This window comes from Hibiscus syriacus, unplaced genomic scaffold, assembly GCF_006381635.1.
Source record: "Hibiscus syriacus cultivar Baekdansim isolate YM2019G1 unplaced genomic scaffold, ASM638163v2 tig00111061_pilon, whole genome shotgun sequence".
NCBI lineage: Eukaryota > Viridiplantae > Streptophyta > Magnoliopsida > Malvales > Malvaceae > Hibiscus > Hibiscus syriacus.
In genome coordinates this window covers 220,337-292,425 of record NW_024062967.1, presented here as the reverse complement: position 1 = coordinate 292,425, position 72,089 = coordinate 220,337, and the positions used below count along the sequence as shown (strand labels likewise).

The window sequence follows — 72,089 nt, the reverse complement described above, 5'->3', positions numbered from 1 at the left end:
AATAAAAATTAATATATATTTTAATATTAAACTATCACTTCATTAATATTTTTTATGTTCGATTTTAGAATCTTAAAAAAAAATGATAATTCTTTTTCACCGGTCTATTTTTGTGTTAAATTAAGTACTACTAAAATGGACGCATAATATAATGACTGGGTGATTGTAAATGGAGAAATAAAGGTATGTGAAAGAATAAGAGAAAATGTACCGTGTCAGTTCCCGATGGACCTGGCGAAAAAGCGCCGCCAAGGGTAGGTGCAGGGGCCTCAGTTGGAGGAGCTGGTGGGGAGGTCAATGGTGTTTGTACTGGAGACGTAGCTGGAGACGTAACCGGGACTGTTGCCGGAGGAGAAGCCAAGGGAGCAGGCGGTGGGGTAGCTGGAGGAGGAGTTGCAGGTGGTGGAGTAGCGGGAGGGGGAGATGCTGGTGGGGGAGAAGAAGGTGGTGGGGTGGCGGGAGGGGGAGAAGCAGGCGGAGGAGTGGCTGGAGGAGGAGAGCTAGGTGGAGGGGTTGAAACTGGGGGTGGAGAAGATGTCACTGGGGCCGGCGATGAAGTGGGAGGAGGTGAAGAAGCCGGTGGTGGAGTGGTGGTCGGCGTAGACGGTGGCTGAGTAGTGGGAGGAGGAGTGGAAGCCGGTGGCGTGGGAGGCGCCGGCGTGGACGTAGGAGAATTACTAGGATCTTGACCCAAAACCGACGCAACCGCAATGCAAAGCAAAGCAGATATAAACAGAGTTCTATTATAATGAATCATGTTGAAACAATGTTGAAAAGTTTTTCCTGCGCACCCTCTCTGCTTAAACTACGCCACGACCCCTAAGAATTGAGAGAGAGGAAAGGAGGAAGGAGGAAGGAGGAAGGATGAAGGGCGAGTGTGAGAGAGAGGGAATAGAAGGCAATGTACATATAGTTCAAGCATACATCTTCATCATCATCCAACACATAATAGAAATTTTCTAGGAAACTAAATATTTTAAAATACAGTATAGGTTAATTTGTTTTTACTCTAAATTTTTTCTAAATTTTTTCCATAAAATAATTATATTTTCTAGAAAATATTTTATAATGTTTGAGAGATGTTGTATAAATCATTTTTCGTTAATTGATAATTTTTTAAAAATTATTTATTATAAATATAAAATATAAAAAGATATTTATTATAAAAATAATATTATTAATAAAATATATAATAATTATTCAATATTATGTTATGTCAATATTATCATTAAAATATTATTTCTACAAATTTATAAATAAAAATATTAAAAATTGTATATTCTATTACAAAAAAAAATTATATTATGTTTTTTAAATTATTAATAAAAACATTTGAAATATTTTTACTAAAATATTATAATATTTATATTAAATACATAAATATTATTATTCGTTATTAATAATTAAATAACATTTTCTGACCAACAACCAGTCGGTCTTGTGCGATGAGACACTAGGTCCCTTCAGCAAAGTCAGATATTCAAATCATGGTGTTTGCGAATGGAGAAAATTAGGTTGGGAGGGTCGTTGTCGCCTCTGCAGTACCCGATCTAAATTAGTCGGTCAATAGATCGGAAACAAGTGATTAATTCAAAAAAAAATATTTAAAATAAAAAATATACATTATTATAATTAGGAAAAAAATAAACAAGATATAAAACTAAAAAATAAATTTATTTATACATTATTATATATTATTAAAATAAAAATATAATATCATATATTATTATAATATAACTAAATATATTATTATAATATTAAAAATATTAATTAATATATTTTAAATATTTTAATAATTAACATTTTTATTAAAATGATATTAAAATATTATATCAACATTAAATACATAAAATAATATTATTTTGAGTATTTATGCTTTGAAGTGAAAAGTTCAAAAAATGACTTACGAAAAATCAGACCGTAAATCATATTTCAGAAAAATACAAAGAGAATTTTGTTGACTAGGAAATTGTTTTACATCAACTAACATGTTTTCCGTGAGCCAAACACCAAAAAATATGAAAAACGTTTTTCGTGAAACAAACAAACCCATAATGTTAGACGAATATCATTTCATGGTTAATTGGCAAATGTATTTATTTATGTAAATAAATTTATATATTGTTAGATGTTGAATAATTTTTTTTAAAATAATAACAATATTATTTAAGAGATTAATGATAGTGGGCCTCCATCAAATGTAGATATGTTGAGGTGGATATCATTTCATGGTTAACCGGCAAATGTAATTTGTATGCCAAGTTATGGCAATGCTTCATGTATTAAACAACAATCCCCATGTTTGCTATGTTTGCGCCTTTCAATGTAGTTTGTCGCAATCACTCCCATTGGTTTGGTCGACGGAACGTCCGATCTTATTTGGTTTCATTTATTAGTGAAATAAAGCGAGGAAAATCAATTTTGACAAAAACCCAAACAAGAAACTAATTGAATCATTTTGAAATCTAAATCTTAGTATCAATGAATCTCGATCTTCAAAATAAAAAAATGAAACCGGTCCAAAAGCAGCTTAGAAAGGAAGGGGCCGAGGAGGTGGTGGACCTGTGGGTTCAACGATCATTATCTCCGGATATAAAGTGATGTAAACCGGTTAGCCTCCTTCTGTTGGGCCATACATTTCTTTCCATAAGATGAATTGAATTTCGTAGCAACTGAGGTTACTGTCGGTGAAGAGGAAAAGCTAAAAAGACATGAGATGAGAATGATGAGAGTGTTTGTGACATTGGATCTGTGTTGCAAGGGTTGTTTTCGAGTAAAGTTCCATTTCAATTTACCTGTTTTGGATGAGACTCCGACACCCTTTTTCTTCTGTGGGATCCCTTTTAACTTTTCCATTTACAAATTATAATATTAGAAGCAAAATAATGAAAAGCTTCCTCATTAGTCATTTGCTTAGGTTAAGATACTACATGGGATCAACCACATTCATCTAAATGACAAATTTGGTTTCCTACAATATCAAAATATGTGTTGTTGTGACCTTATGGGTCCCTATATAAAAATGTAAAAACAATCAAAATATTTTGAAAATAAACCAAAATTCATAAAAAATGTATAATTCCAAAAATGGGTCCCTATATTCTATAAAAATAAGTATAGATGTTCAAATGGTTAATTCGGTCACAGAATAAATCAAATTTTTATTAACTTAATTAATCAAAATTTTGCAAACTAGAATGAACTTTTTTAAAAAATATTAACCGAACCGAACAAAATTCGGTTAATTAATCGATTTTTTTATAATTTTAATTATAAAAAATTAGGTTTTCCATATATTCTTTATTTTTCTCTTTTGAATTAAACTTAATATTGAGGTTAAAATATAAAAGTTAGGTTTTAAATATCACGGGTCATTAAAAGATTTGAGCTTAAAATTAATATAAAATTATATATCAATTTTTTTTATTAATTTAATTAATTAACTAATTTTAAATTGAACTAAATATTAGCCAAACTTTAAAAATATTAAACACTCATCAACCAAATCCTTAATGACCAATCGATTAATCTAAGAGAAAATAACTTCAGTGACCAAAAATCCCAGATAATATACGATTTTGACCAACTTTTTTTGGATTTGCGAAAATGACCAACAAAATCGCAATGCGATCTCTAATTCGCATTGCGATCTCCACTATCGCAAATTCGCGTTGCGATAGTTAGAAATCGCGTTGCGATAGTTGAAAATCGCGTTGCGATTTTCCATTTCGCGTTGCGATAGTTGAAAATCGCATTGCGATTTTCCATTTCGCGTTGCGATAGTTGAATATCGCGTTGTGATTTTCCATTTCGCAACGCGATTTTCCATTTCGCGTTGCTATAGTTGAAAATCACGTTTAATTTTCCATTTCGCGTTGCGATAGTGTACAATGTCGTTGCGATAGTGTACAATGTCGTTGCGATAGTCTACAGTTGTCGTTGCGATTTTCCAAATTCGTTGCGATAGTTAAAAAAAAGATTTTGTTTCTTAAGAATTTTCTCTAAAATGATAGTATCTGCGCGGACGTGTCGAAGACACGTATTACCACGACCACGACCACGACCACGACCACGACCACGACCACGACCCGAGACGGACGGACGGCGGCGGCGGCGCGCGAGAGTCCCCCTTGTTCTCTATCACTCAACAAGAAAGTGTGAAAGCCAAGCCTTAAATACCATTCCCAATAGTGTTTCCAATACTATGTGGGATTTGAGCATTACCAACACTTGTTCCCAATACTATGTGGGATTGAGCCTTAAATAGTGATATTATTTTTGAATGTTTTGCTTAAAATTACAATAATCGCGATTGATTGTAGATTGACTTTTAATTATGACATATTTAATCGTATAATACTAATGCAATTGGTTGCTGATTCAGTTGTTTTAAGGTGCATGATTGTTAATTGATTCCTGAATAATCACATTGTATTGGAAACAAGTGTTGGTAATGCTCAATCCCACATAGTATTGGAAACACTATTGAGAATGGTATTTAAGGCTTGGCTTTCCCACTTCCTTGTTGAGTGATAGAGAACAAGGGGGACTCTCGCGCGCCGCCGCCGCCGTCCGTCTCGTCTCGGGTCGGGTCGTGGTCGTGGTCGTTGGTAATACGTGTCTTCAACACGTCCGTGCGGATACTATATTTTTAGAGAAAATTCTTAAGAAACAAAATCTTTTTTTTAACTATCACAACGAATTTTCGCAACGAATTTGGAAAATCGCAACGATAACTGTAGACTATCGCAACGACAACTGTAGACTATCGCAACGCGAACTGGAAAACCGCAACGCGATTTTCAATTATCGCAACGCGAAATGCAACGCGAATTTGCGATAGTGGAGATCACAATGCGAATTAGAGATCGCATTGCGATTTTGTTGGTCATTTTCGTAAATCCAAAAAAAGTTGATCAAAATCGTATATTATCTGGGATTTTTGATCACTGAGGTTATTTTCTCTTAATTTAATTAGTTCGATCAATTAATTTAGTTTTAACCAAACAATAAACATCCTTACGTCTAAATCAATAACCTAAAAATGAACAATTTAATAATTTAAATATAAGAGGTTAAGCAATGTATGCACAAAAAATAAAAAAAATGATAATTAAATTTCATATATTTATCAATAAATGGATTAATTTCTCTGTTTTCACAAAATATGGGAATCAAATTTTGATAAATTAAAATGAAAGGACTACATTCTCAACATCCAAATATAAGGATTAAATCGATAATTAGACCTAAAAGGAACCGCTATGCCTTTCTCGTTTTATTCTCAAAATAAATAAATAAATAAATTCCAGAAACAAAGAGGACACCACAAATCCCTCCTCTCTTCACTTTCTTCCCAGCAAACTGAGGAAAAGTAAAAATGGCAGTCTCTTCCGCCACTTTCTCGACTTTTATCTCATCACAAACGGCGTCATTCGTAGGCAAATCCTCTTCTTTTTCTGTCCGTCTTCTTCATCCAACTAACGTGCGCATGGTACGAACCGTGACTCAAGCCACGGCTTCAAAGACCGAAACCGGTTCCCGGAAGCCACGTGGCATCATGAAGCCCCGCCGTGTGTCGCGTGAGATGCAGGCTCTCGTCGGCGTCCCCGAAATTCCTCGAACTGAAGTTCTTAAGAGGATTTGGGCTTATATCAAAGAGCACAATCTCCAGGTCCTTTATCTATTTCGTTTTGCCCCTTTAAAGATATATCTGCGGGTTTCTTTTTATTGGAAATGGTTGTGCTTGTTCGTTGTGAAATGTGTATGGGGTTTGGCGGTTTTTATTGGGTTTTGAATTTTCTATTTCTGGTATTTGTGAATGCATATTTTAGCTTTGTTTGGTACATAGATAAATAAACATATGGTGCTCAGATTTAGGCTTTGTCTTATGGATAAAACAGTCTTTCTTTGTATGAAGCTGCTGGTTGGCTGATTACTAAGTGACTGAGAGTGTTCTATTGGGTTCTTACTTTCATTTGGACGGTTTTCAAATAACTTACTTTCATTTGGACGGTTTTCAAATAACTGCCTTAGTCATTTGGGAATTTGGAACTGTGCGTTTTTGAAGATGGGTTTATACATTTGAAGTTGATGAGCATAGCTAGGTGTAGTTTCTTTTGTTCGTACATTATCATGGACAGACTCATAATTTTATGTCAGGTGTGCGAACTTAGAAAATTATATTAGAAATTTAGATGTGTTTGTTAACTATGTATTTGTTTATCAACAAGGTGTGTTTTCTAGATTATATGCACTGTGGTCTTTCTTTGTTGTGAGCTATATTGATAAGTTCTTTAGCTTAAGAGTCTTATTGCTGGTTATCATTGTTATGTGGGCTGTCGCCTTACCGGCAGTTCGTCTTCTCGGATAAAACAGATGTTTTGGAGCCTAGAAAACCAATTCCTAGACAAGTTTAATGTTGTTTCCTGCCTTTTGGGTGTTCATCATAATGACCTTTGTGCAAGTATTTGTATGTGGCTCTGCATTCTTATTATTACTGGCTCAAAGTTTTTTTTCTCATGCTCAAGAAATGTTTCACTCACTCATATACATGTGTGTGCACTTTTTTATTTTTAGTTGAGCTGATTCCTACAAGGTAATATTGTGACTTGTGATTGATGTATGTGACTTGTGATTGATGTATGTGACTTTGGTTGTGAATCGAACGTTTCGCGAATGGCAGCTAGGTTTGTTCTTATCGAACCTTACATCCTGTAATTGACTTGGTTCTTCTTGCGATTTCTCTAGGACCCTAATAACAAGAGGGTTATAATTTGTGATGAAAAGCTGAAGAAGATATTTGCAGACAAAGATCAAGTTGAATTTCTTGAAATTGCCAGGTTGATTAATCCTCACTTTCTTTGATCGATCATGAATCCTAGAGAGAGAGAGGGACAGTAAGTCGGTTTGCAAAATAGGAAATAAGCTGTTTATGGAGCCTATCTTTTCGTTGAACATACAGAAGAAAACCGTGCCTTTGTGCCTTTTTAGATTTGCAAATAGAAGTACCTTGTGAAGGGCTCTGTTTCTGGATTTCCTAATATGTAGAGACTGTTTTATGCAAATAGTATTAGCTCCTCTCTTAGTTTATGCATGTTATTAAATCTTTCTAAGATCCTTGAATTTTGCACTAGCCATCTGTTGGCAATCAGTAACAAATAGGCTATGTTTTGTTGATCTATATCGCCAAACTGCCAAATCAGATTTTATGTAAGTTATAAAATTTGAAGGGATGGAAACATATTATTAAAAAAATATAAAAGAATTTATACGAGAATTTAAAATTTTCGATGAAAGAAAGATCCATGGATCCTTTTGGTCCATCTTGTCAACATGGAAGATCATAATACAGTAAACTTCCGTTAATTACTGAATCAAATATTTCAAAAGATGATTGAAGGCAAAGGTTAAAAATATTGACCGGAATCCACTTTCAAGGCTAGAAAAGACTGTGAGTTGGTCCTGAATAGTTCGGTTGTTGCTGTTATTATTAGTATGTTAGGGAAAGAGGGGAGGGTTTCTGTGGCTGCCAATTTGCTTAATGGCTTGCACAAAGAAGGGTTTAGTCTTGATGTGTATGCTTATACTTCTTTGATAACCGCTTATGCCGGCAGCGGGAGGTATTGGGAAGCAATGATGGTTTTCAAGAAAATGGAAGAAGAGGGATGCAAACCTACTTTGATTACTTGTAATGTGATTTTGAATGTGTTGGTAAAATGGGCATGCCTTGGAGTACGGTCATGGCTCTTTTCGATGGGATGAAGAGTGGAGTTGCTCCCGATGCTTATACATATAATACACTTATAAGTTGCTGTCGTCGAGGTTCTTTGCATGAGGAAGCGGCTTTGATTTTCAATAAAATGAAATCGGCTGGTTTTATGCCGGATAATGTTACTTACAATGCATTGTTGGATGTTTATGGAAAGTCTCGGCGACCTAAGCTATGGAGGTTTTAAAAGAGATGGAGATTAATGGGTGTACCCCTAGCATTGTGACTTATAATTCATTGATTTCTGCTTATGCTAGGGATGGTCTATTGCGGGAAACAATGGACTTGAAGATACAGTGTCATAACGTCTCCCCGAGGGATTCGTTAGACTTAAAATATTAGTTTCGGGGAAGGTGATGAAATATGATTTGGAAAACAGTTTGATTTGGAGTCACCACCAACCTTTAAGTTGGGTAGGTTAGAAACCCTAAACGAAAAAAATGATATGCATTTTAGCAAAGATTCGTTTTTAAGAGTTCAGGAGCGGTTACGTGTGGGGAAGGTTGAGCACCCCCACAACGCCCAAATCTTGATACCTATACGATTATATGTTGTTTAAATATTGGGAATTACAAACTTGAAAATATATTTATATTACGATCCTATTATTCATTCGAATTTATTTAAAAAGTGTGAACAATCTTTGGGAAAACACTTCCTTTGTAGTTAGGAGACTTTCCCATAGATTCCTCTCATAAAAACATTATTTCACAAATTTCGCCAAGATAAAATAAAATACAATAAAATAAAAAAATGAAAACGAAAAGCGATGAAAAATACTCGAAATAAATAAACGTGGAACAAATAAAATTATCGAATATAAAACAACATTTATGCGAAAAATTCTCGAAAAGATACCTTCCCTTTAGTTATGAGATATCTTCGTAGATTTCTCACATTGAAACTTTTTCATTTTCGTGTATTAAACAATGATGAATTATAAAAAAACACGATGAAAATAAAAGTGCATACAAAGAAAGCTTTCAACAACTACATAATTTATATACAAGCATGCATGAAATTATAACAATAAATAAAAACAAAGTTACAAATTTGTACTAAAATGTACAATTACAAACTTGACAGGAATAAAAAATAGACATGCTTAGTAAAATAATAGACTAAATAGAAAAAAGAAAAATTTATAGGACTAAAACAACAAAAACAGAAACTTAAAGGATTAAAATAGTAAAAACATAAAGTTAAAGAACAAAAAATAGCAAAAACAAAAAGTTAAAGGGCTAAACAGTAATTTCAAATAAACCATAGCCAAAATCACAAACATTAAACCGCACATGTACTAAAAATGAAAATAACCCATAAATAATACTTAGGACTAAAATGAAATAAATATAAACATAAAAGACTAAACAATAATTAAACCATATGTAACACAGTGACTAAAATTAAAAATGTTTACAAATGCAATAGCCAAATTCGAATATTAAAGAAAAATATACAACATCTAAAATTAGCGACTAAAATGTAACATTTAAAAAAATGTGACCAAAGTCAAACATACACAAACATGGTAAAATAAACAGACTAGTGACTTAAATGTAAGTAATAAAAGGTAAGGGCTCGAAAAGGAATAATGAAAATTTTCATTAAATGGTTAAACAACAAGATTACAAAGGAGCAGTGACCTAGGATGCTATTAGCCCATAGAAAAATAAAAATATGGGTGAGATATACAAAAGTCAAGGACTAAATATGCTATTATCCCAACCCCAAAACACGTTGAAACTCTATGAACAAAACGATGTTGTTTTGTTCAATGTATTTAAACCCCAAAATCGGGTTCAATCCTCACTTCCCCTTTATTTTGTTTCCTTTTTTAGACATGAAGAGAGAGAGAGTTGAGAACTCTCTCAACTTCCCTCGTCGGGGAAGAAAACAATGGATGCTGCCGGCAGAGCTCACGGCGGCCGGAGGGTGCAACCGACTCCAAACTATCCCTCCTCTCACCCACAACCCGAAAACATCCTCCATCTAACCTAAAAAATACCCCATCACCCTAGATCCAGAGGGTTTACCTATCGAAACCAAAGAAATCGATAACCCTCGAGCTTCCACGGCCGAACAAAAGGTAAGAACTTTCTATCCTTTGTTCCTTTTTCTCTCTTTTTTCTTTGGTTGGTTTCTTTGCATTTAGCTTTCTTTCTTTTTTCTGAAAACTCTCTCTCTCTCTTGTATTTTTTTTTATCCTGGATCCTCCCCTTTTTGATGGATGTCTCCTCTTTTTATTTAATAGCCTTTGATTTTTGCTTGCTGCTGATGGATTTTGATCCTCTGCCACAACCCGATTTCATCGGGATTTTGTTGGATATGCTTATTATTATTATTTTTAATTTGTTGTCAATTTATTCACTGTTGATATGATTTTCGGCAGATATCGGTCACTGTTGATGACAACATGAGATAGTGGAATATTCGGCGGCAGCTCAGTGGCTCAGCGACGACTCATGCGTCATTGGGAGCTGAAGAATCACTGGCGGCGTGTCTGGCTGTTGATACATTTAGGGTGAAACCCTAGGCTCTGTGCGATCTGGACCATTGGATGGGTCCAGATCTAATGGCCAGGAGTAAGGCGGCGCTGGAGCAAAGAAGAGGAAACCTTAGAGCTAGGGTTTAGTTGGGCCGGTCGGGTATGAATTGGGTCGGGCTCCAATGTCGGGTTTTGGGTCCTGGTACTGGGTTTTACTTGGGTTCCTTGTAATATTGTAGTTGGCTCTGAGTTATGAGTTATTGGGTTTGGCCTCCTAGTGGGCTTGTACTCCGGGCTTGGATGAGGGCAGGCAAACATGTAAAATATGTCAATAAAAATAGTAACTCTTTTGTCAGGATTTGAGAAGGCTGGAAAAGATGAGTCCGCAATGGCGATTTTTGAGGAGATGAGAACTGCTGGCTGCAAGCCAAATATTTGTACTTTCAACGCTCTAATTAAGATGCATGGCAACCGTGGAAAGTTTACCGAGATGATGAAGATTTTCGATGAGATCAAGGCATGCAATGGTGCGCCAGATATTGTTACTTGGAATACACTACTGGCAGTGTTTGGGCAAAATGCTATGGATTCAGAAGTGTCATGAGTATTCAAGGAGATGAAGCGGGCAGGGTCTGTACCCGAAAGGGACACATTCAACACTCTAATCAGTGCGTACAGTCGATGTGGTTCTTTTGATCAAGCCATGGCTATTTATAATAGAATGCTGGAAGCTGGAGTTACCCCGGACCTTTCTACATATAATGCTGTTTTGGCAGCATTGGCACGGGGAGGGCTTTGGAAGCAAGCCGAGAAAAATACTGGCTGAAATGAGAGATGGTCGTTGTAAACCCAATGAGCTAACTTATTGTTCTTTACTTCATGTTTATGCCAATGGGAAGCAGGTAGATCGGATGCATGCCCTTGCAGAAGAGATATACTCTGGTATCATCGAATCTCATGCTGTTCTACTAAAGACCCTTGTTTTGGTTAATAGTAAATGTGACCTTTTGGAGAGGAAACGTGGTTTCTTGGAATTGAGGAAGAAAGGATTTCCTCCCGACATAACTACTCTAAATGTCATACTCTCAATTTATGGTAGGAGGCAGATGGTTTCCAAGACAAATGAGATCTTGAACTTCATGAATGAGAGCGGCTATAGTCCAAGCTTGACAACCTACAATAGTTTGATGTATATGTATAGCCGCACTGAAAATTTTGAGGAATCAGAAAAAATTCTAATGGAACTATGGAAGTTCTGGCAAAGGGAATAAAACCAGATATAATCTCCTATAACACTGTTATATATGCCTATTGTAGAAAAGGTCGAATGAAAGAGGCTTCACGGATATTTTCGGAAATGTGCAATTATGGCCTTGTCCCAGATGTGATCACTTATAATACCTTTGTTGCAAGTTATGCATCTGATTCCATGTTTGAGGAGGCCATCGGTGTTGTCCGATACATGATTAAGCATGGCTGTAAACCAAACCAGAATACATACAATTCCATAGTCGATGGATACTGTAAACTTAATCGTCGGGATGAGACAAGGACGTTTATTAACAGCCTTCAGAAGCTAGATCCCCATATTTCCAAGGACGAAGAAATTAGATTATCAGAGCGCATTGTGGAAAAGTGGTCATAGAAGGTTATCATAATTCGTCGTGTTCATTGATTTGAGCACGCAGAGAAAGCAGAGATGTGATCTCGTTGTGCACAATTCCGTGTGTTTCCTTGAGGCCAGCATGTGGCCTAGACTGGAATTTACCTATCCATGTTGCTGGCGTGTGGAACTTTGTAGTATATAGCTGATGAAACAAGGAAGAGGAATGAGGGGAAGAGGGGAACTGAAAATCTTTAAAAAGGTATGTACAATTGCTTTTTTTATACCAGTCAAATAGAAATACGTGCAGTTAACACATTATCTCTGCAAATTTGTTATCTAAAGGAATGTATGATAGGTGTTTGTTTTTTTTGGTTAATACAATTAATTGTTCATGATTACTCTTATCTTTTTGCATATTGGATTTCCTGTTTTGATGTTTAGTCAAACATATGTTTGAAATAGCATATCCGAGTGTCGAACACCGATATACTTCACGAAAAAAATGAAAAGTACGAATAAGTATGAAATAGCATCAAGGCAGTAGGCTTAGAGGGATCCACACCAAGCTAGTCCAGATGACAAAGTCCGTGTCACTTTTAAAGTTAAGCAATTTGGTCCTTTGATGGTTTCATACTTTCATTCCAGTTTCGTTCCTGCTCGTCGGGGTGCGTTAACTGAGCGTCGGACCACCAGCTATATCCTCGTTAAATCCCTAAGGGAATGAAATTTCTCATGTACTATGTAGACATTAATTATTATTATTATTATTATTATATTATTATTATTTAATAAATATTACATGCCCGTTTTACAAATATTGGAGGCCCAACAGTGACCCAAACTTGGTGGCCCAGATCCAGAAGCCCAAAGGAAACCCTAAACCAAATTAGGGTTTATGCCTCATTCTAGTAACCGCCATCAGCTATTAGCCGTTGGATCTTGCTACGATCCAACGGTCCAGAACCCTCCAGAAAGAAACCCTAGGGTTATGATAACCCTAGGGCCACGTCCCAGCCGCCGCCGTTGGTTCCAGAAGGACACACGTCCGCCGCCGAAGCCTCCAAAAGGCCAGCTGCCTCTCCACGTGTCGAGCTATAGGGTGAGTCACCACCATAGGTATGGTGACTCACCTAAGCAACCTCATTGAGACCGGTCTAAATCCATCACCGGTGGTGGCTATTAAAGCCACCATCTCCTGCAAGAAAAAAAAACCCAACAGAGGGGCAACCAACACACAGACAAAGAGCAACGGAGAACAAGAGACCACAACAACGACGAACACGAACAGACAACAACCACCCACAACAGCCAAATATTGAAAGAAAAGAGAGGAAAGAAACTTACCAAGGAAACTGCAATCATCGGAGTCTCCTTACGAGGTCGGAAAACCGAAAGTCGAAGGTAAAAACCTTCGATTTATTTTTTAGATCTAGAATGATCTAAAGCGTTTTAGGACAAACGGAGGCCATATTCGGCCTTAGAAGGTCGAGATCTATGCTCTAGGGTAATATAGAAGTTCCGGTCACCGTGAGCGGTGGCCGGCGGTGGCGATCGGCGCCGGAAACGGAGGCCGATTTTTTCCTCCGACGAGAGAAAACAAGAGCTTCTCTCTCTAAAGAGAGAGAAGCAAAACCAGATAAATGAAACAATAGCCCTTAGGGTCGGTTTAAAAGGGTTTAAATATCCTCCTCGAACGGCGTCATTTCGGGGAGGGGTATTTGTGTAAATTCTCGTATGGTTAAATCATACACGTAGTCACCAGAAGTTTATAAACTTCCATTTTAGCCACTAAAAATCAACTTATATGTCTTTTTAATTTGGTGTTTTAATTTTATTTTATTTATATTCTTGCCACTGATTATATATGTTTATGTATATATTTAGAATTAGGGATTAATTATATTATTAATATACATATTATATTAATATTTCGAATTATAAGTTTTAATTTTTAATATTTTACATTTTAATCCCGTATATATTATTAAGGCTAAATTACACTGTAGGCCTCTGGATTTTATGATATTTTAAAGTAGAGTACTAAGTTTAAATATTCTACATTTTTACACTATATTTTTAATTTTTTTATTTTAATCATTATTTATTTACAATATTATTACTTTTATATTTCAATTATTGCTTTAATTATTATTTTATTATTATCTTAGTCATATAAATATACATAATAAATAATATTTATTTTATTTGTTTTCTATGAAATAAAAATCCTATTTATGAACTAGATATGTTTAATTTTATTTTATTATTATGTTTTAGTTATTTATTTATTTTTTAATATTGAAGGAAAGAGTTGTCTTAAAATAACTAGAAGCCCTTTTCTAATATTTTAAAATAAATAAATATCTTACTATATTAAAATAATTTTTTATTATTTTTTAATATCAAAAGAAAGAGTTGTCTTAAAGAACCTAGAAGCCCTTTTCTGATATTTCTAAATAAATAAATATGTTAAGGAAATATATATATTAATATATTTTCTTTAAATTATATTAATAAATTTGAAATAACAGGATTATAAATTAAATATTTCTTTGAACTTTTAAATTTTCAATAATAGAGACAATTTATAATTAATAAGTACCAATTTTGGGCGTTGTAGGGGTGCTAATCCTTCCCTAAACGTAACCGACCACGAATCCCTTTTTATTTCTAAAAAGAACGAATTTTTGGTTAAACGCAGATCAATTTATCTTTTAACTGATGTTTTCTTAAAAAACTCTTTTAAAAGGTAATTTTTAGGTATTCGACCTACCTGATCCAAAAGGTCAATGGCGACTCTCAAACCATTTTTTATCCACATTATTTTTCCCGCCAAGTAAAAAAAATTCGTGCCTGGACGAAAACCGGTTACGACAGCTTGGCGACTCTGCTGGGGACACAATCTGGTCAAGCTTCAAAATCAATTATAAATTGTCTCTATTAATTAGAAATTAAAAATTCATATATTTAATTTTTAATTGTTTCTTTTCAAAATTTATATATATATTTATTATTTTCATAATATTTATATATATTATTTTATTAATGTTTCATTTTATTTTCAAGTATTTTATTTCATTATTTATGTTTCTGTCAGAGGTTTGAACATTTCTCCTCACACACAACACTTGCATTGCATAAACATAATCTCTATAACTGAGATTTGTCCCTTTTAAGTGTGAGTGAAAGCGACGTCTTCGTGAGAATTTATTCTCCGTGTCAGACCTAGCAAGTAGCTTTCGGGATTCATATCCTCTATGTCTTTAGTGAGAATTTATTCTCCGTGTCAGGCATAGAGAAGTGTATCCCCTCGAATTGAACTCGATTCACTTTAGTCTGTGATGGACTAGGATAGAGGGTTAGCAGCTCAAGGGGGCACTAACAAGGACAATTCGGGTACCTTTACTCCTAGAACTGAAACCCTGCATATAATAAACCCTAGCACTTCACCTGATCTAAGAAGTACTGAAACTCTGTCCATAGGTGTACACAAAGGAGAAATAAGCTTTAGCTTTTAATTTATTATTTTTATCTCTGAATAAATGCATGCGAACTAGAAATCATGCGGTTAGGTTAATTTTTCCAAACAAAGCATGGAACTAAAAAGCATGAGGTTAAGATACATTATATACCTTGATAGATAGAATCTTTCTTAGTACTAACCAATTTATTTTTTTCCCTTCCAATTTTTATTTTTCATACATTTTGTTTTGCTCTAACTTGTTTATATTGATTTCTTCCGTCTGCATTGCATGATCATGACATAACCAAAAGGTGTTGACTTGAAAGACTGTTCATCAAATTGGAAAGAAATCATAAATGAACAAAAAGTTTTATGATCGAACGAAATATGACGTGGTCAAGGAATGGCATCCCGAGGGAACTCCGAGGATAGTAGAGAGCTATGCACCCAAAGATTGTATGCCCATTGAAGAGAAGAAGGAGATACGACAAATAAGAGAGCAGATGTCCAAGATGATGGAAAGAATATCTGTTTTGACCAAAGGAAAAGATATTCCTACAAAAAAAGATATAAAGATCAATGAACATAATCTTGCAATTTCAGATATGCAAGGGACTTCTGGTCCTAATCAATTGGAGAAGTTACAGAAAATCATCATTCATATTCACAAATCGTCTGGAGATACTCAGGAAATGATGACAACTGTAAAAGCTCCTAGAGAAGAGAATAAATCATCGAAGTTTAGTATGCTCCCAGTATCTAAAACTCAGGTTCAATCTAAGGCAAAAGGTGGTTCTCATTTTTATGCTATCCATATATCATATAAAGAGTTGTATGAAAAGTTACTTGAAGCACGAGAAGTAGCTCCATATTACATAAAACCATTCCAACCTCCGTATCCAAATTGATATGACATCAACGTTCATTGTGAATATCATGCCGAAGCTCAAGGACATACCATCGAGAATTGTCTTGCCTTCAAACTTCGAGTCCAAAGTCTTTTGTATCATGGAACCTTACAATTTATGGTAGATGATCGGCCTAGTTTGGTAACCAAAGGTCCTGCTAGATTAATACCAAAAGTCTTCAAAGGTAAGAGTATCAATAGGGGCGCCCAGAAAGAAGAAGATTTACTGAGGTTCGAGGCTCAAATACGTCATTTAAAGATGGAAAACAATAAATTGAGCACCAAAATGGATACCATGCAAGAAAATTTCCAGAAGATCAATCAAGCTTTTCGAAATGCTGGCATAGGAAACACCCCAGAAGAGTGGATAACAGGGGTCACCAAACTGAAAAAGAGTTGCAACATACATGAAGATCTTGTCCAAAAACTTTTTGAACACAAAGGTTCTCTCACAAGGGAAAATGAGCAACTCCGAGAATTGACACAGGAGATGAAAGAACACCACAATGTCATGGAAGAAGCTGCAGTCCAGACAAGCAATATGACCCATAAGCTAATAAATTAACTTGGTTTTAGAGAAGAAAATTGGAAAGTTATTCCCTATATGTAAAGTTTTGTTGAAGTTAGGACTGAAAGTTGTCTCCTACATGTAAAAGTTTTGTTTAATGCAAGAAAATTTTGTGTTCAATGAAATGTGTTCTAAGATGATCACTCTTGAGTAACACCTTTTCATACATGCATTTTGCATTTTTGTATTTTTTACGTTTGTATTTACATTTACATTTACATCATGCATTAAAACATATTTAAATGTTTATTTATTTTCAATATCAAAGAAAAGGGCAGTCTTAATATAACTGGATGTCCTATTATGGTATTTTAAATAATTTACATTTTTGCATTTACATTTTTTATTTGTTAAAGTATTGGTATATACATTAATAATAAAAACATAAATAATTCATGAAGGGTTCTGTAACAGTAAAATCGAGACTATTCATTCATACTATACCATCATCATGAAAACAATGGAGCAATCTTATGAGGGACTACAAGATCAGTGGCCAAAACAATTGACAGGGTTACCTCAGGATATAAGGAAAGAAGCATCAGATTCAATACCATATGGATCAAATCAAATTATTCAGAGAATGACATCTGACAAAGAAGAGATAATTGATAAAGAGCAACCATGCTATCAGATTGAAGAGTCGAGAAAGATAACATACACTGGGGCACCCCACTTGAACCCAAAGAATAGCCTCGTTCATTATTCACAATATGAGGAAAGATTCAAGAGGATGGATGAAGCAATCAAAAATATGAAATATGTTGATACTTCCCACAAAGAACTAGAAGCAAGAGAACTCAGCTTGGTTCCACACTTGGTTATTCCCCATGATTTCAAAATGCCAAATTTTGAAAAATATGATGGCACCAGTTGTCCCTTAATCCATTTGAGAATGTTTTGCAGAAAAATGGAAGGATATTTAAGTTCTGATGATCTGTTAATTCACTCTTTTCATGATAGCCTTGTTGGCCCAGCAGTAGTCTGGTATAATCAGTTGACCCAAGAACAGATCAAGAGATGGGTTGATTTAGCTGATGCATTTTTGGGACAATATCTGTATGTTAAAGGCTTAGCTCCAACACGTATGGATCTTCGAAGAGTAAAAAAGAAAACCAATGAAAGATTTCAAGAATATGCCTTAAGATGGAGAGGAGTGGCGGCACAAGTTCAACCTCCCATATTAGAAGAAGAAATATCACGTATGTTTCGTGATTTCCTTCCAGCGCCTTTGTTCGAGTTAATACAGGCAAATCCGACAAAGGAATTCGAGAATTTTGTGACAAGTGGAGATTTAATTGAGAATGTAATCAGTGAAGAAAACTAAAAAGTCACATCCAGGAGCCCGACGGATCAAAAAGCAAAAGCTGATCATGTGAATGAGTGTCGCATCCAGAGTCCTCGCAATTGCAAAAGTAAAAGAGCAAGTAACTATTCGGATCGACCAAAGAAAGTCATGCGATCAAGAAAAACTTTGGAAGTGTTTCAAACTTCCATTTCAGACTTGTATCCTCATTTGGTTAAAGGTCAATACATCACACCAAGACCAACTAAAGTGACACCAAACCCTTCTGCTCATAGCTATGATCAAGATAGTGTTTGTAATTTCCACTTGGGGGTAAAGGGGCATTCTACAGGCAATTGTAGGCCACTGTTAAAAGAAATTGAGATGCTTGTTGCCAAAGGGGTTTTGACACAAGAAATGATCAAGAAATGGGGGGCAAATGAGGATAATAACCCTGATCCTATTACACACCCAACATTAGAGAAGTAATGAAGCATGATAAATAAACAAGTAGAAGTGTTATCTACCACTATAGTACTTTCTATTTTCAGCATCTTGTTTAAACTTGCTTTTTGTTTCTTTTCTCCGCTTTTGTGCAATAAATAAATGTGTGTTGCTTTTATGGTTATGAGCAAGGAATCAATTTTTAATCTTGAGATTATTGAGTATCAAGTAGATTAAATATTCTTTTAATTTTTCAAGAATTATATATCTTTGGCAAGTGATAAAATTATACCTTCCATCCAATGCCAATTACTTGATCCTTACTAAAACCAAATTTTGACCGTACATTTATCTGAGACTCTGAAGAAATGTCTCTACCTGTTTTGAGACACTAACTCTAGATGTTTACCTTCTCGGATAGAGTTGGTTGGTTTATGATATTACCCCTTCCACTATATATATGACCTCAAAAGTCACACATTTGACCTTCCAAATACAATGCCGTCATAAAAAAACCTCAAAAGAACCAAACTTTCAGTTATCCGTGAATTTTCCTGCAAGAAGAGATGAGATGAGGCATCATGGACCAACTTATCGAAGATGATTTCAAGTGATTGGGACATACTCAAAGAAGAGGTGATTGATTGAAATAAATATATCATGCATTAATTACATTGTTTTCATGTAAATAAAGTTAATTTTGAATATTCATCCCCCTGGAGATACCTCTTTTTACAAAGGTTTTTTGTGTATGAGATGACGAACGACATTGTTTTATTTATCCTTTAAAATATATATATATATATCCTTTGTGGTCCCCACTTGAGCCTGAATAATTTTTCTTCTGATTCAACCCTAACCAAGGATCACTCTCCACATTGGGGGGTAAGGTAAAGGATATTGGCTCACAACAATAAAGATTGTCAATACAGTTTTATTACGAAGACAAGTTTCCATAAAGTCAAGAAAGTTTTGAACTACAAGGTATGTCAAATATAAAGTGCTTGAATATCAATCCAATCAAGAATAATGGAAAATTTCCAAAGTGCAAGAGGAAAAGGAGGTGCTCGAAGCAATTGAAGTCCTATACTCATTAGGTAAAAAAAAGGAAAAAAAAAAAGAAAAAGGAAAATTGAATCAAGATGGGTGACTTATTGAGCCTCAAGTTACAAGGTTGATCAAGTACAAACAAGAAGAGCAAGAAATGCTGGAGATATGAGAAAATGGAAATGAATCCAAAATAGGGCAGTCTAGAGGGATCCAGATGATGGAAAAATCCCCAACAAAGCAGATCCAAGTTAAGCAAGGCAAGATGAAGGCATCAGAATGAATTGATCCTTGGTTTGATTACCTTTAAACACTTATTTGGGCCTTTTTATCCCTTTCTTTCGTAACCATAAGCCATGGCCTACGTTACGTACCTGAAAAGTCCATTCTAATCATACATGGATTTCTAAGTGAAAGAGAATATCTTCAGAATTCATTCCGCCTCTTAAGATTGATTTTTATTTGCAAAAATTGGTTTTTAAAATCTTTAATGCATGATATGAAAAATGATAAAGGGGGGTTCAAGATGTAAATTTTTAAATAACATCTTATAACCAAATGAGGATTTGAGTTGAATACCTGAAAAGGCGGCTCGAATATTGAATGGTGCAACAAACGACATAAGAGATGATCTTAAGCTCTTAAATGAAGCACCGCACATCCCAAAAGACGTTCCTGAGATTCTGGAATCAAGAAGTATCTCTACAAGATGAGAATAACAACCATTTCTTCAAGTTAGTGGAAGCACGAAGCGACATACTGAACCAACTTGAAAGAACCAACTTTACCAGAATTCACCTACACCTTAAATCAGTCAGTATTGTGACACTTGCTATAGGACTATGATTTTTGAATGATTTAAAAGTGTAGATTGATTTATTTGATATTCATTAAATTCATTGTTTATGATTTGATTATATTGTGAACCTGAAAGGGGTAATACTTTACAAAATTCTTTCATTCTTCAATAAAGAAAGGAGAAAAAATATTTTCAAACATGACAGTCTCAAATGAGGAAGGTCCTTGAAGCAATTGTTGCTTATTCTACCTATGTTGTAGAAAAACAATGAACGAGGCCAGAATAATGAAGCACTTCACATTTTTGAAGGCAAGTGGTCCAAGAAGCCAGAAAGTCTGGAGAATTGAACTTGTGACACTCTCCTATGACATTATTAGCAGCTCATCAAGAAAGATTATCGTTTATTTTATTCTGAGGGCGATAAGCATCACCAGACAGATTATTTTCCCCAACCATCAATTCATGTTCTCTAGAAGATTACATCATAGAGCCATGAACAAGTTACTACCTGCACTCTAGTTATACCGTGATGCTGGCTCAAGTCTTGATACATCATTGCTACTTCTTCTATGCCGATCATTTTCTTTGTCAAGATGATATCCATTATGTCCTTCATAAGATTACTGAATTTGAATTTGAGGACTTAAGGCACAGAATAAGACATTGGAACATAATCTACCCTTATAGGCCTTTTATATAGGGTAACATTGGTTACAGGATTCCAAAAGTTGAAGATGACCAGTTTTACTGTCAACTAAACCGTTCCATGATTTGAAAAGAGTGGGATATATTGGAGCAGCAGAAGAGACAGTTTTTGTAGCAGTCATTGAAAGAAAATGCACCAACAAAAATCTTCTAGTTCATCCTGATGATGTTTATTTCTTCCAGTAAGGTTGTTACGTTGGATGTCACTGACAACAAGGTTGAATTCGTGAAATCTACTCATCAATTGCTCCAACTGATCAATATTCATTTCCTGTGCATCTGTTTTCAAAGGTATTCCAAGCCAGTAGAAGGCAACCTCTGTATCACTGACTCCATAGAAAAGAGACAGGACATTGATATCACTACGGAACTTGTCTCTAGCAGCTCCTCATGTATAGTTTTTAGGGAAACCTAGAAGCATTTCCACCTCATCAGGTTCAAGTGGAGTAACTTTATTCCTTCCAACCCATACCAGATTCCATTTTCAACACTCATCAAGAACATACTTCTGGACACTCGAAGGTGGCTCATCGTCATAAGCTTCAAGAGCCTTACAAATCCTTTCTGTCAATTTGGAACTTCCTGTACATGTTTGTAAACAGTTCAACTTTGTTCTTGGATCCCAGGAAGGCCATCATTTCTTTGTCAATGGAAAAATATCATGTATAGTGCGTGGAGAAAACAAGATAAAAGGAAATCTATTCTCAATTGGCAGATTATGAATATAGCCCCTTTTCAGTGTAGCAGCATGAAAATACTTCGAATCTACAAATTCTGGCTCTACGTCGTATAAGTACTGTGACATTTCGGTCCAAACACTAATTGGACCAAGTGCCATGTTCTCGTAGTAGAAATAAGGAGGCTCAATAGAATCTTCTGGAAGTGTTCTTTGAGTTATCTGATCTGGTTCGGTAGAAACCCCAAAACAAATCATTGGATTCAAAAAAAATGAACTGCATAATCGTCTTCATTAATAAGCTTTTTTTCAAGTTTCCTCTGCTTCTTCCTTTTCCAAAAATCATAGCCCGAGTTTTGTCTTTTCTTGTAATTGGGGTCATTGCATAATGGCTTCCTATATTCTCCTGAAAGAAGTGCATCAGCAGCCTTAGCCATTTGAGCAGCACATATAAAATCTGTCAATTCTGCAATTGATAAATCCGGACCACATCTCTCCATGATTATTGAAGCCTCAGCCTTTGAGAATCCCATTTTCGTCAAGTATAACAGTTTATTCTCCTTATCAGAATTCAGGATTTCCTCGGTATCAGAAGAACTATCAATATCTTTAAAATCATCCTGAAAGATCGCTTCATAATCAGATGAGTTGTTAACAGAATCAACATGTTGCACGGGTGTGGATTTTTGATGAGCATGTACCACTGTATATGTAGTCTTGCTATTGCATCAGATTACTGTTCGCATAAATTGGTTTCTCTCCCACAGAAAAATATATTTCAGAGATGGCATTCACTGAAAGATGATAAGCCACTGTGTTAGCCTGGAACGGATTACCAAGCTATTTATACTTCTCTGTCTGACTAAATCCCTCCAGATACAGAAAATGGTCACCTCATTCAGAAGACATATATCTCAGAAGTTTTTGTCAGAATGATTGAGTACTTCTTAAGTTTGTGACAACATGAAGAGAATTTCTCCAGTTACTTGACAATACTATTGTTTAGTGACACCAGAATGAGAATATTCAAGATAAACAGATTTGGAGCACGAATAAATCTACAAGTACCTACAACAGTTCATTGTCAAAATTGGACCTCGTGGGGATCATGACATTTAAGTCAAACAGACATTGAGAGTGAATCAGACAGATCTAGAGGAACATCTTGAGGGCCCATTTCAACCATAAATAGAATATTGGGGCATTTTGAAGGCTCACAACAATATGAATATTTGGGCATTCTTGGAGGCTCATCTCAACAAGAAGTAATGTTGAGCACACTTTTAACATCTGTATCAGCAAATGTTGGGGCATTTTAAAGGTTCCTTTAGACAGATCCATGTGGGGCATTTTGAAGGCTCAGATTAACAAGAAGCAAATATCGAGGCATGCTGAAAGCCCATTTCAATCAGAATTAGGACTGTTGATGCATTTTTGAACGTTCGTATCAACAAATGCTGGGGCATGCTGAAGGCCCACATCATCATGTGTTAAAAATCATTGACTTGAGCAGATATTTCCAATGAGATAGAAAAATATGAAGAATGAAAATTGTGAAACAATAACAGTCAATCTGACTACACATAATTGCTTCGTTCATCAGGCAGTTGCATTAGGGTCCTGTTGTTGAACAAATATTTATTCAGCAAGTATGGTTTCAAATACCTAATCTTCTTAAACCATGTGTCACATGACAGTGTGTTCTTTGTTAAGCTACATCATGGTTGCATGAATAAAGATGGTCCCCTTGTAGACCATTCGATCCAAGGATCAGTTCCTCGAGACCTCAAACTCTGAATTTGGTCTTTTGTGTGTCGGTGATAATTGAAAATATTTCTTTGAGATTCCTGTCAGTTAGTTTCAACCATACTATTGAGGTTACGAAGCTGTTTTTCACATCAGTTTTGTTTACTTGATGACATTGAAGAGAGAAGCTCATGTATATTGTTCTTTCCCGATGTTACTGGGGTTATCATTTCCAGCTAGACTGAACTGAGTTTTCATCTATTTGGTTTATCATGTGTGTTTCATCCCCAGCGTCAAGAATTCTACGGATATCTTTCCATACATGGATCTTATAGTGGGTGTGTTTCTACTTCTTACAACGCTCATTACAGAAGAAAGCGTGATCAATATCACTTTTGCCTTTGCCCGAGATGATATCAAGATCAGTTAGTGTCTCTTATTCAGTTCGACACTAGCATATTTTGTGAATTTGATCAAGTTTTGGTCATGAAACACACCAACATTTCACTTGTATTCCCATTGAGTTTTGTTCTCAAGTGATCTTGTGACATCATACAAAAGCTTTGAACAAATATACAAAGAGTTTCAATGATTGAGAAATCTTGGCAGAAACCACATGAAAGATTGAATGTGTTGTCAAATGTTTTACATCTAACTAGAAACCACAGGAAATGATGAATGTGTTGTCAAATGCTTTACGAACCACTTATTCCGATGTTAAACCAATGTTGTTATCATATGGTTTTCCTTTATTGATCCAAGATAATTTTTTTCTTCTTCAACCCCAAGATTAGAAATGAGATATGATGAAGATTTCTTTCCACAGAAGGAGAACTGAAATTTTAAACAAGAAACTAGTGGCGCCAACTAAGGTTGAACGACAGGTTGTTGTTAAGCATCTCGACATGATATGGTCCAAGTTGCCTTATTCGAGATCTGATTATATGTGGAGACATGAAAGGAATTGGGATAAATCTTCCTTGTGATGTGTTTAAAGAGTTAAATTAGAACAGACTCTACTCTCCTAATTAATCCCTGCTGAGTCAGGCATATCTACATCTACACTCTTCAAAGATGATAGATTCTCTTTTCAAAGATGATAGATTCTCTTTTTAAAGATGATAGATTATCTTTTCAAAGATGAAAGCTTTATTGGATTTCTACACAAGTCCAGACAAAGAAAGCCGATGTTACCAAAGACAAAATGGGGCATCAAAGTCATAGTTCTGACTACGGCAAGAGTTCAATAAATGAAACATTTCTTCTGAGACTTAAATGAAGCAAAGAAGAGACAAAGATACATATTGATCAGATGATTCTACATAAATGCAAGCTTGATAGCATAAGTTTCTACACTGATATCCAGAGGTGACCCTGGAAATAAATGATGTAGTAAAGAAATACCTAGTTCACCACTTTGAAGTCAAATGAAGATTGCATCAACATTCATGCATTCATAAGAATATCATTTACACAATAGAAAATGCATTACATTGGTACATATGATTGCATTCAAACATAAGGTTTTGCAGATCTTCATATGAAAAAGAAGATTCATGATGAACAATACCTTACAAGAAGAAGGTAGAATTTAAAACCTCGAATGCAGAAATCACACCAATATTTGAAGAATAGATGGACGCAATCCACAAGAATGAACATTATCTTGAGATTGGGTCATGTTACCCAATCAACATGTTATTTTGAAAAATAATGAGAAAACGATTTCCATAGTTTCTCATTCAATCTTTTCTAAAAATGAAATTGTTGAAAAGTAAGAAAATGATTTTCATAGTTTCTTACTTAGTAAACTATTTCCCACATCTGTAAGTCCTACAGTGCATGATGTTTCCAAAAAGCCTTCGGGAGCTTTTTGATGTTTTCAAAGCCTTAGGGTCATCTGTAAGTCCTACAGTGCATGATGTTTCCAAAAAGCCTTCGGGAGCTTTTTGATGTTTTCAAAGCCTTAGGGTCATCTGTAAGTCCTACAGTGCATGATGTTTCCAAAAAGCCTTCGGGAGCTTTTTGATGTTTTCAAAGCCTTAGGGTTATCTGTAAGTCCTACAGTGCATGATGTTTCCAAAAATCCTTCGGGAGCTTTTTGATGTTTTCAAAGCCTTAGGGTCATCTGTAAGTCCTATAGTGTATGATGTTTCCAAAAAGCCTTTGGGAGCTTTTTGATGTTTTCAAAGCCTTAGGGTCATCTCTAAGTCCTACAGTGCATGATGTTTCCAAAAAGCCTTCGGGATCTTTTTGATGTTTTCAAAGCCTTAGGGTCATCTGTAAGTCCTACAGTGCATGATGTTTCCAAAAAGCCTTCGGGAGCTTTTTGATGTTTTCAAAGCCTTAGGGTTATCTGTAAGTTCTACAGTGCATGATGTTTCCAAAAAGCTTTCGGGAGCTTTTTGATGTTTTCAAAGCCTTAGGGTCATCTGTAAGTCCTACAGTGCATGATGCTTCCAAAAAGCCTTCGGGAGCTTTTTGATGTTTTCAAAGCCTTCGGGTCATCTGTAAGCCCTTCAGTGCATGATGTTTTCAATATTTCCATCGTACTCAAAAGAAGCCAAATGAAAAATTATTGTCATTTTCGTCTTTGCTCTATTCTTGTTAACAGAAGAATGAACAAAGAGGGGCAGCTGTAGACATTAATTTTTCATTCTATTATTATTATTATTATATTGTTATTATTATTATTTAATAAATATTACAGGCCCGTTTTACAAATATTGGAGGCCCAACAGTGACCCAAACTTGGTGGCCCAGATCCAGAAGCCCAAAGGAAACCCTAAACCAAATTAAGGTTTATGCCTCATTCCAGCAGCCGCCATCAACTATTAGCCGTTGGATCTGGCTACGATCCAACAGTCCAGAACCCTCCAGAAAGAAACCCTAGGGTTATGATAACCCTAGGGCCACGTCCCAGCCGCCGCCGTTGGTTCCAGAAGGACCATAGCTATGGTGACTCACCTAAGCAACCTCATTGGGAGCGGTCTGAAGCCATCACCGGTGGTGGTTATTAAAGCCACCATCTCCTGCAAGAAAAAAAAACCCAACAGAGGGGCAACCAATACACAGACAAAGAGCAACGGAGAATAAGAGACCACAACAACGACGAACACGAACAGACAACAACCACCCACAGCAACCAAATATTGAAAGAAAAGAGAGGAAAGAAACTTACCAAGGAAACTGCAGTCATCGAAGTCTCCTTACGAGGTCGGAAAACCGAAAGTCGAAGGTAAAAACCTTCGATTTATTTTTTAGATCTAGAACGATCTAAAGCGTTTTAGGACAAACGGAGGCCATATTCGGCCTTAGAATGTCGAGATCTATGCTCTAGGGTAATTTAGGAGTTCCGGTCACCGTGAGCGGTGGCCGGCGGTGGCGATCGGCGCCGGAAACGGAGGCCGGTTTTCTCCTCCGGCGAGAGAAAACGAGAGCTTCTCTCTCTAAAGAGAGAAGCAAAACCAGAGAAATGAAACAATGGCCCTTAGGGCCGGTTTAAAAGGGTTTAAATACCCTCCCCGAACGGCGTCGTTTCGGGGAGGGATATTTGTGTAAATTCTCGTATGGTTAAACCATACACGCAGTCACCAGAAGTTTATAAACTTCCATTTTAGCCACTAAAATCAACTTATATATCTTTTTAAATTAGTGTTTTAATTTTATTTTATTTATATTCTTGCCACTGATTATATATGTTTATGTATATATTTAGAATTAAAGATTAATTAATATACATATTATATTAATATTTCGAATTATAAGTTGTAAGTTTTAATATTTTACATTTTAATCCCGTATATATTATTAAGGCTAAATTACACTGTATACCTCTGGATTTTATGATATTTTAAAGTAGAGTACTAAGTTTAAATATTCTACATTTTTACACTATATTTTTAATTTATTTTATTTTAATCATTATTTATTTACAATATTATTACTTTTATATTTCAATTATTTCTTTAATTATTATTTTATTATTCTTAGTCATATAAATATACATAATAAATAATATTTATTTTATTTGTTTTCTATGAAAAAAATCCTATTTATGAACTAGATATGTTTAATTTTATTTTCTTATTATGTTTTTGTTATTTATTTATTTTTTTAATATTGAAGGAAAGAGTTGTCTTAAAACAACTAGAAGCCCTTTTCTAATATTTTTAAATAAATAAATATCTTACTATATTAAAATAATTTTTTTTATTTTTTATTTATTTTTTAATATCAAAAGAAAGAGGTGTCTTAAAGCACCTAGAAGCCCTTTTCTGATATTTCTAAATAAATAAATATGTTAAGGAAATATATATATTAATATATTTTCTTTAAATTATATTAATAAATTTGAAATAACAGGAATTAAATATATCTTTAAACTTTTAAATTTTCAATAATAGAGATAATTTATAATTAATAAGTACCAATTTTGGGCGTTGTAGGGGTGTTAATCCTTCCCTAAACGTAACCGACCACGAATCCCTTTTTATTTCTAAAAAGAACGAATTTTTGGTTAAACGCAGATCAATTTATCTTTTAACTGATGTTTTCTTAAAAAACTCTTTTAAAATGTAATTTTTAGGTATTCGACCTACCTGATCCAAAAGGCCGATGACGACTCTCAAACCATTTTTTATCCACATTATTTTTCCCGCCAAGTAAAAAAAATTCGTGTCCAGACGAAAACCGGTTACGACATACTAGTATGATCACCCAAGGCGTATGTGGGCAGGTCAACCATGCCAACTGGACAATCCAGTTGGCCAAAAACTGCCAACTCAATATTCTATATTTACAGAAAGCATAAAAGGATTTGAAGGATGAGTTGGTAGATAAGGATATTTCTCACGTCAGCATGATCGCATGTTGATGGGGTTTCAAGCTGGCTAAGGCCTAATCACTTAAGATTAGGTTGAAAAGAAAGACCAATTCTGTGTCTCCATTCAATTACGGAAAGATTGTTGCATTCATGATTCATCAATATCCCATATTCTATTTTCCTTCTGAATAAACAAGTGGATAAGGTCGGTTATTTTGTGTATAAATCCCCACACGTCACTTTATCAAAGACGACTATAGAAACAAATCACACAGCAGACAGTTTCAGATACCAGATTTCAGCATTCTTACATTACTGCAAATCTAAAACTTAAAGACAATACAATGAGTTGGTGGTGGGCAGGAGTCATTGGTGCTGCCAAGGTAAAATTCAATCAGATTCTTTTTTTCTCTTTTCTTTTCATCTCATGATCAAACCTCTTGCCTTGTATTCAATCAACCCTTTTTCCATTTTGCAGAAAAGAACGGAAGAGCATGATGAACCATCGAGATACAAGAGTGTTGCGCTTGTAATCGGCATCACGGGTGTTATCGGCAACAGCCTCGCTGAGATTTTTCCATTCTCCGATACTCCGGGCGGACCGTGGAAGGTCTATGGTGTCGCTTGTCGTCCCCACCCTGCCTGGACTGATCATTTACCTATTGATTACATACAATGCAACATCTTAAACGAAGAAGAAACACGAGATAAACTATCGAAGCTCAATGATGTCACCCACATTTTTTATGTGGCGTCGGCCAAGAAATTAAGTGAAGCCGAGAACTGCATTGTCAACGGCACTATGTTACGCAACTTGTTCAAAGCTGTAATCCCTAATGCCCTGAAGTAGAAACATATATGCTTGCAAACTGGCCATCGACATTATACCTGTCCGTCTGATTCATTTGGCAAGGTTCAGGTTCAGTCCCGTGATCCTTCTTTTCGTGAGGATCTTCCCAGACTCAAGTTGTTAAACTTCTGTTATACGCTTGATGTTTTGTTTGAAGAGATTAAGGGAAAGGATGGATTGATATGGTCAGTTCATAGGCCAGGTCTGGTTTTTGGTTTTCTCCATCTTGTTCGATGAATGTAGTCCGTAGCTTATGCGTTTATGCAGCTATATGTAAGCACGAAGGCAAGCCATTGAGATTCCCAGGGAACCGTCAAGCGTGGGATGGGTATTGGGATGCATCCGATGCGGATTTGATTGCAGAACATCAGATATGGGCAGCAATGAACCGACACGCGAAGAACGAAGCGTTTAATTGCAGCAATGGAGATGTGTTTAAGTGGAAGGACTTATGGAAAGTGTTGGCAAACCGGTTCGGTATCGAACATTACGGATTCCAAGAAACAGATGAGAAGCTGAGTTTGGCTGAGATGATGAAAGACAAGGGTCCGGTGTGGGATGAGATTGTGAGAGACAACAGTCTTTTGACGACGAATTGAACAATGCCGGAGCATGGCAGTTTGCCGATTCGGCGCTTTCCGGGAAGTCATTGTTGGATAGTATGAATAAGATCAAAGAGCACGGATTCGTCGGGTTTAGGAACTCGAAAACATCCTTCGGTTCATGGATTAACAAGATGAAAACTCACATTATTGTCTTCTATTTTTCAATATATATACGACTTAGGATACACTTACACCTAAACTAACGTAAAACTTTTATTTTTACAATTTTTTAAGATGGTTGAATGATAAGAAATCAAAATTTAATATTAACTCATTGATTTTTTTTCCGGTGAATATCTTCTCATTTTTACCATTAATATTAACCATTGATTTCTCATCATCTAATGATTTAAGAAAAGTATAAAACTTTTTATTTCTACAATAAATAGTTGGATTCTAACCCTATATATATAATTAAATTCGAATTTTACTGCATTTGATATCATCAACCTCTTTGCTGCTTACAAGCTCTTTTTATGGAGGTTAGCCCCATCATGTCCCCCCCCCTTGCTTTAAGGTAATCTCTCTCTTATGTTAATTAAGTTATTATAACATAAATGTATAGATTTATTATGTTTGAATCTGTAACTCAATTTAGATAGTTTATGTTTAAAATTCGAATCCCAGCCTTTATAATCTTATTCACATAAGAAAATATTACGAATATATATATGTATGTATTCTATATGTCAAGGAAGAAAACATTACTAAATGTTGAGGGATTAGGTCATTTGTGAGATTTATTTGATTTGATTCAAATTAGGTCAAATTTTAAAATCCGATTAAATTTGATATAATATTTTATTTATGAAACCTTGTCAGGGTGATGTACACTCATGAATATGGTTAAGTGTCTTAATCGTAAGGGTAAATTACATGCTTACTCACTTAACTTTACTTTCTCTCCTATTTCACTCATCGTACTTTCAATTTTTTTAATTTGCTCACTGAACTTTAGACATTGAACTTTTTTCCGTCACTCGACCGTTTACTCAGTAACGGGGTGCTGACGTGGTTTATTTTAATAATAAAACATGATACATGTTTACTCACTGAACTTTACTCCCCCTCTCTCTCTCTTATTTCACTCACTGTACTTTTATTTTTTTTCAATTTTAATTTAACGACGTTAGAAATTTAACGGTCGAGTGACAAAAAAAGTTCAATGTCTAAAGTTCAGTGAGCAAATTGAAAGTACGGTGAATGAAATAGGAGAGAGAGTAAAGTTCAGTGAGTAAACGTGTAATTTACCCTAATAGTATTTTTTTATGAAAGTGAAAGAAAACAACAAACAACTTGACAAAATTGTTTCGCTACATATATCTATATATTCTACATCCTTCATTGATCGGAGTGATATTCATATAAAGTTCAATGCATGCTTCTAATTGAAGAAATGGGAAAACTGCGTTTTTGTTGGTGAAAAGTACTCAATTTTTGCAAAGAAAAATAAGGGTTTAATTGTAAAATTGACCCTTTAATTATACTCTTTTTTATATTTACTTATTTTATCAGGATAAGTTTATATTTTGTGGGGTTCATAAAAAAAGTCGATATGAAAGTGAGGTGAGACCTGGTATTATTAGATATGAGAATAATGATATTTTAGTATAATTTATTATTTAAAAATGATTTAGTACCTCAATGAGAAAAATATAATCATTTAAGGGTCAGTTTTGTTATTGAGCCAAAAATAAATCTAAATACCATATTCATATAAGATATTAAATTACCACTCAATTCTTGTGAGAGAATTTATACAAAATGGAGTAAATGAATGACTGATACATCATTGCCATTTATTATTTCGCTATTTTTTTTTCAGTTAATCACTGGTATCCGATCCTATTGACTGACTAATCCAGATCGGGTACTGCAGAGACGAGGGCGACCCTCCCAACCCAGTTTGCTCCATTCACAAACGCCTGGATTCGAACCATTGACCTTGCTTAAGGGACCTAGTGTCTCATCTGGTTGTTGGTATTATTTTCGCTCTTAAATTTAATTCATGATTTAGTATCTTAATTATACCTATTTTTAATAGTGAAATTGTAATTAAAACATATTATAACCCTTTCTACAAAATTTTAAAATTTTTAATGCTTTCGGTTTAAATGTTATCATGTATGAATTTTTAATCTTAATTCATATTAATAGTCTAATGATAATTATAACAGGACTTACTTGCATTATATATTTTTAAATTATAATATCTTTTTATTGTTTTAAAATAAGGGTAAAGTATAGTAATGGTCACTGAACATTTCTGAAACTTGCATTTAGGTCCCCCAACATTTAAAACTTGCAATACAGTCCCCCAACATTTATTATGTTTGCAATATGGTCCCCCAACTTAAACCACAGTTAGAAAATTAGGATAAATTATATAAACGGTCATTGAACTTTTCAGTCACTTGAATTTCGGTCCCCCAACTTTTAAAACTTGCAAAACAGTCATCATTTCATTCTAAACCCCAATTCCAAAGTAATTCAATTTATTCTAAACCCTAAATTCTAAAATACTTCAATTAATTCTAAAATACTTCAATTTAAGGTAATATAGGCTTGAAGAAAGAGTTCAGCACAGACACAACGAATAAAAATATATATAAATGTATATTTATTTAGATGTATAAATAAAAAATATATTCATATATTAATGTATGAATCATTTATATTTTTTGAATATATTTTTAATAAGAAATTAAAAATTATTAATTATATTAGAAATACTCAACTTAAGATTATATATATAATCATGAATTATAAATATGAAAAATAATTATTAAATTTAGTTTAAAAATATAAATCTTAAATTTATTCTTTTAAAATATTGTATCAACTAATTTAAAAAATATATTAAATCTATCAAACATTTATATAAATATTTTTTATTGTAAAAAATATAATATTTTCCCATCATTTATTGCTTTCAAATTTTTTGCCGAAGTTCAAATCTCATTATTTCCATTTTACATTATATTCTTTTTTTTCTGGAATTGGTCATACTATTAGTATATGTATTATTGTATATCTCTTAACACAACGATTGTGTTAGCTTAGTAGCTCCACCCTATATCTTTCATTTGCGTGACTCAGGTTTGAGTTTGCCCAAGACCCAAATTTACTTCTTTGTAACTTAATTTTCTTCTAATTAGGAGGGTGACATGTGTCACCAATAACACATATCATGATCATGTGTTAACACATGTCAGATCCTGATTAAATGATTAATTTATTAAATTTTATTTAATTTAGGACCAAATTGATAGCATATATAAATAATTAGGTGGTAACACGTGTCACCAATGACACGTGTCATGATCATGTGCTAACACATGTCATATCCTAATTAAATGATTAATTATTAAATTTTATTTAATTAGGACCAAATTGATTATATAAAATATAAAGACTGAATGTATAATAATGTCAATTCCTTTTAACTGCCACATCATCATTTTTATCAATTGGTAACGACTAGTGGCTTAGTTGAAACAGTTAAATAATTATGTGGTATGATTGATAAATTTAAAAGATCGATGACAAAAGTAAAAAGGGCTAGATAGTTAAGTTGTCAACCGAGTAGTTTACACTTTTATTTATACGTCATAATAACATTTTATAAATTTAAAATTCGAATTATTTTCAACATCTTTTATATCCTAACTACTTTTTTTAATTAAAAAATTTCTTCAACAGATAAGAATTATACTATTATATTTATAAAAAATACGTATCACATAAAATAAGATGAAATTAATAATAATAACTTTGATAATTGAATTTAATTTAAGTATTTTGGAATTTAGGGTTTAGAATAAAATTGAATTACTTTGGAAATTGGGGTTTAGAATGAAATTGATGATTGTTTTGCAAGTTTTAAAAGTTGGGGGACCTAATGACCATTTATATAATTTATCCTAATTTTCTAACTGTGGTTTAAGTTGGGGGACCATATTGCAAACGGAATAAATGTTGAGGGACTGTATTGCAAGTTTTAAATGTTGGGGGACCTAAATGCAAGCTTCTGAAATGTTCAGTAATCATTACTATACTTTACTCTTAAAATAATTATAAGTGATAGTATACATTTTAAATATTATTAATTATATGATAATAAATTCTCAAATCTCTTATAATTATTAGGATTTGAACTCAAAACTTTAAAAATTGCAATCACTTATTAAATATTAAAATAATTTGATTCATACTATTACAATGTTATTCTAAATTAGTCCATAATAATTTGCATTTGTAGTTTTATACTATTAATTAATGTTATTCATGAAGAACTCTTAACCCGAAAAATCCCAGCTGAATCCCTTCCTTCATCTCTCTTTTCCAGAATCTCTCACCTTACCTACTATATTCTTCGGTGTTCTCAGGAAACCCAGAGAAAGCTTTGTGGGTGGGTTTTTAGACTGCGGTTGAAGTTAAATGCATAATCATTTCGAAACTATTCATGGGGTCTTCTCCATTGTAACGAAAATCACTTAAAATCTCGTTTGTTTTCATGTTATTAGCCGTGAAAAACGAAGACCCGTTCTTAGTAATTTACTGAAAATGAAATGTAGAAGAGAAAGTTGTTTCCTTTGCAGTCTCAGATGATGGTGGTGGCTGCATTTTCTGCTCCTCAAACTCCTTCAGAGCTCACTGAATCAAGCACCAATCATGAAAAAAAAACCCAAATTCGAATACAGTTAAAGGGTCTTTTATCAAAGACAATGGCTCCATTGTTAAAAAGAAACCCAGAGGTAGACAGGTTCCTTCGCGGTATTTGTCTCCATCTCCATCGCCTTCTTCAACAACGGCAGCTAAGATTCCGGCGAGATTCCCTTCACCTCTTATTTCACGTTCCACTAATACTGCGGCGGCGGCGGACAAGAATACAACGATGTTTCCTTCTCCGCTCCCAGAACGGTCTCAATCCGTGGACCAGAGGCGGCCTGGAGGTCAAATGTTGCAAGGGAACAATGTTGATTCGGCGGAATTGTCAGCTGCTACGAAGATGTTAATCACTTCAACGAGTTTATCCGTTTCGTTTCAAGGTGAGGCCTTCTCGCTTCCGATTAGTAAGACCAAGTTCCAAGCTGGTTCTACTTTGAGTAAGATAGAATCTCCAGAAAGGCGTAGAGCTACTTCGGTGAGCGATCACCGGGAGAACTCGAAACCCGTGGATCAGCACCGCTGGCCTGCGAGAACCCGGCAAGGGAATTCTGGTTCGAATCCATTGTCTAGGAGTTTGGATTATTTTGGTGAAAGGAATTTGCTTGGTGGATCTGGTGCTGTGCTGGTTAAGTCATTGCAGTGTCATTGGTGCTTGATGATGTTGCACCTATGAATAACAATGAAGATGAATCACCTAGATGAGTCACCTACGTTCCATGAAATTAGGGGAAGGCTGTTATTCATATGCTGTTAGTATTGATGAGCTGTCATCATTGAGCTGTCAGTTTGTTAGATTAGTCTAGAATGATGATTGTATGTGGAGTCTTATAAATAGTATATTGTAGTATTGCAGGAAGGTATGAAGGAAATACATTTCTGTTTTTCAATTTTGTTTTACTGTTATATTAAGTTTGTTAACATGGTATCAGTCGCTTGTGCCTGGGAATCTGTGGGAATTTAGTTGTTTTCATGAGTCTCTCAGTGGTAAGGTCTTTACCAACAAAAAGATTAGCATTGTTCTTGACGAATTCAATTTTTTACTCTGGAAGCAGCAGGTTCTCTTAGCAGTAAGGAGTCATAGGCTTGAAAAGCTTCTCACTGGTGCTCTCCAACCTCCACCTGCTACGATTCTTGGGGATGATGGACAGGAAGTTGAGAATGAAGAATATGAAGTGTTCATAGCTCGAGACAGTGCCTTGGCGTCTGGGTTGCTCTCCACCATCAGCCTTTTCTTACTTCCTCAACTTGTTGGAGCTGAGACTGCCGCTGATGTTTGGCAAACTGTGAATCGATTCTTTGCCAGCAAGTCTACCACCACACTTATGAATCTTCATTACAAGCTAAAGACAATCAAGAAAGGCGATCTGGGAATGCGAGCTTACATTTCTCAAGTTAAAGAAGTCACTGATGCTTTAGCTGCTTGTGGAAGTCCCATTTCTGAATTTGAGAAGATTGCCACTCTCCTTAACGGTCTTCCACCAGAATACCGTCCATTCATTGCAGTCATCACTGCCAGCCGAGAGTCATTTACCCTTGAAGGAGTCATTTAAGTTTTGATCGATGCTGAAACTCAACAAAAAAATTTTGATCATTATGATATTGTTCATATGAGTGCTAATCTTGCTCGTGTTTCCCTTCAGTCCACGAATGATGATCAGCTGGATACGAATTCCACTTTCAGAAGCTATGGTAGAACTCAAAACGTTAATCCTGGTCGCGGTCGAGGTCGCTCTAGACTTCAGTGTCAGCTGTGTGGTAAAATTGGTCATCTAGTTGACCGTTGTTGGTATAGGTTTGATAAAACCTTCAATGGTGTTTCCTCTCAAAGCCGCAAAGATCGCTCGCCTGATAATTCTCCATCAGCCAATATGTGTCACTACAAGGACACTCGTGAATGTGGATGTGTCAATCATGCTGCTGTGCAATCTCCTGGAACTGCTGGACGGGGTCGTGCATCTTTGAATACTGACTCAGGCACTTGGCTTGTTGACTCAGGTGCTACTCACCATGTCACTGCTGATGAGACTGTTGTTACTGATGGAGCAGATTATGTTGGTCATGGTAAGTTAATGATTGGGAATGGTAAATTTCTTCAAATTTCAAAAACTGGTTATTCTTCGCTACCCACCTCCTCTCGTTCTTTGACATTATTTGATGTGCTTCATGTTCCTTCTATAACTAAAAATCTTGTGTCGGTCTCAAAGCTTGCTAGAGATAATCGAGTCTTCTTGGAATTTCATGCTCGAGATTGTGTGGTACGTGATGAAGATTCTGGTGCTGTTTTGTTGCGAGGGAAGGAGGTTAATGGATTATATGAATTTCAGTCAAGTGCTCCATTGCATGAAGATCCTAGTCCAAAAGTGCTTGTTTCGAAAGGAGTAGGCGTTGATTACAGTACATGGCATGATCGTCTTGGTCATCCCTCTCATGCTATTTTGATAGACTTGAGTAATACATGTACTGATGTTAATATCTTTGGTTTAAATAAAACTCCTTCTTCTTTATGTGTTGCTTGTCAAATGGGAAAAGGGCATGCTTTATCGTTTCCAAAATCTCTTACAGTCTATGATCGACCATTTCAATTGGTGTTTACTGATCTATGGGGTCCTGCACCCACTCTCTCCAATGGGTTTAAGTACTACATTGCATTTGTTGATGCATATTCAAGACATACTTGGTTGTATTTACTTCGAGATAAGGGTCAGGCACTGCACTGTTTTAAGTTGTTCAAACAACTTGTCATACACAATTTGCGGCTAATATACTTGCTGTTCAGAGTGATTGGGGCGGGGAGTATCGTCCATTCACTAATCTTCTTTCTCAAGAGGGCATTCAACATCGGCTTACTTGTCCTCACACTTCCCAGCAAAATGGTGTTGTTGAAAGGAAACACCGACATGTTATTGAAATGGCCCTTACCTTGTTAGCTCGTGCTTCTTTACCAATGAAGTTTTGGTCCTATGCTGCTGTCATTGCTGTTCATTTGATCAATAGACTTCCAATGAAGTTTGTTTGGGAAGAAGCCTGAATATGCTCACTTTCGAGTATTTGGCTGTCGTTGTTTTCCATACATGCGACCATTTCACTCTACTAAACTTGCTTTCAGGTCTGAACCATGCATTTTTCTGGGCTATAGTCCTCAGCATCGAGGCTATCAATGTTTGGCAAAAGATGGCAGGGTGTATATTTCTCACATGTAAATTTTGATGAATATGTGTTTCCATATGCGGATATCGACATAAAAAGCGATACATTCCAGAATCCTTCAAGTTCGAGCAGTTCCCTACTTGTTATTCCTGGCGCTAATCGTCTTGGCAAAGCATTTGTTTCATCCTTCTCTGAGTATCAACCTCAAAATAATCTTACTACATCTAGTCAAAGGAACTTTGCTACTGGACCCGATACATCATATCCTGTTGAAGATGAGAATAGTAGTTCTCACACTAATTTGGCTTCTGATTCTTCAAATTCCCCGCTGACTCTAAATTCACACCCGATGATAACACGCAGCAAAACGGGTATTTTTAATCCAAAGGTGTTTTTCTCTACATCTGACCATAGTAATTCTGCCAATGAACCAACGTCAGTTTATGAAGCTTTGCAGTCAATTGAATGGAAGCAAGCTGTTCTTGATGAGTATAATGCATTGGTTCGAAACAACACTTGGATGCTTGAGCCACTACCTCCTGGTCGATCTACTGTAGGTTGTAAGTGGTTATTTAAAACCAAGCGACATGCGGATGGATCAATAGCTCGGCACAAAGCTCGTTTAGTAGCTAAAGGATTTTCCCAAACATCGGGTTGAGATTTTGATAACACCTTCAGTCCCGTAGTAAAAACTGCTACAATCAATGTGGTTTTTTTCATTGCTACTGCTCGTGGATGGCCTCTACGACATGTGGATATCAATAACGCTTTTTTAAATGGTGATCTTGATAATGAGGTGTTTATGACTCAACCTCCTGGCTTTGAATAGAATGGTGTTAATGGAGAAGTATTAGTTTGTCGATTGAAGAAGGCTTTATATGGTCTAAAGCAGACCCCTCGTATGTGGTATGGAACACTGCGTCGGGTTCTTCTTGATTTGCAATTTCAAGAATCAGCTGTTGATGCGTCTTTATTCATACGATGTGTGAATGAAAGCCGAGTGTTCATGCTTGTTTATGTTGATGATATTGTCATCACTGGGAATTCATCTTCTGCTATTGAATCAGTTATTCATCAACTTGGTAAGAAATTCTCACTTAAAGATCTTGGTTCTCTAAGTTACTTTCTGGGCATTGAAATTACAAGATATAGTGATAAGCTTGTATTAAAACAAAAAAAGTTTATTAAAGAGCTTCTCGAAAGATCAACCATGACAGGAGCTAAAGCAGTTCCTACTCCAATGATCTTATCATCGACACTTAAGAAGGATGCAGGTGGACCTCTTAGTGATGGTAAGCAGTTTCGGAGTATTGTTGGTGGCTTATTATACCTCACTCACACCAGGCCAGATATTACATTCAGTGTGCATCGTGTAGCTCAATATATGCACAATCCATGTGAAGAACATTGGATAGCTGTTAAGCGAATACTTCGGTATTTGGCTGGAACAATTAACTATGGTATTGTTTTCCATGCTAATAGCTCAACAAATGATATTGTTGCTTTTGCGGATGCTGATTGGGCAAGCAATCCAGATGACCGTAGATCAATATCAGGTCAATGTGTATTTCTTGGTAAAAATTTAGTTTCATGGAGCTCAAAGAAACAAAAAACAGTGGCTCGTTCTACCACAGAAGCAGAATATCGAAGTATTGCAGACACGGTTGCTGAAGTGGTTTGGATTCAATCTTTACTGCGAGACATGGGTGTAAAACAAGAAGAAGTTCCTATTATATGGAGTGATAATACTAGTGCAGTAGCAATGAGTGTCAACCCTGTATTTCATGCTAAATCAAAGCATGTAGAACTAGATATGTGCTTTGTACGAGAGAAGGTAGCAAATAAGGAACTAAGTGTTAACTATGTTCCTACATGTCATCAACTTGCTGATGGGTTGACAAAACCATTAGCAAATTCAGCCTTTGCTTTGTTTCATGAAAAAGTTAAAGTCGTTGGTGAAGAAGCATCAGTAAAGTTGGGAGAATGTTGCAGCCATGAAAAAAAATCAGAAAGATGATGGAGAACAGAGAAGTTGGAAAGATGTTGCAGCTATGAATAACAATGAAGATGAATCACCTAGATGAGTCACCTACGTTCCATGAAATTAGGGGAAGGCTGTTATTCATATGCTGTTAGTATTGATGAGCTGTCATCATTGAGCTGTCAGTTTGTTAGATTAGTCTAGAATGATGATTGTATGTGGAGTCTTATAAATAGCATATTGTAGTATTGCAGGAAGGTATGAAGGAAATACATTTCTGTTTTTCAATTTTGTTTTACTGTTATATTAAGTTTGTTAACAGATGATAGTAGTAGGAGGATATCTTTTGATGCCAATTGTGTAAACGAGGCTTCTTGTGCCTCTTGTGATCTCACTGCCTCCGATTCGGATAGTGTGTTGTCTGGGAGCACTAATTCTGGAATGCAGGAATGTGGAGGAAATGTGATTCCCAAAGGGAGGAGTGGTTCTGTTAGTGTTCTCGCGTCTGCGAGGTTTTGGCAAGAAACGAACAGCCGGTTAAGGCTGTTGCAGGATCCAGGTTCACCTTTGTCTACGAGCTAGAATTGGAGCTATGCTTTCTCCGAGGACAATAGCTTTTCCTATTAAGGGAGGCACAAGGCCAGCTTCTCCTAGCAAGCTTTGAACATCTTCGGCTTCCTCTCCGTTGAGGGGGTTAAGTCCTGCTCGGGTGAGAAACACAGTTGTTGGTCAGATGATTGGTGGTTCTGTTAATACCCCTTCGATTCTTAGGTTTTTGGTTGATATTCGTAGAGGAAAGGTAGGGGAGGATCGAATTGTCAATGCACACACTTGCAATGGAGATTTGCAAATGCAAGGGCAGAGGCTGTTTTCATGGTGCAGGAACTCCATGTGGAGGTATGGTTATCCTCTTTGTCGATCTCATTGTTCCTAAGTAATTCAATGGTCTTGATCTGTGATATTTAGTGACTGTTTTGATTTACTACACCGGAATAGTTTCTCAATGTGCTACATTGGTAAATTTATGTACTTTAGGTTCGATTTCATTTAGTTATCCCGGGCTACGAAGAACAAAAATATATAGGTTTTTGGTTATCAAGAGTTTGATGCAATAATCTGTTTGTCATAAGAAAGGAACTAAAGCAAGAACGTGAGTTTAGGCTTAACATGATGCCCTCTGATAAGTACGGCATTTTCATGACAAATGCTCCTTTTTATTTGTAGCAGAAAGATCTGTGGAATGCATGGGTAACATCGGAATTGCAGTATTCCGTAACTCTCAAGAGAATCAAGTTGCTATTGCAGAGGAAAAAATTGAAATTGACTTCCATCCTGAAGGGACAAGTAAGATTTGGAACTTAATATTTGTGAAGTATTTAATCGAATCCATGTAGATATTTCCATAGACAATTGCCTCAGCCTTCAGTCTACCGAACTGTTCGTACTTCCATCTTAGAAACATGATTTAGAAGCCGTCACCATCCACGTTCTTCAGGCGTGGTTACCGAATACTGGTTGGTCTTAATCAATATGGATAAATAGAGACTCTTCCTTGATTCCGCATTTACTCTTGTTATTTCTTACTGCATGCTTTTTAGATACGAAAGCCTCGCGTTTTAGCTTGAATTTTCTATTCTTTGTGACTAAAATATGTTATGATCGATACGAGTGTAGATATCTCATTTAGAAGCATGGGCACTCCTCGATGGAGACCACATCAGTTCTTTGCTAGGAGCAACTGAAGCTTTAAAGGCCAGTACTCTTGGTCTTCCAATTGTTGGACAAGCCATAGTAAGTTTCTTCTTGTTCTCTTGTTTCCCCTGCTTTTCGACATACAATCTGTTAATGATTTAGCTCCACAAGTATCGTTCCTTTTAAAACGTTGCTCATGTTTCTCTTCCCTTTCTCTGTTTTCTCTCTTAATAGGTAGATATCCAGAATCTGAAGGATGCTGTTAGTTCAGCTGTCAACGTGATGCACGCAATGGCATCCTCAATATGCTCACTATCATCAAAGGTAAAATCCGTCAGAAAATCTTGTAGACATTTGTGTTACTTAAAAGAGAGAAAAAAAAATCATTCGACTCTTTCCGGTGCTAATTACTTGCAGGTGAAGGAAATGAATTCTTTGGTCAATGAACTTGTGAGTGTGGCTGCAAACGAAAGGGTTTTGCTCAAACAATGTAATGATCATTTATCCATCATAGCTGCCAATCAGGTAAAATTTGGCGTTCAGTTTATTGTTCCAAACCATTATCTGCTTCATCTACTCATGTGGCTTATTGTTTAAAGACTGTTATTTCCGATTAGGTTAACGACTGTAGCTTGAGGTCGCATATACTACAACTAAATCGTGTTCCTGCTACCGGCTGCCTGACAACACGTGTGTAGAACTGATCTTTCTTTGACTACTCACCCTAAATGCTAACAAACATTACCACCGAAACTCGTGTTTTTCCGATGGGCGGAGGCGGCACTGGACAAATATACAAGCGGATTGAATATGGCTAAGGTTTGGATTCTCATTTTAGCCAGTTGTTTGCTTTTATGATCAATCATGTAATTTTTTATATCTGAAGGTAAAGAAAGCATTGTGTATGTATATATACGTGTGTGTAAGTTGGTCTGATAACCAAATTGTCATTGTATTTCTTGGTTCTGCTTTGATTAATCATCTATGTATGATCACGTTGATGCTAGCTGTTCAATCATAAACAGATTCCCATTTCCAATTTTCTTCAAATTCATTGAAGATGTGTAATTATTATTGTAATACTTAATTTTTGTCCGGCCTACCCTTTTCTAAGGCTCAAAATATTTTATTGAAATCGATTTTGAAGTTTTGGACATTAGTCGACTTGAAACAAATTTCAAGCAAAATCCAAACATTTTCAGGACGGGATGTCTTTGATATAGAACTGGCTTTCAGTTAAACGTATTTTGAAACTCCTCAATAGGATATTAGAAACTCAAGAAATGCTCATTTTAATGAAGACAATGTGTGCATAAAATTTTATACGGGTTCAATACGAAATTTTAAATTATTCCATATTTTTAACTATTTTATTAATTATTTGTGAATACTTTTCATTATTTATTTAGGATATTTTCATTATGTTAAAAAATTCTAAGGTTTTTTGCTTTTTAGGGTTTTTGGAAGCCTATAAGTAGGCATTCTTATTTTGTATTGAGTGGACATTGTAACCTATTTCTTGACCAGGTAATTCTGTTATTTATTTATTTTTCTAAATTCATCTTGTCTTTGTTTTCTTTTTCTTTTTTTTTTAAAAAATTGTTAGAGGAGAAAAAATCGATGAACAAGTAATAAAGACTTTTAAATAATCTTCATTGATTTAGTTTTATTTGAGGTTTCTCGATGAATATCAATGGTGGATCTTAAATGATTTTTTCTTTCCTGTTAACTTCATTAATTCATTTTAATCAAATGTTCGATTTTTTAGTTTTATATTCGATTAAATGACTCGATCCGTATTCCTTAGAGGATTCTCCCTCTTTAAATGGGTAGGAGATAATTCTTATCATAGCCCCTCCATTATTTTTAAAAAGTTTATTTTATTTTGATTTAATTTAACCTTTTAATTTATGCTAATTTATTTGTTTTAATCCATTCTTCTTTTTTACTTTGACTTTTTTTGGTTTCTTTTTAACTTATTTGATATTTTTCATGTTTGACCGAACATATGGTATATTTCATTTAATTTGATTCCATATTTTTCCTTTGATTTGATTTTCATAATTTATCTTTTTACATAATTTTTTCTTTTTTAATTTTTAATTGGTTTGGAGGCACACACACCATTTTTTTATTTCAATGTAATAGATTTTTTAAATAATCGTTTTATTTATTTATTTTTTATTTTTTATATGTATTTCTTTTTCATATTTATTGCATACTTTTTAGATTTTGTGTATTTATATTTATTTCATTTCAATAGAAATTCCATATATATATATATATATTGGTACACGTGACCCCTTTTGTCTTATTTGTGCGGATTAAACACAATTTCTTTTTATTTTTATTTTTATAACTTTGATTTATTTTAATTTGTAGTAGCAAAGTTTAAAAGGTAAGTAATTCGTATCAATATTTAAATTTTCACCTAAAATTCAATTTTCACAATTAAGATAATTGACTAATCGTGTTGATACCGAAAGAGCATTACGAGGGTATTCATTATTCCTCAATTATAACCGACTCTCGAATAGGATATTTCTATGATAAGATGCAGATTTGATAAAATGGTAAGTTTTAAGATGTTTGATCTACCTAATTCAAAAACGATCGATGACGGTTCTATCACATCAATTCCAAATTGAGACACAAACCCGAAATCACCCAAAAGACCATTCCTACAATTACCACAAACCGAGTACATTGTGCACATTTCGAATTGAATGATACGAACAATCTTGTTCAACTCATTAATTGGGTTATAGTATAACACCTCCACAACAACAGATAAATCAAGGTTATTTTACCTCTGGAGATATGTTTTCAGAAATCTCTTAGCCCACCAGAGTTTTTGACTAACTTACATCATTTAACGCATATAAAATATCTCTAACAAGTTTACATAATGCGTCACGATAAAATTTAAAGTCTAACCATTAAATCTTTTTAGTCTGATTAGCGTACAGATGAACTGCCCATAATCGATCGACTCTACTCCCTCGTGATATTATATTCTCTACTTCATTCAAACACCAATCAACAATTATTCTAGTATCGATTACGATTTTCCATACCAAAAAAAATGATAAATTATCAACCTTCGATGAGAAAAATCAAGAGCATGAACGTAAGAGAAAATCAATTTAATTGGTTCTAAATTCCTACATGGATGTTTATTTTAATACATTCAAACCGAATATTATATAAATTTATTATTGTAATTTAATTTAATCTATAAATTTAGATTCGAAAATTTTCAAATAAACTTAAATTTTATGAGCTGATATAAATTTACAGGTTTAGTACAAAAGACCCTGGGACCATAAAATGACCCTTTAGGGTAGCCAAAGGACAGCTCTCCCTCCCCCGTGTTCCATATTTCACGGTGCAAAAGGTCATGCCCACTTGCACTTCATAAACCCTAAAAAAGAACAAACGTTTCTCACTCGGATTCTTTTTCCCCTCTGATGAATTAAAAATGCGAAAAATTATATTTGCATACAACTTGGACCGTAGGTTAGACAATTTAATATTTAAATTTATTCCTTTTCATAGGGGAAATTCGAAATTCTAGAAAATTGGTCGAATTTCCTCACCGTGCCGAAAATAGAAACAAAATATTACATCTCAGAGAGTAATTATAACAAAAAATTACATAGAGAAAATGTGGAAAAAAAGTTTTCTCAGATAAACAGTCTCAAAAGCTTATTCTCGCCGCCGCCGCCATCATTTGAACTACTTCCCACCGTCGTCGTTTCGGACTCTTCCGACGATATAGATTCTCTCCTTCTCTCCACCGCTCTATCGTTTCCGATCATCAAGCAGAGATCAAGATCAGTCGTTTTACGTTTAACAACGTCATCAAAACGTTTCCTTGTAACAGAATCTTCCACTCTCGGGTGAGAACCGCCGCCGCCGACACCAACCGTTTCTGCAACATCCTCAAACTCCGACGACACCAAAACTCCGCCGCTGAATTCAGGGAGAGGCTGCAACGTGCCGCCTCGGAGCACCGTTTGCACGGCCGACAGGCAGGCGTTCCAATTCCCCGTCCATAGCAAACCCACGGCTCCACTCACGGGATTCACCGCCCGCCCCACTGCTTCAAACAAAAGCGATTGGAACAAAGCTGCAAATCAAGAAACAATATCAAAGGAAAACCCCAAAAAAGGCACTGATTTTTTCCATTGTTTCAAGGACTCAAAGAAAGTATGATAAATAGAATTACCAGGTCTTTGAGGGGCGGCGACGGAGGAGAGAAAGGACATAAGGCCGGCGCGGCCAAAGAACTTGGCGACGAAGACGGTGGCGTGTGCTTGTGCTTGAGGATTGTCTATACATTGCAAGCTTTGTCTAAGAATGCAATTTTCACTGCATCCTTTTCGTAGAACTCTGCAGCCATTGCAACTCATTTTGAGAGAACTTTCAGCATAAGGAGGAGGAATAAAAATGGGTTTTTCTGGGCTGAAAAGATTGATGGGAAAGGAAAGATTGAAGCCAAGAAACAAAGGGTCTGGTAACCAGGGCAATATATAGAGAAAGAGAGTCGTGTGGAGGGTGATAAATTGATGGGTTTAATATTACTTTACTCCCTGTATTATTTTTAATTTTACAATTTGGTTCTTTACTTTTCTTTTGGTGCATTATTTTAAGATTCAGAAATATGATCTAGAAATTAAACTTCGATTGATAACATCAGGGTGAAGCTAAAAAGGTGGCAAGAGTCTTAATCGTCCTAAAATAGTAAAATTGTATATGAATCTTTCTAAAAATTATAAATTGATATACAATAAGAATGTATTTTATTAATATAAGACTGCCAAAATATTTATAAAATTATAAGTTTATACAATAATGAATTTGTACTGATCTGATAATTTTATTCGGTTTTTCCATTTGAATGACACATAATCAAATTTAATAGAAATCAGTTAAAAATAATATTACCAATTGGATTTCCAATATTATATTAGATAAGTAAAGAGACTAGATTATAAAATTGTAAAGAGTTTATGGACTTAGCGAAGAATTAGACATAAATTGATGATATTAGATGTGGCTAGGTAACCATGGTTAACCTTTTTTATCATTTGATAGGTAACCATGGTTAGATTGGAATTTAGGGGGAAGTAATGATGATATGGTGTTTTCGGTGGGGATTTGGGGGTTCCAAAGAAATGGGTGAGAGAGGCGCCTCCGGTTCTCCGCGGATGGGAAAGATTGGGGAGATGTACGAGAAAACTGGCTTAGTCGTTGGATTATGTGTCGTGGATGTCTATGACCGTAGATTCTTTCCTTGTCTTTTTTACTCTCAAGTCAATGTTTTATTTAGTTCACATAAATATTATATCATATGCATTAATATAAAATTTAAATTCTTAAATAAAATATAACTACATCTTAACACAAATAAATTTTATTTTATTGATGAGAATAAATTTATCTTGTGAATTATTAACAGTTTTTTTTATTAAAATTATTAACAAATTTTTTTATTTAGGTGGAGAATAACAATTGATGAAAGAACGATTTTAGTCTATATTTATCTTGCAAAGAGAGTTGATCATGAAAAAAAATTATGTATTGAGGTTATAAAGGCCTCCATTCTCTTCTCACTTATACCTATTGAGTATTTATAGTACTTCTAACTAGTCATGTGGACCTATTAGAAATTGATTTAGGGGATGTTTGTTTGCCTCTTAATGAAATCATTCAGCGCTAAATGTATAACCGTTCAGCATTCAGCGCGTTTGTTTCGCACCTCTGAATGATTCAGCAAAACAGTGCTGAATGATTCAGCACAGAAGTACATTCTAAATGATTCAGAGCCATTATCAAGCAGCATGTCACATTCATAGCTAATTCATACAGAGCCTCTGAATCATTCAGCATTTGAATCATTCAACGCTTAATCATTATGAAGTAAACAAACAACCCCTTAGTCATCAAATCTTAATTTCCGTTTTTATTGGTTATATGGACCTATTAGAAATCTTATTTATCAAACGTGGTAGGCTCGGAGATTGAACTCGTGCCCGAAGGATGTGGACTCTTTGAAAATTTTGATAATTGAATGGATCTATATGAAAACCTCGAGTAACAAAAAAATTTATAATTTTTGAAGATTATTCTTCAAAGAAATGAATAAAAAATAATTAATTCTTGGAATGATTAAATGGATTTAATTAAACAACTAAACCGTTGTTCCCAAACATAAAAGACAGGTAAGAAGTTAGATAGGGATAAGGTTAATGTAAGGAGAAGATAGGATCAAAGTGGGCTGTACTTACAAAGCGCGGAAACTAGGAAGGAAATAGAAGGTGTGATGTGAGAAGGACGAAGATGACGATGAGGATGCTAAACCTACCGACACATCGAAGTCATAGTCGCCCACCTCCTCCACCACGGTGGCATCTTTATCCCATCCTCACTTTGGTTCGGTCCACATCAAAACATTGTAAATTCAACACAACAAATATGTCTCCCTCAATGTCACGACCAAATGAAAAAAAAATATTCTTTTATTATTTTGTTGGACCAAGAATGAGATTCTAATCCATAACCATTGGCTCAACTCGCCATTGGCTAGGCAATAATAAATTAATCGAGTTCGAGTCACTATGGGAAGAGAGTTAGTGGGTTGAACTTATTTGGAACCGCACAAAGAAGGGCGTTACGTTGAGGTGGGGGAGTGGGTGACGTTTTCAGGTCTGGTGCTTTTCCTTCGCAGCACACAAAAGTTGTTCTTTTAATCTCCAAGTGTCCCTTCCATCGAATCGAAGGACAAATGAGTTTTAGGGTCAGTTTTTAGTTTCTGCCCTCTCCATCAATCTGAGGAATAAAATTAGCTAATATTCATTATAATTTTATTACTCTTTTATTATTTCAAATTCTCATATTTCAAACATACCGTTCGTGTATAATTTTAGTTAATGATTAAAATTTTAGAATTCAAAAGTTACAATAACTAAAATTGATCAAATTAGAATATATGAACTAAATCTATTATTCATGCATAGTACGTGAACTAATGACAGAATTTTACCGCTACTTTTTTGTTTGATTGGACACGCAGCTCTTACATTGTGACATTCGCCTAAACTGTTTGCCGCATCACACTTTCATCATGTCTTCTCTTAACTGTAATATATGCGGAAAACATGGTTATGTATATTAAAAAATATTTTATGTAGTAGAAGAGAAAAATAAATATATATATTGTAATAGAACTTATATTACTGTTATCGATTATAATTAATATATCTTTCTCATTTTCTAATATTAATCTCAGCTAGTATAAAAAAAATTTAAAAAAAGTTCCAGTGTGTAAATGGACCTTGAATATATAAAGATAATTTTATAATCATATATAAATCTCTATTAATTGGTAGGCAATTTGATATTATTTAAGTATTTAATTTAATGCAAGACAGACAAACATCAATATATGTTAGAAAATATTTGGTTTAACATAAAGATTTTTGAAGAGAATGACTTTTCTTCAATTCAATTAGTTGAAATATAATTCCAACGATTAATATGCTAAAATTTGTGTACTTTATCGGGAATGTAAGAACTAACATTGCAACTTACCTTCTAAGAAACCGAATGCCTCCTATTTCTGAATGGTGTTGACTTAGCTTCTTCAGGTTTGGCAGAACCAAGGCTTTCCGACGAATCAGAACCGCTGTTCTCACCCCGGGCTGCTTTGCTTGACCAAATCTTTGTAAACATCCTCTTCGACTTCATCGCACCTTTCGTTTTATCAATGGCGGCCTGGTCGATGCCGTTTTTGGTACTCACTCCTACCCCATTGTTTAACCTTAAGACAGTTAGTTCAGCTCTCAGAGCCTTGAGCTCCTCGGATGCAGACACTGCATCCCACTCCTCTGGATCGGTTGCTGCTGATCTCGAGCTCCTACGAGTCCCCCTATTTGGATTCTTCAGGGCTTTGGGTAAGTCAGGAGTGCTACTGCCCGATGAAGCGGCAGCGGCCCGGGTTTGCTCGAAGAAGAGAACTTGAATGACTACACGCAACGGGAGCCTTTCGTTTTGCACTGCATGCTTACATGCATCAGCTGATAGTTTCTTGCAGTCCATTAACTTGCATATTCTTTTTCTCTCGCTCTTGCCGATCCACGGGTGCTCCTGCATAGAAGTTTATATAAGCCAAAGTTGGAAGTTAACTGAACTTGTTTACCTTCGTAACAACAGTTGCAAGTATAATGTAAACACCGATTAGCTAGCTATTCATCGAAAAATACAAGTTACTGCAAGATTATCACCTTAAGATACATGTCGATGGCTCGATAAAGTCTGTCATGAGAAGGCCGAGATATGTAAGACACCGTTTCAGCTAGATCCACAAACTTCGACAAGGGTAAGTTGGTATCCTTTGAAATTTCTGCAAGGTAAGCATCCATCAACTTTGCAACAATCAGCTTGGAAGCATCTGTTAAGATTCCAGGTCTTTGTATTTCCCAAATCTCACATTCTTCTGATTCGAATTCAACAGTCTGTTCTTGCATTAGAAACTCTTTCAATATTTTCTGCACCGTATCGACATCGTACATCACATCTTCCCCTTCTGCTGCTCTTATCAAAAGATCGTTCACAGAAGCTTCCTCCAGCTGTTGGCCTATTCGTCTCCGCAGCTGTTCCCTAACCATGTTTCCCGAGCCAACTACGATTGCCGCCTTCAACAGCTTCAGCAAGAAACTGCAAGATACACTTCCTTTCTCTGCAGGCAACAACCATACCATTGTATCAACCGTCGATCGACACTTTCCGACATCCCCAGAGTGGATTACGCCTTTACTAAAACCTCGCAACCTTTGGTAAGAATAAGCTTTCAAAGCTTCTCCGATCACATCATGGGACAGAATTCCTTTGGTTTTTATACTCGTTATGACACGCTTAAATAGATCGATTTCAAGTTCACACAGATCCTCGACCCACCAATCCTTTGGAACCGGTCGACTTTTGACACCATTACAGTTCGGATCATTCCCATTTTCCTCCAGTAACTTCCTCCGGTTATGAGTGTAGGACCAATCGACCTTGGAAACATCGATGCAAGCATTGGAAGCTATGGCATCAATGCAAAGACCGGCCACTTTCAGTTCCTCGGATAATGGTAACATAGATTTCGTAGTCTGAAGAACAACGATCGAGTCCTTCCAGCTGTGGAAGATGCTGGAGTTGAGAAAGATATCGATCTTGTAAATTAGGTTCCCTCTTTCGATGGTCTCATACATTCCTAAGTACTCAGCTGCACATCGAGTGGCAACAACGTTGTGAGCATTAAGGTTGACGGTCATGCCATAACAAAATTTGGCACATATCTCGAACGCAACCGGACCACCCGGAATGTCAGAAATCTGAACCTCATTGCAATTTTCTTCAATACCACTTACAACCAAATTTTGTAAGCGGCCACTTTTCGAAAGAAGAGGAAACTGCATATTTGTTCATCCATCAGTCTCAGAAAACTGAAGTTAACTTTTAATTTAAAAAAATGGGGCATGGCGGAGTCAAGATTGCTTGACTTAACCATACACAAATTTTACCTGAACTAGAAGCAAAGGCATACCTTGTGCAGATAAAACTTAACATCCCCAACCGTGACTGCAATATCAGTCGCTAGCTCACTCGCCACATACCTGAACAAAGGTAAGTAAGCGTAAAACCATTCGCCTTTTACAAAACTCACTCAGGGCCACATAAAAACGATGTGGTTCAATTTGCAGACCATATACCTTTTCTTTTTAACTTATTAACATTCGAAAACCGAAACTCTCTGAATTGCTCTACACAATACGCAACACCAGTATGGTACTGCGAATTCACAATAGTTAGATTTTACAAAACCAGCAACCTATACCAGAGTACTGTCTATGGTATATCAACCGGATTATGCAGCGGAATTAATACTTGTGATGTCCGCATCGCTGTGACTTTTAAGCTACAAAGTGACAATTACCGGATTTGTTTAACATAATGTATAGGCTATGCACAATCAAAATTTTTGCTGAAAGCAAATTCCAAAGAGTCAAAGCAAATAGTTCTTCAGGTTCATTCGACAAGGCTCCCAGAGATCTCACCTCACGTTGTTCCCGTCGCTTCGAAACGTATCCTGCTTCGATCCGAGCTTCATAAACTTCATGTTGTCAAACCAAAAGATCTCCTTCCTTCCCACTGAAACCTGAAAAATATGATACCACACAATCACCAACTCACATAATATGCAATGAAAAACACACAACCCCAAACCGAGAAAAACTTGCCAGAAACAGTAAGGGAATATACCCCAAATGTGGGGACCGAGTTTCTGAGTTCAACCAGGCTTTATGTGATTCAAGATGAGATTTTTTTTAACAATTTAACAAATATATAATTGGCAAGATGGGATTTTTAAGTAATAATTTGAGAAAAGAGAGCCATGAGAAGCAGTTGTTTCCTTTGTTGATGGCAAACCCCACCGAGTCAGGTGGTACCGAGTCAGCTTAGGGGGGACATAAACGACAAACTCATTACACTAAATAATTCCCATAAACACCAATCTGAGATACACTAATCCATATAAAGTTCCATTTATTTTTTTCAAGTTCAAATCTGGGAATCCTGCAATGAGAAAACAGCATCTTGGTAACAGTTGAAGACATCACCAAAACGGTAGACAACAAGCATCAACCTTTATTATTTTTTTATAAAAAAAGTATGGGAATAAATGCAAAAAGTATCAATAACAATACCACCCACAAAGTTAAAATCTGAGGAATCAGCCAGAATATATTCATAGAGATCCAACATTTTTAAAAAAGAAAGATGAGATTTTTATGTTTTAGACTTTTTGAACCCCTAAAAGTGTACAAGACAATGCCCCAAGAGCCACTCTCCGTGTAAACCCAAACAAAATCCAAGGCAGACCCTTTTAGCAAGGTAACAAGCAAATCCCCATAAGAACATGTAAAAGACTCGAATGGAAAAAACAGAGCTTACCCAGAAATTTAAACCACCATCGTGACCAGAAACTAAAAAGAAAGAACTTTAAAGTACCCCTCGGTTAATCAAAGAGGCATGTTATTTTTTGTAAGTTCTTTTTTTTTTGGGCGGGGGGTGGGGAAGACAAAAATGTACTGGTAATACTATGAGTTTCCTAATCAATGGAAACAGATAAAAGTTTAGGTTTGTTGTTGCTTGGGGTGTTTGTCTTTAGGTTAGGGGGTGCCATTAACAAGCTCAACGTCTACCTCAGTAATGCACGCCAACGCTGTCACTCAGCTTCGCTGTTTGTTGTTGCCACCCTCTTTTATATATGGCTATAATACACTGCTAGTCCAAAGTTCTAGGTTCCTTGGATTAAGGTTACCAAACTTTTGAAATTTATAATAAACTTATTAAACCTTTTAGTTTGTTTTTATTATGATCATTATCATCCGCAATTGTTAAAATAAATTGTTATGACATGTTAAACTATATTTGTTAAATGGTTAAAATTATCTCAAAGATTAAATGAATTGTTACTGTTTTAAAGATCACAGTTCGAGCACTAATGACTATAACATGATGATTGAGCATTTATCATCAAATAATTGAGAGTATTTAAAATAAATAATATTTTGTAATCTCCTTAATTTAATAAAAATTATATTTATTATTGTGATAATTTATTTAGCTTTTGATCTCCATAGTTATTGAATAGTTTTCTTTTCTCCATCATTAAATGTGGGTTCTCTTTATTTGCGCCCTAATTTATCTGTATTGATCTCTATCCTTATACCGTGGGGCTGTAGATAAACTGCACAATTTTCCTAATTAGAAATTCACGATTTTAATTCCAAAAATAAATCAAAATGAAGAAGACGTGTGGTCTTTTTCATTGCTGTAATATCATGACCAGAACAGAGTGGGGAAAAGTTGGTTTGAGATAGCAGGTCAATATCTGTGTGCATGACATTCACTGGGAATCCAATTTGCCAAAGATAGCTCTCACTACGGATGGCAACAGGTCGGGTTTTTATCGACCCGATCGGACCAAAAAATATATCTTCTCCACTCAATTTAAAAATTTTATATCCTTCACCTAACCCGATTCGAAAAATATATGCTCTCTATTCAACTCTGACCTGACCTGAATTTTTAGAGTAAAAATCCGATCGATCCAACCTGATTTGATATAAAATAAAGACTTAAAAATAATAATTTTTTAAAAAAGAATTACACTATTATCATCGGGTCGAGTCGGGACGGAGTTAAAATCATTAAATATTATATCAAATTTCAATGGAAAAAAATGAGTATGCATTGTTATTAACATTTTTTCACCATTACAGTCTTTAAATGGGTTCATAATCATTTAATAAACTTTAATCTATACGAACCAAAGGGAAAACAAATCAAATAACTGTCAAGAAGATAAATACTAGAATCACGGAAATATTATTAGAAAGAGCGCACATAAACAGAACTGGAAATGAAGTCTTGATTGTTAAACCCAGAACAAAGCAAAATGCATAATTTAACACACGCTACTTAAAGAAAGAGGACCAAGGACCAACCACTAATTTCTCGTAGCCCGAATTAGCAATTATATAATATTACTGCAACGGGTGTTAATCAACCTAATAATTAAAATTTTAAACTTCCGAATCGATTTGGGTGATGCAGCGGTACCGGTGGTAGAAGCCATGGTAGCCTTGGTGTTAATTGACCAATTAATGGCACAACATGCACAATGTAACCTTTTCCCCATCATTTCGGACTTACAAGTACCGTTGCAGTAAAAAATTGCAAGGCAAGAACCTGGTCGAGAGTTACAGTGTCATGGTCAACTAAACCATCTGGAAGCACCTGATGAACTTGTGAGACATATGCAAGAACCTGAAAGACAAGACAAAAAACGTTTAACTCTTTCCTATGGATTTTCTTAGCAATAGCACCAGGGAAACTCTTCCTATGGTTTCCCTTGCAGCCACCTCCCTTCAATTACAACTCCAAATTTACAGATATGCGTTTCTTTACAAAACTTGGGTTGAATTTGATGCTAAAAAGTGTTTACCTGCACCTCCCGGACATCGTATTTCGTATCGTAAGTAAAATCGGCATGAGACGGTCGATAAGCCATTGACATTTCCTTGTAATTAATCCTGTAAGCAGAATGATGTCTCCTATAAGAACAACCCAAGGATTGTTCGATTCGACTTCATTTTACACTAGAAAAAATAGAATACTCACATCTCCTATCTCATCAGTGTTTGGTACAAATACATGGATCGGTGTTCCAGTAGTCACTCCTGGAGTTGTTGTAACATCCGCAATACTGGGTTAGTGACTAAATTGAAAAGTTTCAGAATTTGGTGACTAAAGTAGAAGAATGAAAAAATTCAATGATTATTGGAAATATATGATGAAGGTTATTTAGTAATTATTAAAGAAAATTAAGGGTATTATGGTCTTTTTCCTTTAAAAGATATATTTTTTCCCTTTTATAAGAGTGAAAAACGTGGGAAGAGAGCTATCTGGAAGCTTTCTTCTTCTTGCTTTCTCTTCTTCACGTGGGGCTTAGCTACAATAGGTAAGTTGAGTTTTTATAGTTATTTACTGTAAATATTAAGTGGATTTTGATTCTTTCGGTATTAACTAAGCTTAAGGAAAGCTTATATGGGATTTAAACAATAAGATAAATGTATTAAGAAGGAATTTGTAATATGAGTTTTAAGATGGAATTTTGATATGGTATGGTTGTTGAAGTTTTATGGATGAATTTGACTTGTCATCAATCTAATTAAGAAGTATGAAGTGTTAGAATTGGAATTAGAACACATGGAAAAATTGGTATGATTCTTGAATGCTATGTGGAAGAATGAATTTTTAAGTTGAAGAGATATTGAATGAAAATTTATTGGTTTAAGTATGTGTATGAAAGTTAGGAATATTAAAGGGAGTGAAGTATGAAGTGTTGAGCTGAAAATGAAGTGATTTTCGAGCTCAAAATGTGATTTCTGGGCAAGGGGAATCGGTACCCATTCAAGGGGAATCAATACCCCCTCAAACGAACCAGAATTTACAGAATGTCAAGGGGGAACCGATACCCCCACAGGAGGGAACCGATTCCCCCTAAAGGAAAATTGTAAATATTGGTTTAATAAGTTCGTTTAAGTTGCTAGTATCAAATTACAAGGTGTAGGTATCTAATAATTGTCTTAAAATGTATAATTATGTAGATTCAGAGCCTAAACGAGTTCCGGAATCATTGACAAGTAAGATCGATAAAAAGGGAAGATAAGAGATTGGAATGGACTAGTGAGGCCAGGTGAGTGCATATTAGTATTATATGATGTTAAATGGAAATAAGACTTGCGACAAGTCTATTTTCCATAGTAAAATGCATGAATTCATAAATAGAAGTATATATGTGTATGATTTATACGTGTTGACATGTATTGTATATATGTATTATATGGTTGATGTGAATGTGTGATATGTTATGATGATATAAACCATATGATATGATAATAAATTCTATGAATATAAAAGATAAGTTATGTGATAAGATCTTTGATATATAAATGAAATATTACTACGTGAATACATGTTATGAGATAATTAAGTAATAATATGAGAATACGGTAAAAGTGAGTTTATGAGAAAGGATATGAACTAAGTAAGCCAAGGTTACATAAATAATATATATTAACTAGATGACTTGAACTTCAGTGATATTATGAGCATATAAGATAAGATAGAGGAGAAAGATTCATATGCTTAAATAAAATTATGATACATTAGTTGTATAATGGAAGCTATGGAGTGATATGAAATGATTATAGGAGTTGTACGGAATTGAATTAAGTAAATAGATTAAATTGTATATAAAAGAAATAATAGAAGTAATATATTCAGGTTTATAAGTATAATGTAGGTTAGGTAATGTAAGTGCATACTAAGAAATACAGAATAAGGTAGATGATATGATTTAAATTATATTATGAATTAGTGATGTAGGAATGAGATATAAATATGCAATAAAACTTATGTGTTATATGATAAATATGAACATATGAGAATAAGAGATTAGATAAGTGACTTGGTGATAAAAGCTATATGACTATGGATTAGGTAAATATGAATAATTTAACTGATATGTAACTATGATTATTTGAGTATGTATCCATGTGAGTTGTTTCATGAGGTTATATGAAATATTATACTATATGACTATGTGAGTATATGAAAAAGAATATAGGTACATGCAAGTTATATCGAAAGGAGTCGTGTAATCATGCTTGATATGTATTACATGTATGGGAATATAAGAGAATAAAGCATAACTATATGAAAAGATATGATTCAAGTGATGTGAACCATGTGAACATATGAGAAAGTGTATAAGCTATATGTATTACATGATATATGTGATTTTACAAGAAATGATATGAGCTATGTGATTACATGATTATAAGAGATCAGACATGTGATAAAAGATAATTAATATGCATGTGTGAATATGAAATGATATAAATGACAATGCCCATGTTATGTGTCATGAGAGCTAGGGGTATAGTTGGCATGCCAAGAGTCAAGGGTCTATGTGGTCCTTCGGGACATATATGTATTCTTTGGAACATGTGTGAAGTCTGGTGAGACACATACTTGATCCCTAGTATATGTATATGATTCTTAAGGAATGATATGTGGCCCTTCGGGATATATATGTATTCTTTGGAACATGTGTGAAGTCTGGTGAGACACATACTTGATCCCTAGTATATGTATATGATTCTTAAGGAATGATATGTGGTCCTTATGGACATTATTATATGGCACTACAGTGTAATTCTACGCGGCACTACGGTGCAATTCTATGTAGCACTTTGGTGTATTTATATGAGATGTGGTGACAGCATTAGTGCGCAACCTCCATAAACTCACATATCTATAGTTCTCACATATGTACATGGGCTAATCAAGAGATATAAACAAATATATGCTAGTGATATGATAAATGTTATAGAAATGATATGATGATGTGTGTGTATAGTGTTTGATTGAAAAGGGTAAGCATAAAAGTATGTGATTACATGATAAACTATTAACGATGAGTTATGTGTATGTATGTATTTACTGTAATTAATCTGATATGATTTTATATGATACGAGGAAATCATGTAATTTGGTATAACATGATAGAACAGAACATGCATGTATTGATATATGTTTTAAAGTGCATTATAAGTTTTTATGCCTCACTAAGTCTTCGACTTAGCATGTGATTGTTTCACACGTAGGGTACAGAAGCAAGAAGAGAAGAGAAGAAGAGTAAGACAGGTCAGCACCTCCCTTACAAAATTTCAGATCAGAAAATAGAGGATTTAAATGTTTTTGGTTATTTTGAGTATAGTTGGCATGTACTAATTGGTTGAATTAAATATGCTCTGATTGATTTTGGTTATTGTGGTCAGTTTATGTAACTAAACCTCTTTTACTTTAATGAAATGTTTTAAAAATTCTTTGAATTTTATCAAGAGTCAAAGTTTGAAAAGTCAATGTGACACCTCAGACTCGTATCCGGGTCGGGTACGGGTTGGGGTGTTACATTTAATGGTATCATCAAAGGTTACATATATAATATATATTAACTAGGAGACTTGAACTTCAGTGATATTATGAGCATATAAGATAAGATAGAGGAGAAAGATTCATATGCTTAAATAAAATTATGATACATTAGTTGTATAATGGAAGCTATGGAGTGATATGAAATGATTATAGAAGTTGTACGGAATTGAATTAAGTAAATAGATTAAATTGTATATAAAAGAAATAATAGAAGTAATATATTCAGGTTTATAAGTATAATGTAGGTTAGGTAATGTAAGTGCATACTAAGAAATACAGAATAAGGTAGATGATATGATGTAAATTATATTATGAATTAGTGATGTAGGAATGAGATATAAATATGCAATAAAACTTATGTGTTATATGATAAATATGAACATATGAGAATAAGAGATTAGATAAGTGACTTGGTGATAAAAGCTATATAACCATGGATTAGGTAAATATGAATAATTTAAGTGATATGTAACTATGAGTATTTGAGTATGTATCCATGTGAGTTGTTTCATGAGGTTATATGAAATATTATACTATATGACTATGTGAGTATATGAAAAAGAATATAGGTACATGCAAGTTATATCGAAATGAGTTGTGTAACCATGCTTGATATGTATTACATGTATGTGAATATAAGAGAATAAAGCATAAACTATATGAAAAGATATGATTCATGTGATGTGAACCATGTGAACATATGAGAAAGTGTATAAGTTATATGTATTACATGATATATGTGATTTTACAAGAAATGATATGAGCTATGTGATTACATGATTATAAGAGATCAGACATGTGATAAAAGATAATTAATATGCATGTGTGAATATGAAATGATATAAATGACAATGCCCATGTTATGTGTCATGAGAGCTAGGGGTATAGTTGGCATGCCAAGAGTCGAGGGTTTATGTGGTCCTTCGGGAGATATATGTATTTTTTGGAACATGTGTGAAGTCTTGTGAGACACATATTTGATCCCTAGTATATGTATATGATTCTTAAGGAATGATATGTGGTCCTTCGTGACATATATGTATTCTTTGGAACATGTGTGAAGTCTGGTGAGACACATACTTGATCCCTAGTATATGTATATGATTCTTAAGGAATGATATGTGGTCCTTATGGACATTGTTATATGGCACTACGGTGCAATTCTATGCGGCACTACGGTGCAATTCTATGTGGCACTTCGGTGCATTTATATGAGCTGTGGTGACAGCATTAGTGCACAACCTCCATAAACTCACATATCTATAGTTCTCACATATGTACATGGGCTAATCAAGAGATATAAACAAATATATGTTAGTGATATGATAAATGTTATAGAAATGATATGATGTTGTGTGTGTATAGTGTTTGATTGAAAAGGGTAAGCATAAAAATATGTGATTACATGATAAACTGTAATGATGAGTTATGTGTATGTATGTATTTACTGTAATTAATCTGATATGATTTTATATGAAACGAGGAAATCATGTAATTTGGTATAACATGATAGAACAGAACATGCATGTATTGATATATGTTATAAAGTGCATTATAAGTTTTTATGCCTCACTAAGTCTTCGACTTAGCGTGTGATTGTTTCACACGTAGGGTACATAAGCAAGAAGAGAAGAGAAGAAGAGTAAGACAGGCCAGCACCTCCCTTACAAAAATTCAGATCAGAAAATAGAGGATTTAAATGTTTTTGGTTATTTTGAGTATAGTTGGCATGTACTAATTGGTTGAATTAAATATGCTCTGATTGATTTTGGTTATTGTGGTCAGTTTTTGTAACTAAACCTCTTTCACTTTAATGAAATGTTTTAAAAATTCTTTGAATTTTTTCAAGAGTCAAAGTTTGAAAAGTCAATGTGACACCTCAGACTCGTATCCGGGTCGGGTACGAGTTAGGATGTTACATTTAATGGTATCAGAGCTACGGTTTAGTCGATTATCGGCATAAACTGGAGTCTAGAGTGTCGTATAATGTATGCATGCCAACGAAATAGAAAAAAAAATCTGATCTGAAATTGTAAGGAATATGCTGTCTTGCTGATAGAATAAGTTTAATAGAATATAATAGAAATGTGATTATAAGAAATGACAAAGTGAATCGATAGCTGACAAATCTGATGGTGATAGCAATTCACATGCCCTTGCCAAGCAGGATGAAGAGTAGAAACCTCAGAAAGTGTCTTATAAGATTAAAGATTGATTTCAGAAATTGAAATCATATTCGAATAGTTATAAAAGGTTCTCATTGTTTCGAATCGAAAAGGTGATACAGAGAAGTTTTATTATAAAGTGAATAAGATAGAATATAGTGAGTAAGTGTCACCATAGAGACGTTAAAAGATCTAAGGATGTGGTTAGAATTTGTGGAGAGTTCGAGAATAAGTGCATCAGTGACAAGCGTATAAGATATATATACAGTCAGAGTTGATCAGTTTGAAATAAAGGAATAGTAATGTGTATTAATAAGAATGAGGATAGAATAAGGGTTTGTATTTTGGATGGAAAGAGTTAACGTTGGCTAACCAGATTATGTGATGGAAAAGGTATAGAATTTAATATTTTGAGATGTTGTCATGATAAGACAACCAAATATGAAATGGATCTGGATACAATTGTATATTTGGATCATAGTATTGTGGTATAGAAAAGGGAATAAGGATTTGTATATTTGAGTAAAGCTGAGGATTGATAAGAAGAGTTTAGGAATGGGTATATCGATGATCAGTTTATAAGACAAAGTAAGTCAGAATGTTCAGTTGAACAACAGAAATTATAGGATGTATGAGAATGGAGGTGAAATTGACAAGTTAAGTAAACGAATTTTGAGATAATTTTGATTGGAAAGGATGTATGTGATTGGTTGATTAGGGTTGTGTTCTAGATTGGACAGATGTTATTGATTAACTGTCAGAGTAAAAGTGATAGAGTTATAAGATTGGAATAAAAGGTAAAGTTGAGTTAATCAATTATGATGTGAATCTGAATATAGTTGGGTATTCTTATCAGATAGCTATGATGTAGAAAAGGATATAAGTATTTGCATGGAATTTTAAGAAATGAAAATACAAGTATAAGAAATAGGTTATCAAAGTTATGAGGATGCAATGAAGATTGGTATATAGCGATGAATATATGTGATAAGACAAGAGTATGTGAACATGAAAGGAAAGATATGATTTGTGTATAAGGAATAAATAAAGGAAGAATGGAATAAAGAAATGAAATGGGATTGAGTTAAAGGATCAGACACGATAAAGGTTATATGGAAGTGTAGGTGATAATTTTGGATATACAAGTGAGAAAAGAGTGATTGGTGAGGTGAAAAGATTTTATAAAGTGTATGTTGAATCATATTTAAAGAAGATTTAAGGTCGTGTTCTTGGTTAAATGATGATGGAAAACGAATTTGGTTATTATTATAAGGTAATTAGAGATGGATTTATGATGTTGATTGATGAAAATTGATTGAAGTTACTGGTTGTTGTTTAAGTGATAAGTGACATAATATGAATGTAGAAAGGAAAAAGGTAATTGAAAAGTTAAAGGATTGAAAGTACGTTTCCTGATGATGACAAGAAAGAGTAAGTAAATGAAGCAACATAAGAACATTAGAAGATATGTTTTATCAAAATGTTCAGTGAAAATTCGAGGGCGAATTTTCTTAAAAGGAGGGGAGATTTGTAACATCCGCAATACCGGGTTAGTGACTAAATTGAAAAGTTTCAGAATTTAGTGACTAACGTAGAAGAATGAAATAATTTAATGATTATTGGAAATATATGATGAAGGTTATTTAGTAATTATTAAAGGAAATTAAGGGTATTATGGTCTTTTTCCTTTAAAAGATATATTTTTCCCTTTTATAAGAGCGAAAAACGTGGGAAGAGAGTTATCTGGAAGCTTTCTTCTTCTTGCTTTCTCTTCTTCACGTGGGGCTTAGCTACAATAGGTAAGTTAAGTTTTTATAGTTATTTACTGTAAATATTAAGTGGATTTTGATTCTTTAGGTATTAAATAAGCTTAAGGAAAGCTTATATGGGATTTAAACAATAAGATAAAGAAATTAAGAAGGAATTTGTAATATGAGTTTTAAGATGGAATTTTGATATGGTATGGTTGTTGAAGTTTTATGGATGAATTTGACTTGTCATCAATCTAATTAAGAAGTATAAAGTGTTAGAATTGGAATTAGAACACATGGAAAAATTGGTATGATTCTTGAATGATATGTGGAAGAGTGAATTTTTAAGTTGAAGAGATATTGAATGAAAATTTATTGGTTTAAGTATGTGTATGAAAGTTAGGAATATTAAAGGGAGTGACGTATAAAGTGTTGAGCTGAAAATGAAGTGATTTTCGAGCTCAAAATGTGATTTCTGGGCAAGGGGAATCGGTACCCATTCAAGGGGAATCAATACCCCCTCAAACGAACCAGAATTTACAGAATGTCAAGGGGGAACCGATACCCCCACATGAGGGAACTGATTCCCCCCTAAAGGAAAATTGTAAATATTGGTTTAATAAGTTCGTTTAAGTTGCTAGTATCAAATTACAAGGTGTAGGTATCTAATAATTGTCTTAAAATGTATAATTATGTAGATTCAGAGCCTAAACGAGTTCCGGAATCATTGACAAGTAAGATCGATAAAAAGGGAAGATAAGATATTGGAATGGACTAGTGAGGCCAGGTGAGTGCATATTAGTATTATATGATGTTAAATGGAAATAAGACTTGCGACAAGTCTATTTTCCATAGTAAAATGCATGAATTCATAAATAGAAGTATATATGTGTATGATTTATACGTGTTGACATGTATTATATATATGTATTATATGGTTGATGTGAATGTGTGATATGTTATGATGATATAAACCATATGATATGATAATAAATTATATGAATATAAAAGATAAGTTATGTGATAAGATCTTTGATATATAAATGAAATATTACTACGTGAATACATGTTATGAGATAATTTAAGTAATAATATGAAATATGGTAAAAGTGAGTTTATGAGAAAGGATATGAACTAAGTAAGCAAAGGTTACATAAATATATATTAACTAGGAGACTTGAACTTCAGTGATATTATGAGCATATAAGATAAGATAGAGGAGAAAGATTCATATGCTTAAATAAAATTATGATACATTAGTTGTATAATAGAAGCTATGGAGTGATATGAAATGATTATAGGAGTTGTACGGAATTGAATTAAGTAAATAGATTAAATTGTATATAAAAGAAATAATAGAAGTAATATATTCAGGTTTATAAGTATAATGTAGGCTAGGTAATGTAAGTGCATACTAAGAAATACAGAATAAGGTAGATGATATGATGTAAATTATATTATGAATTAGTGATGTAGGAATGAGATATAAATATGCAATAAAACTTATGTGTTATATGATAAATATGAACATATGAGAATAAGAGATTAGATAAGTGACTTGGTGATAAAAGTTATATGACCATGGATTAGGTAAATATGAATAATTTAAGTGATATGTAACTATGAGTATTTGAGTATGTATCCATGTGAGTTGTTTCATGAGGTTATATGAAATATTACTATATGACTATGTGAGTATGTGAAAAAGAATATAGGTACATGCAAGTTATATCGAAAGGAGTTGTGTAACCATGCTTGATATGTATTACATGTATGAGAATATAAGAGAATAAAGCATAAACTATATGAAAAGATATGATTCATGTGATGTGAACCATGTGAACATATGAGAAAGTGTATAAGTTATATGTATTACATGATATATGTGATTTTACAAGAAATGATATGAGCTATGTGATTACATGATTATAAGAGATCAGACATGTGATAAAAGATAATATGCATGTGTGAATATGAAATGATATAAATGACAATGCCCATGTTATGTGTCATGAGAGCTAGGGGTATAGTTGGCATGCCAAGAGTCGAGGGTCTATGTGGTCCTTCGGGACATATATGTATTCTTTGGAACATGTGTGAAGTCTGGTGAGACACATACTTGATCCCTAGTATATGTATATGATTCTTAAGGAATGATATGTGGTCCTTCGGGACATATATGTATTCTTTAGAACATGTGTGAAGTCTGGTGAGACACATACTTGATCCCTAGTATATGTATATGATTCTTAAGGAATGATATGTGGTCCTTATGGACATTATTATATGGCACTACGGTGCAATTCTACGCGGCACTACGGTGCAATTCTATGTGGCACTTCGGTGCATTTATATGAGCTGTGGTGACAACATTAGTGCACAACCTCCATAAACTCACATATCTATAGTTCTCACATATGTACATGGGCTAATCAAGAGATATAAACAAATATATGTTAGTGATATGATAAATGTTATAGAAATGATATGATGTTGTTTGTGTATAGTGTTTGATTGAAAAGGGTAAGCATAAAAGTATGTGATTACATGATAAACTGTTAATGATGAGTTATGTGTATGTATGTATTTACTGTAATTAATCTGATATGATTTTATATGAAACGAGGAAATCATGTAATTTGGTATAACATGATAGAACAGAACATGCATGTATTGATATATGTTATAAAGTGCATTATAAGTTTTTATGCCTCACTAAGTCTTCGACTTAGCGTGTGATTGTTTCACACGTACGGTATAGAAGCAAGAAGAGAAGAGAAGAAGAGTAACACAGGTCATCACCTCCCTTACAAAATTTCAAATCAGAAAATAGAGGATTTAAATGTTTTTGGTTATTTTGAGTATAGTTGGCATGTACTAATTGGTTGAATTAAATATGCCCTGATTGATTTTGGTTATTGTGGTTAGTTTATGTAACTAAACCTCTTTTACTTTAATGAAATGTTTTAAAAATTCTTTGAATTTTATCAAGAGTTAAAGTTTGAAAAGTCAATGTGACACCTTAGACTCGTATCCGGGTCGGATATGGGTTGGGGTGTTACAGTTGTGCCATGAAATGTATATTTACAAAGAAAAAAGAAGAACAGTAATGGTAAAAATTTGAAAGAAGATTTATTTAACCTTGGGAAACTCCTGAATAATATTCTTCATGTATCCATCTCCGTCCTTGGGATAGTGCTTCTGGTTTGACCTACCCTCCTGCAGAAATGAAGCATGGAATTTGAAAAAAAAATTCTTAACGACCACAGATCTATGAACAAATGAAGATGAACAACAAGCTCGGTTCAAAATAGAGTACCTGCTATCAAGATCAGCTTGCAGATGAGCTTCTGAGAGAGGAATCCTGGGAGGACATCCGTCAAGTACTCCGAAAGTTAACACGGAAATAGTTTCCAAACGTGCTACCAGCTGCCTGTATCTCTGTTAGGCTTTCGGAGTTAGAAGCTTAACTTACCCCAAGTAGAAAACACTTGAAGCAAAATGCAGAAATCGAAATTTGAAGCTCAAATAAGAAAGCTTACGAAACTTTCTTGGTTTGATCGCAATGCTAAGCGCGGAAGAAGAGTCATTGAATACACGAGGAAAGATGAGAATTGGTATAGTAGCTCCAAGGAAAGGCTTGCATGTAATGAAAGAAGAAGTCATAGAAGCTTTCAAAACTTCAACATATTGAGCTGCTGGAAATGTAAGTTATGGTGGTTGCTCGTTTTCCTCAGGACTTTTTACTTTATTTATTCACATTCACTCACTCGACACGTCACTATTGTTTCTACACGTGTTTAAATGAAGTGACAAGCTTCAAAATCTCTCGATAATAGAGCACTCTTTTATTGACTCACTCCACTATCAAAAGCTGGTAGAGTTGTTAAATAGATGTTTAGTTGAATTCCACTATCATTAAATTAAAAATTATAAAGTGATTTTTAATTTTATGATGTTATTTTGTTGATTTTTTTAGTTATTAAAAATTATAAAATAATCACATGATTATTCATATATTTTAAATTTCGTTATTTTTTATTATAAATTTAATGATAATCTGAGCTGAACGTTAACATGTTAATTGAGATATGATAAAATATAATTCTAAAATCTTAAACATTTATTATATCTCAATTAGTATGTTAACATCTGTTTAGTCAACTATCAATTTTCAATAAAAATGATACTTTTAGAATATATAAATAATCGGACGGATGATTATTTTATAATTTTTAATAACAAATTAATTTAATAAAATAAAACAGTTTCAGATGCTTGCATGCAACGAAAGAAGAAGCCATGTAAGCTTTGAAAACTTAATACCTCTGAACAGATTGAGCTGATGAAAATGTTTGTTATGGTGGAAGACTGAGGATTATGGTGGTTGCTGGTTTTCTTCAAGCCCCTATAGGGTTTTTGTTCCACTATTTGAAACCCTAATTTGAAGCTAAATGTATGTATATTTGCGAATTGGGGTTCTTTTGTTGCTTGATTCTGGTTTTGATTGCAACCAAATGTGTTGTTTGATTCTACCTTGTTGTTGGTTTAGCTGCTCTGAATTTGGGCTGCACACCGGGAAGAACCTTGAGGAGCCAACGGAATTGTAATCTGAGCTGTTACCTTTATCTGGGACCTCGAGAAGCCGACTGCATTGCTCGACGAAATGTCACATAGAACTCGCATTGCAAGTCTAGTTATGCTGGCATGGATGTGACTCATTTGGGGTTTGCATCTGAGAATGGTTCTGTTGCTAGTTATAATCCATGCTTACCTAGTTTGTATTCGGTTTTCCCTCTGTTCAACGAATCCACCATAGATTCGAAGAGCAGTGGCATGATTTCGGGATCTTCCCGAAGTTGATTTCTAATGCCACGGAGCCTGTTTCTGATGCGGACTCTTCGAATAAGATGAACCAAACAGATGTAGCAAATTCTGCCTGCGATCTATCTTCGAGGCTGAGGCCTAATTCAACTCCTTGCTCGAGTGTTGGAAATGACCAGGCTTGGGAAACCGGGAAAAGCAATTCCACCTTGGGGAACAAGTTGAGTGATAAAAGTTTATCTTCCTTTCTTTGGAGCAACGGAGATGAGCCCTTGATCAAGAATTCAAACGAACGGAGCTTCAAAGGTGAATGCATGAACGTAGACGCAATATCAAGAAAGCGAAAGACATATGGTCCGACGGCTGATCAGCAATTTCATTTTCTATCGATGCTTCCGTGCAGTCATTTAACCGGAAGAATGAAAAGTGCAGGATGCTAGAATTCCCCTTAAATACCCTTAACATGGCTGCACCTTAGAGACGATACATGTTGGCTATTGCTGCTTGTAAAACTGTGTGAGTGTGTGTGTATATACAACCCTATGGTAAGCTATTCCCTGTACGAGGGAGAATTCTAATGAGTATTCAATCAACTTAATACAAAGAATCTCCTCAAAGGACAATTATCTTTCACCAGTGGACAACTTGTCTGATTGGTTGGATTTCTGATTAGATCAAGCTAGAGATGTTATAAAATGAAAACAAAATTTTGACTAACCAGAGACCCCTATAAAAAGTGTCCCATATTTAACTGTTAAGCGAGGTTTTACAGTTATATAATTTTAATTAATTTAATATTTAAGTTAAATTAATATTTAATTTTATCAAGTATATTAATGATAAAGTTGTTTTTAATTCTACAGACGAATTAAAAAATTGTCGTATATCTCGTTTATTTGTTTAAATGTTCTTTATTTTGGTTGTGAAGTTAAAAAATTGACCACCAATATACTCAATAATTATGAAATTTTAAATTTCTTTTTATATTTATTATATAATTGCTTTACCCTACGTGGTGTAAGGCGCGCCCCAGGGGCGCGCTTTAGCCAGCGTGTATCCATGTCAGTGTAAGACGCGCTTCAGGGGCACGCCTTACCCCATGTGGCGCTAAATCAGCGTAAAGCGTGGCCCCGGGGCACGCCTTATTACAAAGGGTGTTAGATCAAAAAATATAGTCTGAACGGTATCTGACAGAGAAATAAACATTTAAAGGGTGATTTATCGGGAAAATCACCTAGACATATAGTAATATTCCTTATATGTTTCACCTTGAATCACACTTTTTTATTAAAAAAATATTTATTATAGACGTTATGTTGTGAATTAAAAATATATTATTTAAGTTATATTTATACTTACACGTGAATCATATCAATTTAAATTATAATAAATTCAAAATAAATTATTATACATAAATTATATCAATTTAAACTATCAAAATATATATTGAATTTTCTAAATATTCAAAGTCTCGTATGTCAGGAAGAGTAAAGGGAGGCAAGGGACTGAGTAAGGGCGAAGCAAAGCGCCACCGTAAAGTCCTCTGCGATAACATTCAGGGAATCACAGAACCGGCAGTTCGACATCTTGCTCGTAAGGGAGGAGTCAAGGTATCAGCGGCCTTATCTACGAGGAAATTCGGGGAGTCCTTAAGATTTTCTTGGAGAACATGATTCGTGATGTCGTGACCTATACCGAACATGCCAGGAGAAAGACTGCGATTGCCATGGATGTTGTTTACGCACTGAAGAAGCAGGGGAGGACTTTGTACGGATTTGGTCGATGGATGGTTTTAGATTTTAGGGTTGTAAAAGTCGGTGTTAGTGGGAATTTCAAGTCTTGCGGTCAAGAATGTTTGAGTTTAGCTTTAGAATTAGGGCATGTGATTAATGATTTTCATGGGAGGATTATCATAAATTATAAATTGGATCTTATTGATGTAATCCTTGTCCTCGACGATCGCATATTTTAATGAATTTGAAGTTTAATAAATAAAAACTATAACAAAATAAAAATATATTTTATATAACTTAATATTAATATTTTAATATATATATATATATATATATAAATCATAATTTTTTTAATTTAAATAATTAAAATAAATTATTAAAAATAATAAATTATTTTTTTAAAGGATGCTACATATATATATCCCGAATAGCTTCTTGAATTGCTTGTTGATTTGCGCTGGAAAGGAGGAGAGGTAAACCCCGCAGTGATAAGATGATATCAATTGTCGGCGTAAATCGGTGAAGCAAAATTGATGGATTTTTGTACCATATGCTCATGGTATTGAAGAAAAGTGCCTTCCAACAAATTCCCATTCTTGACTTGTTTGGAATTAATTATAAGGTAAATTCACGTTCAGCATATAAATTATCAATTTTAGTTTATTTTAATACTAAACTTTTAATTATTTAAAATTATACTTAATGTTTAATATTTAATTTCATTTTAATATTTTACCGTTAAAAATTTAATGCGTTTAATACTTAAACCATCATTTTTTTCCAAAATTTAATGTTAAGTTTTTAATTGGACACTAAAATGAAACACAGACTAAACATTAGACATAGTTTTAAAAATTTTTAAAATTTAAATATTAAAACGGACTAAAAGTAATAATTTAGTTACTAAACTCTTAATTCATCCTTAATTTATGGTTTTTATAATTTGCCTGTTATAAGGTGTCGTCTTCAAAGCCAACCGAAAAGTGTTGAAGAAGGTTTAATTCTGCCTCCAGCTCTTGTACTCTTTAGACTTTCAAAATTTAGTATATCTTATCTACTTCCATTTCCAGAAATTTAGCTATCGACTTTGAAATGGAACACTGTTGTAAAGAATATTAGATCAAAATATTAGAGATTGATGAACAAATGTTTTATTTATAATTGTTAATGATTATGAATTATGATGCATTGACGGTGCCGTTGCCGTTGCCGACCGTGTGCGTGTAATATATATAACCCAATGGGATGGGTTACATGTTTCAATCTAACGTGGGACTGGTTTTCCCTGTCTGTAAAGGTATGCCGCCGCCGTGACTGGCTCTCTCTTTGCCGGCAGCCTGTTGTCCCTTCGCTGTTCACGCGGCATGACTTTTGCCTCATTATTAATTCCATTACTTTAAGATATTATACTTCAATCATCCAATTACAACTCTCCCTCTTATTACGGGGAAGATTAGAAAATGGGAATGAGTTGGATACATTCAGATTTTTAATTCATTTAAATTAGATCAAAATTAAAATAATTTATTACGCATTCAACTCCACAAAAATTTTTTAAATATTTCAAATTAAAATTTTCATCTAATCCCATTTATATATATACACACATATATATAAACTCAATTTTATTATTAAGTGAAATAAAGATTTATTTAAAAAATATTCAATCGAAGTTATACACATAATATTAAAATATTTATAGATCAATTTTTTTTATCATAAAACCAAACTTGATCCCACTTATAAAAATTCATCCGACCCAAAATCAAAATTTTAAATAAAAATAATTCATTGAATATGATGGAAATTTATTGAATCAGAGAGAAATGATCATCTCACTGAAAGATATTTAACCTCCAATCAAATTATACAAATAAAATTTATACATAATGAAATTAATGGCAGTAGTTAAATTAACACTCGATCGATAAATATATAATAATTTAAAATAGAAAAAATAACTCGACTTTTGTCCGGTCTCTTTCCTCTGAAAAAAAGCACGAAAATATAATTTAAATGAAGATTATATGTTTTATTTAATAAAAGAATCAATGAATTCGGCTATACAAACAGAGAATGAATTTACTCAAATAAAAAACCCGGAATCAATTGAAGTAAAAAAGAATCATTCATAGGTAAAATCATTTCGTGTTTAATTTTATTAAATCCTGGTGAAATTAATGTTGTGCAAAAGAATCAATCATGAAACGTGGTTTCTTTGTCGGCAATGGACTCTCAACCTCTTGCTCTGTATATCTTCCTTCTCTGTTTTCCACGCCCAACTCCGGCAAAGCGGGCAAGTTCAGGTCAAACACGAATTCGACGCGATGGGTTTGACTCAACGCGCCACCTTCCGACACCGTCACCCCGCTGAGACTGACGCTACCACTCTTGTTACTGTTGTTGTTTCCGCCTTCATAGTGGCGGCGTTTGTGGCCTCCCAAGGCTTGGCCTGTAGGGAAAGCCTTATGGCAGATAGAACACGTGTGTGCTCTACCGTTAACTCCGATGTCGCCGCCGTTGGTGGTGGTGGTGGGGATAGAATTGGGTCGATTATTAGCAGCTCCGTCGGTGGAAGGTTTGCTGTGGCTGGCTTTATGACCACCCAGAGCCTGGTAAGAAGGGAAAGCCTTGTCGCAAACACTGCACTTGTGAGACGATTTCAAACCCGAGGGAGCAACTCTCGCTTCCGAAGAAGAGATGCAGCCGTCGGAGGCGGTGTTTCCACGAGCTAGCATGATGAGACAGAGAGCGAGATATTCCTCCTCAGACGTCAGAGGCAGTTGAGAAGACTCGTTATCGCGTTGTCGCTTCGAGCGCTTGGCTTTCTTCCACGACTCGATGTGATTGCTGTTGCCGTCGTCGTGAATAACTTCTTCAAACTTGTTGGCCGGGAAAGGGGCGGCTGCCACGGGAGGAGAACTCAGAGCTTCAAGAGCCATAATATTCAAGAAATAACAAAGAAAATGAGATAATTAAATCGGGGGAGTGAAAGGGGGTTTATATAAGAATTTGCAGTGAAGTCGGTCAACTACGAGGAAGAAACATGTGTGTGGAGACTGAGCCTTCTTTCCACACCAGATTGTGTATGACTTGTTCCACGTCAAAACTTCTTCTTATCACTTTACTACTGCTATTTTACCCACTTTTATATTCTTAATTACAATAAATTTATTTCACCGTTAATTAACATTTAATCCCTGGATTTGATTGTTTTAATCAATCAAACTATGATATGTATTATTTAGTGATGTGAACATTTTGACAAATCATATCGTGTTAACAATTTAACTTATTGCTAAAATATGGAATTAACATCTGTATCGATTTTAAAATTTATTTTCAAATTGAATATGAAAAATTTTAAATATCAAACTAATCAAGATGCAATGTTTACATACTAACGTGTATATTAAACCTTGTTTTCTTGGCTGTTCAACTCGTGTTCGGTTAGTGGTTGCTTGTGTTCTAGGAAGGCAGCTAATTACCTTAGAATCATCCATTGTTTGGGCACGTGTTCAACTCTATTTTCTTTTTATTAGACGTAACTAAAATTATTAATTTTTTCAACATTTTCAATTCAATTGAAAATACTATATTCTTTATAATATTTTAATTTAATTATATTTTCATGATATTTTTAATTATATATATTTTTATCGATCCTTATTCTTAAAAGTCGCCCATCTCCCTTGCTTTTTCTACAACTAATGGTCG

The 72,089-nt window shown here is 34.5% G+C and overlaps 5 protein-coding genes and 3 pseudogenes across 5 annotated transcripts in view; 3 read left to right on the top strand and 5 right to left on the bottom strand.

Annotated features, from left to right (window-relative positions):
- LOC120151628 (classical arabinogalactan protein 9-like) overlaps nt 1-873 on the bottom strand; it is a 2,220-nt gene extending 1,347 nt beyond the window's left edge. Inside the window, exon 1 of the mRNA XM_039164013.1 lies at nt 212-873. Coding sequence (XP_039019944.1) covers nt 212-757 — 546 coding nt within the window. The 5' untranslated portion in view covers nt 758-873. The remainder of the gene's footprint in view (nt 1-211) is intronic.
- A 4,454-nt stretch (nt 874-5,327) lies between these two features.
- LOC120151587 (upstream activation factor subunit UAF30-like) lies at nt 5,328-7,090 on the top strand. The gene is made up of 2 exons (XM_039163989.1): nt 5,328-5,674; nt 6,751-7,090. Exons 1-2 carry the CDS (start codon nt 5,381-5,383, stop codon nt 6,865-6,867), a joined length of 411 nt encoding a protein of 136 aa, XP_039019920.1. The 5' UTR covers nt 5,328-5,380; the 3' UTR covers nt 6,868-7,090.
- A 245-nt stretch (nt 7,091-7,335) lies between these two features.
- LOC120151614 lies at nt 7,336-11,961 on the top strand (annotated as a pseudogene).
- A 16,613-nt stretch (nt 11,962-28,574) lies between these two features.
- Nucleotides 28,575-29,988, top strand: LOC120151613 (annotated as a pseudogene).
- A 14,915-nt stretch (nt 29,989-44,903) lies between these two features.
- LOC120151637 (LOB domain-containing protein 37-like) lies at nt 44,904-45,766 on the bottom strand. The gene is made up of 2 exons (XM_039164020.1): nt 45,508-45,766; nt 44,904-45,408 (listed from the first exon to the last, which is right to left on the bottom strand). Exons 1-2 carry the CDS (start codon nt 45,689-45,691, stop codon nt 44,963-44,965), a joined length of 630 nt encoding a protein of 209 aa, XP_039019951.1. The 5' UTR covers nt 45,692-45,766; the 3' UTR covers nt 44,904-44,962.
- Nucleotides 45,767-48,329: 2,563 nt separating this feature from the next.
- LOC120151630 (BTB/POZ domain-containing protein NPY2-like) lies at nt 48,330-51,702 on the bottom strand. Its single transcript, XM_039164015.1, has 6 exons — nt 51,588-51,702; nt 51,383-51,483; nt 50,872-50,941; nt 49,565-50,737; nt 48,873-49,427; nt 48,330-48,419 (listed from the first exon to the last, which is right to left on the bottom strand). Exons 2-5 carry the CDS (start codon nt 51,442-51,444, stop codon nt 48,876-48,878), a joined length of 1,857 nt encoding a protein of 618 aa, XP_039019946.1. The 5' UTR covers nt 51,445-51,483; nt 51,588-51,702; the 3' UTR covers nt 48,330-48,419; nt 48,873-48,875.
- A 2,330-nt stretch (nt 51,703-54,032) lies between these two features.
- LOC120151612 lies at nt 54,033-66,501 on the bottom strand (annotated as a pseudogene).
- A 3,988-nt stretch (nt 66,502-70,489) lies between these two features.
- Nucleotides 70,490-71,329, bottom strand: LOC120151577 (zinc finger protein ZAT10-like). The gene has a single exon (XM_039163981.1). The coding sequence runs from the start codon at nt 71,312-71,314 to the stop codon at nt 70,550-70,552; it is 765 nt and encodes a 254-aa protein (XP_039019912.1). The 5' UTR covers nt 71,315-71,329; the 3' UTR covers nt 70,490-70,549.
- Between the last annotated feature and the right edge of the window lie 760 nt (nt 71,330-72,089).

What these genes read in the sequence shown, in the direction of transcription:
- LOC120151587 (XM_039163989.1), top strand. Translation starts at nt 5,381, where the DNA reads ATGGCAGTCTCTTCCGCCACTTTCTCGACTTTTATCTCATCACAAACG. An exon ending in TCAAAGAGCACAATCTCCAG is followed by an intron (nt 5,675 to 6,750) that starts GTCCTTTATCTA and finishes CGATTTCTCTAG; the next exon opens with GACCCTAATAACAAGAGGGT.
- LOC120151637 (XM_039164020.1), bottom strand. Translation starts at nt 45,691, where the DNA reads ATGAGTTGCAATGGCTGCAGAGTTCTACGAAAAGGATGCAGTGAAAAT. An exon ending in CGCCGCCCCTCAAAGACCTG is followed by an intron (nt 45,409 to 45,507) that starts GTAATTCTATTT and finishes CTTGATTTGCAG; the next exon opens with CTTTGTTCCAATCGCTTTTG.
- LOC120151630 (XM_039164015.1), bottom strand. Translation starts at nt 51,444, where the DNA reads ATGAAGTTTATGAAGCTCGGATCGAAGCAGGATACGTTTCGAAGCGAC. An exon ending in AGCGACGGGAACAACGTGAG is followed by an intron (nt 50,942 to 51,382) that starts GTGAGATCTCTG and finishes ACCTTTGTTCAG; the next exon opens with GTATGTGGCGAGTGAGCTAG. An exon ending in CCATCGACATGTATCTTAAG is followed by an intron (nt 49,428 to 49,564) that starts GTGATAATCTTG and finishes ACTTCTATGCAG; the next exon opens with GAGCACCCGTGGATCGGCAA.
- LOC120151577 (XM_039163981.1), bottom strand. Translation starts at nt 71,314, where the DNA reads ATGGCTCTTGAAGCTCTGAGTTCTCCTCCCGTGGCAGCCGCCCCTTTC.